This window comes from Neovison vison, chromosome 1, assembly GCF_020171115.1.
Source record: "Neovison vison isolate M4711 chromosome 1, ASM_NN_V1, whole genome shotgun sequence".
Taxonomy (NCBI): Eukaryota; Metazoa; Chordata; class Mammalia; order Carnivora; family Mustelidae; genus Neogale; species Neogale vison.
Window position 1 is genome coordinate 125,891,169 of NC_058091.1, and position 72,089 is coordinate 125,963,257.

Below are 72,089 nucleotides of genomic sequence, written 5' to 3' on the forward strand. Positions count from 1 at the left end.
TGGCACCTATAAGGAAAATAACCTAATGTTTTCTAAACTATAAGTACTTGAGGATTATAGATGTTTTAGTATTTTATATGGGATGTTACATATTAGAATTTTTATTTCAGAAATTTTAGCAAGCTATTAAATTAAGAATGGATGAACAGCCAGGTTATTTATTTTAAAAACTTGGAAATATGATTTCAGAGTCATTTGTTATGTTAACTCATAGAGAATCATAACAGTGTTACCAGGGGAAAGGAGAGGGCACAGGTCCTGTTTGTTTACTTATGTATAATGGCTGAATTTTGGAAATTACAAACCTGTAAGCTTGAACTCAATCCCCAGCAGAGTTCTAGAACAGATCATTAAATTAATATTTGCCAATGGAGATCACCCATGGAAAAAGCAGACCCCGTCATTTCTTTTTGTGTTGGGGTTTCACTGAAGAATTTAAACAGATGGGGACAAAGAGTGAGCACTTCACATCAGAATTCCCACAAAACATCACATTCTCTTTTGATAACTGTCAAAACCTAACCTGAATGAGGAAGATAGATGATTCCAAAATTGTTAAATATTTTTGCCCAAGTAATATTGGTAATGGCTCTTATCAACTGGAAGAGATTGCCTATCCTCTACCTAGGGGCCTGTTGCATTTGAGAAGCAGCACTCATTTCTTCATTCTGTTGCATGTGGATATCTGATTGTCATCACACCATGTGTTAAAATGATTTTCCTAATACTATTTGTTTTCCCATTACATTGTCTTGACACTCTTGTTGAAGGTCATTTGACCATATATAGAAAGGTTTACTAATGGGTTCTCTTAAGCTATACCATTGGTCTATATGTCTGTCTTCATACCATTACCACACTGCTTTGATTATTGTGGCTTTGTAATATGTATTGAAATCAATAAGTATGATGTCTCCAACTTTGTTCTTTTTCAATATTAAATTTGGCTTTTTGGGGTCGCTTGAGCTTCCATATAAATTTTAGGATTTTTTTTCTATTTCTGCAAAAAAACCCATTGGGATTTTATAGCAATTGCATTGAATCTGTAGATTGCTTTTATTTAAAGGACATTTTAACAATTTAAGTCTTAAGTCTAATATCAACATATTAAGTTTTCCAGTCCATGAACACAGGATGTCTTTTCATTTATTTTGCTCTTCTCTAATTTATTTTGGTGATGGTTGCAACTTTCAGTGTACCAATCTTTAATTTCTAATGTTAAACTTATTAAGTATTTTATTTTTTGATTTTATTATAAGTGGGAATGTTTTCTTGATTTCCTTTCCAGAATGTTTGTTGTTAATGTATAGAAATTTAACTGATTTTTAATATAGTTATTTTGAACAGGGAAATTTAAAAATCATTAACTAGTGAAAGGGAGATTACCTGCTAAGATTTAGAGAGAACCCTAAAGGATCTGTAAATAGTAGATATAAGTAATGCCACCATCTATAAGGCTGAGTCACAGTGCCCAAGGAAGGAATAAACTTAGCTGATACTCCCCCTTCTCCAACAAAGGCACAGATTCAGATGTCATTGAGAAGGTAGGACACAGTCTCATAGATAACAGAGAAATTCACTGACAAATTTCAGATGGGGGAGAAGACATACAAAGTGATACCAGGAAAACACTATGGAGGATGTGCATCTCTCCATCTTCTGCACAACACTGGCAGCTGAGTTGTGAGGGCAAGATCAAATACCACAACCAAGAAGAGAAACCCCTTTCTCCTGCAGTGTCTTCAGCTAACCAAGCAAGGCATTGTGCCAGGAGAAAATCTATAAAGACTGCTCCAGTATTGCAAGGCAGGCAAGGAATATATTTATATTTGAGGGGGGCACAGTGATATCTGACACAGGAAGTATTAGAAGGCTACTTTCATCAGACTTCATAGACTTTTACAAGGATTTTTGTTTACTAAGAGCAAGATAGGGAGCCTTTAGAGAGTTTTGAGCAGAAAACTGACATGGTCTTATTTATGCTTTTAGTATGGTGATTCTGTTCTGCTAGATTGAAAATGAACTGAAGGAAGGCAAATTGGAAGCACATTAGGTAACTATTGTAATAATGTTGTGATAAAAATTTAGCATGTTGTTTAAACATTTATGTCATGAAGTTATTCATATTGGAGCTATTATGAAATCTTGGCTAATTCTATCTATCACTGTTAATCCTAGGTCTAAATAAGGAATTAAAAGTATTTTTTTAAAGAACATTTTTAAAAAATCAACCACCATGAAATACATGCTAATTTTTCTATTAGGTGATTATAAGTATATTTTAATATAAATTCAAACTGAACCAAATGAGAGGGTTGGAAGATGGCAGTGGAGTAGGAGGACAATAGGTTTGCCTCATCCCATGGATACAACTAGATAACCATCAAATGATCTTAAATACCCACAAATTGACCAAAAGATTGGCAGAACAAACTCCACAATGAAAGGTAGAAAAGCGGCCACATTAAAGAGAAGGTGGGAGATGCAGTTAGGTAGAGAAATGGATCATGGCTTCTGAAGTGGGGAAGAAGCTGCAGTCACAAAGAAGGGCACCCTGCAAGAACCAGGACAACATCAACACTCACTGCCTAGTTTGCTTACACTGAACTGCACCAACCCCATCCATGCTTTAATGGAACTCTCCTTTCCAGTATTGCTTGCCTCAGTTGCAGCCTGGCAGACCTCTTCCCCTGGAAGATAAGCCCAATCCCCTACTCAACTGCGTCTCCCAATTTGGGAGTTTGGAGAGCCTCAGTTCTGGTGGTGATGGCAACAGGTCTCATTTTACAAGAAAATCAGAGCACACCTAGTCAAAATTCTCCATATTCAGGCCAAGGCCAAAATACTGCCCACAACAGGCACGGAGAGCCTCTTCAGACAAGTGGACTGAAGAAGAATCCACAACAAAACAACAGAGCACATTCATCAACATTGGAGAAACTCCAAGAAGTGCTAGGCCCTTGAGAACAGAGGACATTACACAGCAGGGCACCATAGGACCTCTTCTTAAGGCCATTACCCTTAAGAACAAGAGACATAGCAGACTTTCCTAACACAGAGGCACAGAGACTTAGACAAAATGAGAAGACAGAGAAGATATCCCAAATGAAGAGCAAGAAAAGGCCATGGCCAGAGATCTAAGGAAAACAGATATAAGCAACATGTCTGATAGAGTATTTAAAGCAATAGTCATAGGGACGCCCATGTGGCTTGGTCATTTAAGTGTCTGACTCTTGGTTTTTGGCTCAGGTCATGATCTCAGGATCATGAGATTGAGCCCTCCATTGGGCTTCATGCTCAGCAGGGAGTCTGCTTGAGATTCTTTCCTTCTGCTGCTCCCACCACTTGTGCTCTTTCTCTAAAATAAATAAATAAATAAATAATTTTTTTTTTAAATAAAGCAGTGATCATAAGGATACTCTCTGGACATGAGAAAAGAGTAGAAGACTTGAATGAGGCCCTTAACACAGAGTTAAGGAATAACATGACAGAGATAAAGGGCTCAATAAACAAAATGTGAAACACACTTGATAGAATGAACAGCAGGCTGGAAGAAGCAGAGGAATGAATTAATGACTGAGAAGACAGAGTAATTGAAAGTAATCAAGCTGAACAGAAGAGAGAAAAAAATTATGAAAATAGCCTTAAGGAACTCAGTGACTCCATCAAATGAGTAACAATCGCATTATAGGAGTCCCAGAAGAAGAAGAGAAAATGGGGCAGAAAAGTTATTTGAAGAAATCATAGCTGAAAACTTCCCTAGTCTGAGGAAGAAAATAGACATCCAGATCCAGGAGGCACACAGAACTACTATCAAAATCAACAAAAGAAGGCCAACACCAAGACATATTGTAATTAAGTTGGCAAAATATAGTTATAAAGAAAAAATTTTAAAGCAGCAAAACAAAAGAAGACAGTGACATACAAGAGAAAAATCCATAAGGCTAGCAAGGGATTTTTCAGCAGAAACTTTCCTTGCCATAGAGTGGCATGATATATTCAACAGCTGAATGGGAAAAATCTGCAGTCAACAATACTCTAACCAGCAAGGTTATCATTCAGAATACAAGAAGAGATAAAGAGTTTCCCAGACAAACAGACCCTGCAATTGCACTCCTGGCTATTTACCCCAAAGATACAGATGTCGTGAAAAGAAGGGCCATCTGTACCCCAATGTTTATAGCAGCAATGGCCACAGTCGCCAAACTGTGGAAAGAACCAAGCTGCCCTTCAACGGACGAATGGATAAGGAAGATGTGGTCCATATACACTATGGAGTATTATGCCTCCATCAGAAAGGACGAATACCCAACTTTTGTAGCAACATGGATGGGACTGGAAGAGATTATGCTGAGTGAAATAAGTCAAGCAGAGAGAGTCAATTACCATATGGTTTCAACTTATTTGTGGAGGATAACAAATAGCATGGAGGACAAGGGGAGTTAGAGAGGAGAAGGGATTTGAGGTAAATTGGAAGGGGAGGTGAACCATGAAAGACTATGGACTCTGAAAAACAATCTGAGGGTTCTGAAGGAGCGGGGGGGTGGGAGGTTGGGGGAACCAGGTGGCGGGTATTGGAGAGGGCACGGATTGCATGGAGCACTGGGTGTGGTGCAAAAACAATGAATACTGTTATGCTGAAAATAAATTTAAATTTTTTAAAAATCAATCAAGGAACTCACAAAACAAAAGGATTAACATATGACACCATATACCTAAAACATGGGGGAGGAAAGGAGTAAAGAAAGACTTAAACTTAAGCAACCATCAACTTAATATAAACTGCTATATGTACAGGATGTTATATACAGACCCAATAGTAACCACAAACCAAAAACCACTAATAAATATGCAAAGAATAAAGAGAAAGAAATCCATATATATCACTAAACAACACCAGAAAACCATAAAAGAAAGAAAAGAAAGGATCAGAGGAAGTCTTCAGAAACAACCACAAAACAAATAATAAAACGACAATCAATGCATATCTACCAATAATCATTTTGAATGTAAATGAACTAAACACACCAATCAAAAAACATAGGGTGACAGAAAGGATTAAAAAAAAAAAAAGGCCCAATCAAAAACTATGTACAAAAGATATATTTTAGACCTAAAGACTCCAGCAGATTGAAAGTGAGGGAATGTAGAAACATCCATCATGCAAATGGATGTCAAATGAAAGCCAAAGTAGTAATACCTATATTGGGCAAAATAGATTTTAAAACATAGACTATGAAAAGCGACACAGAAGGACACTATATGATAAAAAAGAGGACAATTCAGCTAGAAAATATAACAACAATAAATATTTATGCACCCAACATAAAAGAAACCAAATATATAAAACAATTTATAACAAACATAAAGGAACTAATCAATAATAGTACAATGATAGTAGGGGACTTTAACACCCCATTTATATCAATGAACAGATCATCTAACAGAAAATCAACAGGGAAACAATGACTTTGAAGGACACACTGAACTAGATGGATTTAGCTGATATATTTAGAACATTCTAAAACATGGAACATGGAACATGGAACATTCTCCAGTAGATCACATATTAGGCCACAAAAGAAGCCTCAACAAATTCAAAAAGATCAAAACTATACCATGCATCTTTTCTGACCACAATGCTATGAAATTAGAAGTCAACCACAAGGAAAAATCTGGAAAGACCACAAATACATGGAGGTTAAATAACATGTTACCAAACAGTGAACAGTCAACCAGGAAGTCAAAGAGGAAACAAACAAACAAACAAACAAACAAAAATACATGGAAACAAATGAAAATGAAAACACAATGGCCCAAAACTTTTGGGATGAAGCAAAAGCAGTTCTAAGAAAGAAGCTTATAGCAATACAGGTCTACCTCAAGAAGCAAGAAAAATATCAAATAAACAACCTAACCTTACATTGAAGGGAGCTAGAAAAAGAACACTGAATGAAACCTAAAACCAGCAGAATGAAGGAAATAATAAAGATTAAAGCAGAAATAAATGATGAAGAAAGTAGAAGAATAGAACAGATCAGTGAAACCAGGAGCTGGTTTCAAATAAATTCAAAAATTACTACAATTGATAAATCTTTAGCCAGACTTATCAAGGAAAAAAAAGAGGGATTACTCAAAAAATAAAATCACCAATGAGAGAGGGGAAAATAACAACAGAGACACAAACAATTATAGGGGAATATTATGTAAACAATATGCTAACAAATTGGACAACAAAGAAGAAATGGATAAATTCCTAGAAACATATAGACTACCAAAACTGAAACAAGAAGAAATGGAAAATTTGAACAGATAATAACCAGCAAAGAAATTGAATCAATAATAAAAAAAACTTCCAACAAACAAAAGTCCAGGAACAGATGGCCAGTTCTACCAAACATTTAAAGAAGACTTAAAATCTATTCTTCTCTAATTCTTCAAAAAACAGAAGGGGAAAGAGAACTTCCAAATTCATTCTATGAGGCCAGCACTACCCTGACACCAAAACTGAATAGACACCACAGGAAAAGAGAACAGGCCAATAGTCCTGATGAACATATATGCAAACACCCTCAACAAAATACTAGTCAACCAAATCCAACAATACATTAAACAAATTATTCACTATGATCAGTGGGGTTTATTCCTGGGTTGCAAGGGTGGTTCAACATTGGCAAATCAATCAACACAATATATCACATCAATAAGAGAAAGGATAAAAATCATATGATCATTTCAATAGATGCAAAAAAATCATTTGACAAAGAATGACATCCATTCATGATAAAAACCCTTAACAAGGTAGGTTTAGGGGGAATAATACCTCAACATAATAAAGGCCATTTATGAAATACCCACAGCTAACATCCTCAAGGGGGAAAAACTGAGAGCTTTTCCCCTAAGATCAGGAAAAAGGAAGTATGTCTACTCTCACCACATCTATTCAACATGGTAATGGAAGTCCTACTGGTAGCAATCAGCAACAAAAAGAAATAAACGGCTTCCAAATCAGTAAGGAAGAAGTAACACTCACTATTTGCTGATGACACGATACTATATACAGAAGTGGATAATGAACGACTCCACCGAAAAACTTCTGGAACTGACAAATGAATTCCATAAAGTTGCAGGATACAAAAAGCAATATACAGAAATTGTTGCATTTTTGTACACCAATAATGAAACCGCAGAAAGAGAAATTAAGAAAACAATCCCATTTACAATTGTACCTGATATAAGAGACATAGGAATAAACCTAACAAAAGAGGCAAAAGACCTGTACTCTGAAAACTATAAAACACTGATGAAAGAAATTGAAGATGACACAAAGAGATAGGATATTCCATGCTCATGGGTTGGAAGAAAAATATTGATAAATATTTTCAAAGTTATCTCACATTTAATGCAATTACTATCAAAATACCAATAGAATTTGTTAGAGAATTAGAACAAACAACCCTAAAATGTGTATGGAACCACAAAAGATCCAGAATAGCCAAGGCAATTGTGACATAGAGAAGCAAAGCTAGAGCCATCATAATTCCAGACCTCAGGTTATATTAGAAAGTTGTAGTAATCAAAATGTATGGTACTGGCACAAAAATAGATAAGTCAATGGAACAGAACAGAAAGCCCAGAACTAATCCCACAACTACATGGTCAATTAATCTTCAACAAACCAAAAAAGAATATTCAATGCGAAAAACACAATCTCTTCAACAAATGGTGTTGGGAAAACTGGACAGCAACATGCAAAAGAAAGAAGCTGGAACACTTCACTATACCACACACAAAAATAAATTCAAAATGGATTAAAGACCTAAAGGTGAGACAAGAAACTATAAAAATTCTAGAAAAGAGCACAGGCAGTAACTTCTTTTAAATTGGCTATAGCAACTTCTTTCTAAATACGTCTCCTGAAGCAAGGAAAACAGGAACAAAAATAAACTACTCGAACTTCATCAAAATAATAAGTTTTTGCACAGCAAAAGAAACAGTCAACAAAAACTAAAAGGCAACATACGGAATGGGAGAGATATTTGCCAGTCACATATTCATTAAAGGATTAGTATCCAAAACATATAAAGAAAATAATCCAGTTAAAAGATGGACAGAAGACATGAATAGACATTTCTCCACAGAAAGCATACAGACCAGTAACAGACACATTAAAAGATGTTCATTATGACTTACCATCAGGGAAATGCAAATCAAAACTACAATGAGATATCACCTCACACCTGTCAGAATGTCTAAAATCAACAACCTATGAAACAACAGGTATTAGCAAGGATGTGGAGGAAAGGGAACCCCATGCACTGTTGGTGGGAATGCAAACTGGTGTAGCCACTCTGGGAAAACAGTATGGAGGTTACCACAAAGTCAAAAGCAGAACTACTCTATGATCTAGCAATTGTACTACTGGATATTTACCCACAAAATACAAAAACATGAATCTAAAAGTATACATGCACCCCTACATTTATAGCAATGTTATTTACAATAGCAAAATAATGGAAGCAGCCCAAATGTTTGTCAATTAATGAATGGATGAAGAAGATGTGTATACATATATGTGTGTACATATGCATATATATATACACACACAGTGAATTATACAGTCATAAAAAGAATGAAATCTTGCCATTTGCAATAACATGGATGAAGCTAGAGCACAAGTCAGTCAGAAAAAGACAAATAGCACATGTTTTCACTCATATGTGGAATTAAGGAAACAAGAGGAACCAACAAAGAGGAAAAAGAGAGAGAGAGAGAAATCAAGAAAAAGACTCAACTATCGAGAACAAACTGATGATTACCAGAAGGGAGGCAGGTGGGGGGATGGGTGAAATAGACTATGGGATTGAGAAGGGCACTTGTGATGAGTACTGGATGATGTATGGAATTGTTGAATCCCTATATTGTACACTTAAAACTAATATAACAGTGTATGTTAACTAACTGAAATTAAAACTAAAACTTAAAAAACATATTTGCTAAAATTTAAAAAATGGAACCAAACGAAACATTTACCCAGAGTTTTGATTTTTTTAAATAAGTGACTCTTTAATGTAATCATTTTGATTAATAACAAATTCACATAGTTTTCAAAATCAAAGAAATGAAAATATTTAGCAACAAAAGAAAATTAAATAAGTGGATGACATCAAACCAAAAATCTTCTGCACAAAATGAAAAGGCAACCTATGGAGTAGAAGAAAATATTTGCAAACCACATACCTGAAAAGGGGTTAATATCCAAAAAATATAAGGAACTCATGTAACTGAAAAGCAGTAAAACAAGAAATTCAATTAAAAACTGGGCAAAGGCAGTCTCTTCATAAATGGTGCTGGGAAAACTGGACAGCTATATGTAGAAGAATGAAACTCGATCATTCTCTTACACTGTACACAAAGATAAACTCAAAATGGATAAAAGACCTCAACGTGAGACAGGAATCCATCAGAATCCTAGAGGAGAACATAGGCAGTAATCTCTTCGATATCAGTCACAGCAACTTCTTTCAAGATATGTCTCCAAAGGCAAAGGAAACTAAAGCGAAAATAAACTTTTGGGACTTCATCAAAATCAAAAGCTTCTGCACAGCAAAGGAAACAGTCAACAAAACAAAGAGACAACCCACGGAATGGGAGAAGATATTTGCAAAGGACAGTACAGACAAAAGGTTGATATCCAGGATCCATAATGAACTCCTCAAACTCAACACACATGAAACAGGCAAACATATCAAAAAACGGCAGTAGATATGAACAGACACTTCTCCAATGAAGACATACAAATGGCTATCAGACACATGAAAAAATGTTCATCATCATTAACCCTCAGGGAGATTCAAATTAAAACCACATTGAGATATCACCTTACACCAGTTAGAATGGCCAAAATTAATGAAACAGGAAACAACATGTGTTGGAGAGGATGTGGAGAGAGGGGAACCCTCTTCCACTGTTGGTGGGAATGCAAGTTGGTGCAGCCTCTTTGGAGAACAGTGTGGAGATTCCTCAGGAAATTAAAAATAGAACTTCCCTATGACCCTGCCATTGCACTCCTGGGTATTTACCCCAAAGATACAGATGTTGTGAAAGAAGGGCCATCTGTACCCCAATGTTTATAGCAGCAATGGCCACGGTTGCCAAACTATGGAAAGAACCAAGATGCCCTTCAACGGACGAATGGATAAGGAAGATGTGGTCCATATACACTATGGAGTATTATGCCCCCATCAGAAAGGACGAATACCCAACTTTTGTAGCAACATGGACGGGACTGGAAGAGATTATGCTGAGTGAAATAAGTCAAGCAGAGAGAGTCAATTATCATATGGTTTCACTTATTTGTGGAGCATAACAAATATCATGGAGGATAAGGGCAAATATCATGGAGGATAAGGGGTGTTAGAGAGGAGAAGGGAGTTGAGGTAAATTGGAAGGGGAGGTGAATCATGAGAGACTATGGACTCTGAAAAACAATCTGAGGGGTTTGAAGTGGCGGGGGGGTGGGAGGTTGAGGTACCAGGTGGTGGATATTATAGAGGGCACAGATTGCATGGAGCACTGGGTGTGGTGAAAAAATAATGAATACTGTTTTTCTGAAAATAGATAAATTGAAAAAATTTAAAAAAAAAACTGGGCAAAGGGCCTGTATAGACATTTTTTCCAAAGATGATATTCTAATGACCAACTGCTACATGGAAAAGTGTTCAACAACACTAATCATCAGGGAAATATAATTCAAAGACACAAAGAAATAACATCTCACCCCGTTAGAATAGGTATGCTCCAAAAGACAAGGGATAACAAATGCTGGCAAGGATGTGGAGAAAAGGGAACACTGTGCACTGTTGGTGGGAATGTAAATTGGTATAGTCACTGTGGAAAACAGTATGGGGGTTCCTCAAAAAATTGAAAACATAAATTTCATATGATCTGACAGTCTCATTCTGGGCATATATCTGAAGGAAATGAAATCACCATCTTGAAGAGATACCTGTGTGCACATGCTCATTGCAGCATTATTTATAATAGTCACAGATTGGAAACAACCCAAGTGTTCACTGATGAATGAATGGTAAGAAGTAGTAAAAAAAATGTAAAAAATGTGGTAAGAAATGCACACACACACACACACACACACACACAAACACACACGGTATATTATTCAGCCATAAAAAAAAGAAATCCTGTCATTTGTGACCATATGTATAAACCTTGAGGGCATTATGTATTATTCCCAGAGAAAAGCAAATACTATATGATCTCAAACATAAGTGGAATCTAAACAAAACAAAACAAAACAAAAAACCAAATGCTTAGAAACCAAAAACAGATTGGTGGCTGCCAGAGATGGGGTGTGATGTGGTGTGGAAGAACGGGTGAGAGAGCTCAAAGGGTACAAAATTCCAGCTGTAAGGTGAGTAAGTTCTGGGGATGTAATGTACAGCATAGTGCCTATAATGAACAATACTGTGTTGTATACTTGAATGTTGCCAAGAGTAGATTTTAAAAGTTCTCACCACATACACAACAAAAAATTGTAACTGTGGGAGGGGATGGATATGATAAGTAACCTTATTGTGGTAATCATTTTACAATATATACATATTTCAACGTATATCTTAGACTTACACAATGTTATATGTCAAATTATATCTTGATAAAGATGGAAGAAAATAAATGAAAAGATATATAGTAAAACGTATTCCTCCTGATTTTTTGCTACCCATCCCATTCCCATAAAGCTTTTGTTTCTTGTGCATCTTTCCAGAGTATTTTTTTTTAAGATTTTATTTATTTATTTGACAGAGAGAAATCACAAGTAGATGGAGAGGCAGGCAGAGAGAGAGAGGGAAGCAGGCTGCCCGCTGAGCAGAGAGTCCAATGAGGGACTCGATCCCAGGACCCTGAGATCACGACCTGAGCTGAAGGCAGCGGCTTAACCCACTGAGCCACCCAGGCGCCCCCCAGAGTATTTTTTTTAAGATTTTATTTATGTATTTATTTGTCAGAGAGAGAGAGAGAGAGAGCACACAAGCAGGCAGGGTGGCAGGCAGAGGTGGAGAGAAAAACAGGCTCCCTGCCAAGCAAGGAGCCCGATGAGGGACTCGATTCCAAGACACTGGGATCATGGCCTGAGCTGAAGGCAGTGGCCTAAACGACTGAGCCACCCAGGCATCCCCAGAGTTTTTAATTATAAATATTAACAAACACAAATATATATTCTTCTTTCTCCTTCTATTCCTACAGAAAAAGAACACAATATACATTCAGCTTTTTCACCTGTTCTTTCTTTGTTTGTTTTTTAAATTAACTTATAATGTATTATTTGTTTCAGGGTACAGGTGTGATTCATCAGTCTTATACAATTCGCAGAGGTCATCATATCATATACCCTCCCCAATGTCCATCACCCAGCCACCCCATCCTTCCCACTCTTCTCCCTTCCAGTAACCCTCGGTTTGTTTCCTGGGATTAAGAGTCTCTTATGATTTGTCTCCCTCTCCAGTTTTGTCTTGTTTTATATTTCCCTCCCTTCTCCTATGATCCTCTCTCTTGTTTCTCAAATTCCACAGATCAGTGAGATCATATGATAACTGTCTTCCTCTGATTGATTTATTTCAGTTAGCATAATGCCCTCTAGTTCCATCCATGTTGTTTCAAATTACAAGATTTCTTTTTTTGATGGCTGCATAATATAATATTCCATTGTATATATGTACACCACATCTTCTTATCCATTCATCTGTTGATGGACATCTAGGCTCTTTCCACAGTTTGGCTATTGTGGACATTGCTGCTATTAACATCGGCGTGCACATGCCCTTTCGGATCACTACATTTTTATCTTTAGGGTAAATATGTAGTAGTGCGATGCTGGGTTCACCTGTTCTTTCAAGAAATTATTTATCTGGAGATTTTTCCATATGAGTATATAGAAAACCTCCTCATTTTCTCCCCAAATAACTGCATTTTTCATATTTTATTTAAATATTCTCATTAGTAAATAGTCCCATTAGTAAATGGATATTTGGGGTGTTTCCAATTTTTTATTATTATAAACAATGCTGCAATGGAAAATCTTGTAAATATGTCATTTTGCATATATGCAAGTATATCTGTAGGATAAAATTAGAGGAAATTAATGAGTTAAAAGGTAATATGAATTTATAATTTTGATAGTTACTGCCAAATAGCTGATCATTGAGTTTGTAGCAATTTACACTCCCATCAGCAATGTATGGGAAGGCCTGTTTCCCTGCAGCTTCACCAATGGGAAGTATTAACAATTTTTGGATTTTTGCCAGTGTGATTGATTAAAATGTGACATCTCAATAGATTTTAATTTTAATTTGCATTTCTTTTAGACCTAGTACAGTGAACATCTTTTCATATTTATAAGAGACAATTATTTTTTCTTTTCTGTGGATTATCTATTCCTATCCTTTGCCCATTTTTCTACTAGATTTGTTGGTCTTGGCTCTGTGTTTTTAACCCAACTGAGAAATGTTAAGCACTATAATTTATTTTGGGTCTAAAAATACCATTGCATTTTTAATGTTGTAAAACTTACAATAAGCCTTCCATTTAAATACTAGTAAATATGTCTTATTATACTACAAAATAGTTTCTTTGTTCAGAGGCTGAAATTAGAATTTCAAACATAGCTCATATGTATGTGTGTGTGCGTATAATGATGTCCTTCTTATATAGTCACATGAGGCCATAAAACCTTACTCCAAAAAGGGAAACCAAACTCAAATTGCAATGAGGTCTCTGGAATACAGCTATTCTGAGGCTTAAAAATAAGGTCTCAGATTAGTCTAAGCATTGCTCACACTGAAGGGGATAACATTTCTAATTATTTTAAGCCCATATGTTGAACAGTTTCCAGTCTAAATCATTAATATCAAACCAGATTCCTGCATCAGTTATTTGGATGGTGCACAGTGCATTATATCTATATTAAATTCCATTTTATTAATAATTTTTAAAAACATAATAGGCATCATGAAATAAAATGTGAGAGCTGTCATCTTGTCAAATCCCCTCATTTTACATGGGCCATTAAAAGGGGTCTTAACTTTTATCCCTCCCTCTGTTTTTCTTCACTTTTTAAGTGCTTTCAGTGCTTATCTTCATATCTGGTTACAAGATAAGTCCACCCAATTTTGTGTTGCATGTTGCTATACAGATTTAAGTATACACACTCTTTCTTGCCTAGTTCTTGGCTACTCCAAATTTTAATCATCATCAGAAAAAATTCTCCAAGACTTAAAAGTTCTATTTTTTTAAGTTGATAGGATTCAGTTTTCCCATGGGTCAATTAAGGATTTTTGATTAGAAGTCCTTTACAGTTCCCAAAGACCCAACCATCTGTGATTCTGTGAGAGAATAGGAAGGTGGGATGATGGTTTCCTCCATTTTCCCCAAGGAAAGGGCTGCCCTGCTTTGGGGCAAAGGTAATATTTCTGCATAGCTTTGTTATGTTCTATTTCCTGAAGTCATAACAGTCTGGGTTCCAATTACATTCCTAGAATAATGAGCCTATTACAGTAAATGAACATTTTCAAGTGCAAATGAATAACAATCTATTGAATGTGCCGGCACCTAATAATTTTCCCGTTGGCAGAAGGAAAGAAGGAGGTGATTGGGTGACAGGAAGTAGTCTGTGAAACATGATAGAAAAAGGGGGATGAGAGTTTAAGACGACTCTAACATCCCTCATGGCCTCTATTTAATCAAGGCTGCCAGGAGATAAAGATTATGGGTCCTTTTGGCAAATGTAGAGGCTCAAACTGCCTCAGGGTTGGCTCTAACCTGACGCCAGAAGTCAGCTGATCTAAATTTGTGTCTTTTCTCCTTTTTTAAAGTTATAATTGGTATCAAATGACAACTCAGTATCCTGAATTTATTGGATTAGAGCTATCAGAAAGAATGGGGTTGGCTCAAGTAGCCCATGTTGAGAGAGTAAGTTCTAGGAATAGCTATTTTTTAAAAGATTAAAAGTGTTCTATGTAAACATATTATTTTTTGACTTCATGATATTTTCATGCAATTTTTATCATGGCAACTTTGTGACCAGAAGTGTACATGGCAGGTGTTCCCATTAAAAAGGCAAGGAGAAAACTCCAGAAAGCAGTCTGGTAGGAAGTCCCAATGAAGAAATCCTTTCAGTAAGATATAAAAGAATGCCCCAAACCAAGGATGAAAAAGAGGAATAGTGTTAAGACATTATTATCTATAAGTATGCCTTTTTTAATCAAATAACTGCTAGCTATATTTTCACATATTGGAAAGAACAATGTCTCAAAGTGGGATTTGGTGTCCATTTCTGACCCTGCAATTTTCCATATGAATTTGTACTAATTTCCTATCTTTTCTGCATCTGGGTAGAGTACCAAGTTCAAGGAAATAATTATTCCATTTGCAAATACCATGTTGGAGGCTAGATGTGCTACTGTTGCTAGAGCAGATTCTACTATCTTGTGGATGTTCTCCTTTCTGTTTCTATCAGAAACAAGTTTCAGAAGAGTTTTTATTAATGTGAAATGACAATACCATTCTTTATAATTTTTTCCTAGGATGATCCCAGCTTTCCTGCCCTCTATGTGAGTCATTCAGCCCTCTACGTTTGGATCACTGGACATCTTATAAGATGTTACATTAATTCATTAAATTGATGACATCAAACTGATTGAACAGGACAAGCAAACAGTGACTAGTATTTTGGAGGTGTTGATAAGATATGTGTACTTCCAAAAGTGGGGAAAAAAATCACACCAAAACGTTTTTATGGGTCCAGTGGCAAGATGGTGTTTAGATGTCCCCTCCAAAGTAGCAGATAAAGTGTTATATCTTGCATCTATATCACAAGTAAGGAAGCACCTTGCCTAGTCAGCCTCTTAGGGTTCTGCTGGCCACATTACACACCTAGGATATGCTCTTGCCCATGTATCAGCTAACATGGAAGGCTGTCAACTTTAAGTGAAGCCTGGAGCAGGAAAGGACTCTTCAGTGGGTCATGCTGCAATCAGTTTTGCCATTGGGACCATGCAATATGGTAACCCTATGATGTCAGTGGTGCCTGTAGGATTGAATGCTGTGTGAATTTGTGTGAAATCCCAGTGGGGGAGCCAGAATGTCAGCTCTGGAATCCTGAAATAGCAGAGAGTTGCACACTTTTTGAGAAAAAAGTTTCCTCAAGTATCATGAGGCTCTGTAAGAGATGGAACTCTTGACCATGGGACAAATTCCCATTATTAGCTTGGCTTATCAGACCCACCAAATCATAATATTGGGTGTACCTAATGCCTTTTAGTGGTTACCAGGATTTAGATGTAATTCCCCCAAAAGGCAGAACAGTGATGCTTCTCTATTACATGTGAAACATGGGCAGGAAACATTTTTTGAGAAATCTAGTTCTAAAGTAAGACCTATCATTGGATGGAGATGGTACATCTAGGTTGGAGCCCAAGCTGGGACCAGAGGGCGTAGCTCATGAGCAAGTAGCTCAGACCTACATGTCATCAACTATAGTTGTCTACATCCTCCCCTCAGCTCCTACATATGGCTGATGGGGATCCTATATGACCAGCAGAAGAAAGAGGAAAAAGTCTGAACTCTTTTATAGATGTTCAACTTGGTATGTGGCAGTGAGCTGGAAATGGATAATGGCTGCATTGCAATCACATCAGTTGTGGCCCTGAAGATAGTAGAGAGGAAATCTTTTTAGTGGGCAGAGGTGTAAGTGGTGTACCTGGTCATCCACTTTATGTGAAAGGAGAAGCAGCCTGAAGTGGGAATATGTAGTATTCTGGGAAGTGACAAATGGCTTCATGACTGGTAAGGCGTATGGAAGGAGAAGAAAGGTAAGATCAAAGACAAGCAGGTCTGCAGTAGAGACATGTGGCTGGGAAGTAGACACAAAGAATTAAGATTTTGTATCACACATTGATGACCATCATAAATCAGACCCTCAGAAGTAGACAAATGGGGGCGCCTGGTTGTCTGTAATTAAGCATCTGTATTTGGCTCAGGTCGTGATGCCAGGGTTCTGGGATCGGGCCTCACATCGGGATCCCTGCCCAGAGGGAAGCCCGCTTCTCCCTCTTCCACTCTCCCTGCTTGTGTTCCTTCTCTCACAGTCTCTCTCTCTCTGTCAGATAAATAAATAAAATCTTCAAAAAAAAATAAAATAAAAAAGAAGTAGACAAATGAATCATTCAATGCAGATCAACCAGCCTTTATTATTGGCTTCTTTAAAATTGGTACAATGAGAGGGAGGAGTCAAGATGGCGGAGAAGTAGCAGGCTGAGGCTACATCAGGTAGCAGGGGATCAGCTAGATAGCTTATCTAAACATTGCAAACACCTATAAATCCAATGCGAGATCGAAGAGAAGAAGAACAGCAATTATAGAAACAGAAAATCAACCACTTTCTGAAAAGTAGGACTGGCAGAGAAGTGAATCCAAAGCGACGGGAAGATAGACCGTGGGGGGGGGCGGCTTCCAGCAAGCGACAGAGCAACCTAGCACAAAATCGGAACTTTTAAAAGTCTGTTCCACTGAGGGACATCACTCCAGAGGCTAAACCGGTAGGGTCCAGGTTACCAGGGTAAGTCCAGGTAGGGTCAGTGTGGCCCCAGGTCCAAAGAAGGATTGGGGGTGTCTGAGGGTTATAGAGCTTGCAGGTATTAGAATGGGGAAGCCGGCTACAGAGACAGAGCTGAGGAGTGAGCTCTCAGCTCGGGGTTACCTTGTACCGGTCACCACCTGGGTGAGCTCGAAGCACGACCAGAGGCCAGGGAGATGGGAGTTATGAGGGCGCACTGAGGAGTGGGGCACCAAGCTCTCGGCTCCTCTGGGCCAGAGACTGGGAGGCCGCCATTTTCATTCCCATCCTCCGGAACTCTACGGAAAGCATTCAGGGAACAAAAGCTCCTGAAAGCAAACCCAAGTGGATTACTCAGCCCAGCCCCTGGTAACGGTGGTGCAATTCCGCCTGGGGCAAAGACACTTGAGAAGCCCTACAGCAAGCCCCTCCCCCAGAAGATTAACAAGAAATCCAGCCAGGACCAAGTTCACCTACCAAAGAGTGCACATTCAATACCAAAGAGAGCAGCGGAATTCCAGAGAAGGAGAAAGCAAAGCACTAAATTCATGGCTTTCTCCCCATGATTCATTAGTCTTGCAGTTAATTTAATTTGGTTTTTTTTTTCAATTTATTTTTCTTCTTCTGCTAATTTTTAAAATTTTTACCCTTTTCTTTTTTAACGTTTTTTAACTAGTTTATCTAATATATATATTTTTCTTTTTTATATTTTTTATTTATTCATTTTCTTTTTTTAATTTTTCTTTTTTTTCTGAACCTCTTTTTATGCCCTTTCTCTGCCCCCCATTATTTGGGGTCTCTTCTGATTTGGTTAAAGCATATTTTCCTGGGGTTGTTGCCACCCTTTTAGTATATTACTTGCTCCTTCGTATACTCTTATCTGGACAAAATGACAAGATGGAAAAATTCAGCACAAAAAAAGGAACAAGAGGCAGTACCAAAGGCTAGGGACCTAATCAATACAGACATTGGTAATATGTCAGATATAGAGTTCAGAATTGCGATTCTCAAGTTTCTAGCTGGGCTCAAAAAAGGTATAGAAGATATTAGAGAAACCCTCTCGGGAGATATAAAAGTCCTTTCTAGAGAAATAAAAGAACTAAAATCTAACCAAGTTGAAATCAAAAAAGCTACTAATGAGGTGCAATAAAAAATGGAGGCTCTCGCTGCTAGGATAAATGAGGCAGAAGAAAGAATTAGTGATATAGAAGACCAAATGACAGAGAATAAAGAAGTTGAGCAAAAGAGGGACAACAGCTACTAGACCACAAGGGGAGAATTTGAGAGATAACTGACACCATAAGACGAAACAACATTAGAATAATTGGGATTCCAGAAGACGAAGAGAGAGAGAGAGAGGAAAAGAAGGTATATTGGAGAGAATTATTGGAGAGAATTTCCCTAATGGCAAAGGGAAAAAGCATCAAAATCCAGGAGGTGCAGAGAACCCCCCTCAAAATCAACAAGAATAGATCCACACCCCGTCACCTAATAGTAAAGACTTACAAGTCTTAGTGACAAAGAGAAAATCTTGAAAGCAGCCCGGGAAAAGAAGTCTGTAACATACAATGGTAAAAATATTAGATTGGCAGCAGACTTATCCACAGAGACCTGGCAGGCCAGAAAGAACTGGCATGATATATTCAGAGAACTAAACGAGAAAAACATGCAGCCAAGAATACTATGTCCAGCTAAGCTATCATTGAAAATAGAGGGAGAGATAAAAAGCTTCCAGGACAAACAAAAACTGAAAGAATTTGCAAACACCAAACCAGCTCTACAGGAAATATTGAAAGGGGTCCTCTAAGCAAAGAGAGAGCCTAAAAGTAGTAGATCAGAAAGGAACAGAGACAAAGGAATATTTAAAAAGAAAGCCAAAGTTGGTGACATCACAATTCAGGACTTCAAGCTCTATTACAAAGCTGTCATAATCAAGGCAGCATGCTACTGGAACAAAAACAAACAAATAGATCAATGGAACAGAATAGAGAGCCCAGAAATAGACCCTCAACTCTATGGTCAACTAATCTTTGACAAAGCAGAAAAGAATGTCCAATGTTAAAAAGAGAGCCTCTTCAATAAATGGTGTTGGGATAATTAGACAGCCACATGCAGAAAAATGAAATTGAACCATTTCCTTACACCACACATGAAAATAGACTCAAAATGGATAAAGGACCTCAATGTGAGAAAGGAATCCATCAAAATCCTTGAGGAGAACACAGGCAGCAACCTCTTTGACCTCAGCCGCAGCAACATCTTCCTAGGAACATGGCCAAAGGCAAGGGAAGCAAGGATAAATATGAACTATTGGGATTTCATCAAGATCAAAACCTTTTGCCCAGCAAAGGAAACAGTTAACAAAACCAAAAGACAACTGACAGAATGGGAGAAGATATTTGCAAACGACATATCAGATAAAGGACTAGTGTCCAAAATCTATAAAGAACTTAGCAAACTTAACACCCAAAGAACAAATAATCCAATCAAGAAATGGGCAGAAGACATGAACAAACATTTCTGCAAAGAAGACATCTGGATGGTCAACAGACACATGAAAAAGTGCTCCACATCACTTGGCATCAGGGAAATACAAATCAAAACCACAATGAGTATCACCTCACACCAGTCAGAATGGCTAAAATTAACAAGTCAGGAAATGACAGACTCTGGAGAGGATGTGGAGAAAGGGGAACCCTCCTACACTATTGGTGGGAATGCAAGCTGGTGAAACCACTCTGGAAAACAGCATGGAGGTTCCACAATATATTGAAAATAGAACTGCCCTATGACCCAGCAATTGCACTACTGGGTATTTACCCTAAAGATACAAACGTAGTGATCCAAAGGGGCACGTGCACCCGAATGTTTATAGCAGCAATGTCTACAACAGCCAAACTATGGAAAGAACCTAGATGTCCATCCACAGATGAATGAATAAAGAAGATGTGGTATATATGCACAATGGAATACTATGCAGCCATCAAAAGAAATGAAATCTTGCCATTTGCAATGACGTGGATGGAACTAGAGGGTATCATGCTTAGCGAAATAAGTCAATCAGAGAATGACAACTATCATATGATCTCCCTGATAGTGAGGAAGTAGAGATGCAACATAGGGGTTTAAGGGGGTACAAGAATGAATGAAACAAGATGGGATTGGGAGGGAGACAAACCATAAGTGACTCTTAATCTCACAAAACAAACTGAAGGTTGCTGGGGGGAGGGGGTTTGGGAGGGGGGGGGTTATGGACATTGGGGAGGGTATGTGCTATGGTGAGTGCTGTGAAGTGTGTAAACCTGGTGATTCACAGACCTGCACCCCTGGGGATAAAAATACATTATATGTTTATACAAAATAAAAAATTAAAAAATTAAATTTTTTAAAAACCAAAAAAAAAAAAAAAAGTTGGTACAATGGCCACATGGGGCTTAAGGGCTTAAATTTTCACCTAACAAAGCCATTTAGTGAAAGAGCTTCTAAAACCATACTAACCCAGCTTTGCTACTCAGTGGCTCTTTGCCTTTAGGTGTGTTGTTTAACCCCCTATGCTTAGTTCCTTTTTATGAAAACTAGGTATACCAGCCAAGTTACAGTCAGGCGGTAGATAGTATATAATGTATTTGAACCTTGGAATTTAAAATAAAGAATCTTTCGTTTGGTATAAAGTATATAACTCTCAAGATAAAAAGAGAACAATAAGATATTGTGGAGAGGGTAAATTCAAGAAGCATCTACCACCCCCAGAATTAGGGTAATAAGAGGCAAAGTTTGGAATAGTTAACTTTAGAAGTTGGGAGGAAAGGTCTTGTGTTAGTCTGCAAGGACCACCATAATACAGCACCACAGACTGGGTGACTTGAACAACAGAAATTTACTTTGTCTCAGTTCTGGAGTCTGGAAGTCCAAGATCAATATGTTAGTAGGGTTTGTTCCTTCTGAAGGCTACAAGGGAAACTCTGTTACAGAACTTTCCCCTAGCTTCTGGTGATTTGCTGACAATCTTTGATATTCTTTGGCTTGTAGAATCATCACCCCAATATATGACTTCATCTTCACATGGTGCCCTGTCTGTGTACATGTTTGTGTTCAAATTTCTTCTTTTTATAAGGACATGAGTCATATTGGATTAGGACCCATCTTAATGATCCTATCTTAACTAATTACCTCCACAATGACCCTATTTCTAAATTAAGTCACATTCTGAAGTACTGGGAGGAGGTCAGACTTCAACATATGGATTTTTCAAGGGAGAAACAATTTAGCCCATAACATGTCCTGCAGAGTCAAAACAGACCTCTGAGAGGGGTGTGCTTTTGGTAGTGCTAGTATCTTTGAGTTCAGAGGAGGTATCCTTTGGCTTGGACACAGACCTCTGAGGAGGGGACACTATCGGGCTGGTGCCAGTGGCTCAGAGGAGATGCTATGATGCCGATCTAAGTGTAAGAAAAACTTCAAATTTGATTCATCCACTGATTCAAGAAGAAACAATAGCTCCTGGATTGAAGAAATGTTATTGGAGTTACCCCCAAAGGAATTGTAAGCAGACAGGAAACCACCAGGAAGGAGCAATTTATACTTCCTGTTCTATCTTTCCTGTCTCTTGCTCCAGTGGGCAGAGCCAAACATGGAGTTGGAAAAGCAGACATCTGGTTTGGAGCCCCTGCCCCAGCATCACGGTGCAGAGGATAGGCGGAGAGCTTGGTGGTGAGATCCAATAATATAACCTACCCCATAGTTCACTTACCATCCAGACCTACCCTGCTGCAATTTGAAATTCCACACTACATCAAAACACCTCTAAATGTTTCCACCTAAGATCAACTATCTTTGGAACAAAGATGTACTTACCCTTTCCCCAAAATGAAGAAAAGCAACAATCATTGCACCTATCTTTGGGAGGTAGTCATGTTGTCTGTCTCTAGGCTATGCTAACTATTCCTCAAATTCAGCAACAATCTCATGTAAGTGTTCTGTCACTTAAAGACTAGGCTAAACTTCCCTCACATCAAAAGGTGTATAAAAAATAAGTGGCAGCAGAGTCAAGAAGAATAAAAAATTAGTATATATGCATACATTTTGCATAAATATACAAAAAATATGTATAGGTGTTACTATCCATGTTGTTGTACCTAATCATGAAACCATACTTGATATATTTCTAAGCACCTACATTGATACATAACTCACATATGATAAAATTTATCCATTTAAAGTGTACAATTCAATGGCTTTTTATTCAGAGTTGTGTATATTCACAGAATTGTGTAACCATCACGGCAAATATTTTAATCACTCTCTCCAAAAAACCCTGTACCCACAAGCAGTCACTCCCCATTCTCCCTTCTCCTAGTCTTTGGCAACCATGAGTCTACTTTCTGGCTATTTTGAAAGTTTATATGTCATATTAATGATATGATACAATATGTGGTCTTTTATGTCTAGCTTTTTTCACCTAGCATAATGTTTTAAGGCTCTTGATTTTTTTCAATAGTTGATATTTATAATAGGTTAATAACTGGCACAGTGGGTAATAGTAATACTTATTCTGTAGAGTTGTTACAAGAATTACACATAAAATTCTTAAGATAATTCTTGACAGAGGTAGCACTTAATAAATGAAACACATTGTTGATTGTTTTATCTGATGCAGAAATATTTATGGAGATGAACAACATTATATGCTGGTCTTACTGAAAAAATCATCAAAAAATTTTTGAAATGTGAGCATTTTCAGAAGAGAAAGTAGTGATTACCAATATACTTGGGGTGAATTGAGATTTTTCTTTTGTTTCTTCTGGATAGGTCCCAAGTTTCATTATGTACTGTCTAGTTCAGCCACAGCATAAGGTCAACAGGCAGATTTTATACTCACAACGCTCTTCTGAAATGTAGGAAAACACTTTGAGTTATTGTATTCTTATATTTCACATCAAAACTTGGGTCCCTCAAATGTGTTCTATATATTGGAACTAAAATGTGTATTATATGTATGTTTTGTGGGTTTTTCTCTCCAAATAAACTTACTTGGCTATCCAAGTCTTTGTAATACCAATATTAGAGAGTTGAAGGTGGTGTTCAAAGTACTTTCATGGAGAAGAAACTTAGGCTAGAATTCATCTAAATATCCCTACTTTTCATACTCCAGATGCTCTACTGCCAACTTGGGGACATGTAGGAGGATTCCTCATTTCCCATACAAGAATTCCCAGCCCTTAATAGGGGCTCCCCAAAGACTCAGTCAGCTAGAACACTTAAGGCAAGGATACTAGCTGTGGGATCTTGGGGATAAAAACTAACCTTCCTCAAGTGAGACTAAGATGAGCTCAGGCCTGAGGCAAAGCCAGGACCATTCTGAAGCCAGCATCCTTGTTAAGTTCTTGATGGATGAGCTGTGGCCAGAGAGGTGAGACTGACCTCCCATGCCCCACACTGTGGTAATGGTTATGTGTGGACCAGGCACAGCATGACTTTCACCTGGCCCACAAATGCAGATGGCTGTCTGGACTCCTGAGTCTTGCTTTTTGGAAAGCCAGGGCACCCAGGAAGAAATGTGGTACCCTCAGATGTGTGGTACCCTCATTTCCTTTATTGTAGCTCAGCAGTGAAGACTTAAGGACAGTTCCCTTTGTGTATAGTTTATCATTAAAATTCTTTTAATAAATACTTTAATTTAACAATATTGTCTGTAATACCTCTCTTTAATGTAATAACTATTTAAATTTAGTATAGGGAGTTTATTTCATTTTTATAAAAACACTATTTCTGGGTATTTAAAAGAATTACATTGGGGAATTATTGTTTAATGAGTACAGAGTTCCAGTTTGGGAAGATAAAGTTCTGGAGATGAATGATGGTGATTGTTGAACAATAATGTGAATGTACTCAGTGCTGTTGGATTGTACACTTAAAATGGATAAAAGAGTGAATTTTTATGTTATATATAAAATATATGTTATATATTTTATGTTATGTTATATATATGTTTTTTAAAAAGAATTAAATAAGGGCATTGAGCCAGACTTGGGCACAAATGATTGCTCCATTTGCTAAATTACTTACACTTTTAATAGACACATAGATCAATAGAACAGAACAGAAAATCCAGAAATGAACCCACAACTCTATGGTCAATTAATCTTTAACAAAGCAGAAAAGAATATCCAATGAGAAAAACTCTCTTCAACAAATGATGTTGGGAAACCTGGACAGTAACATTCAAATGAATGAAACTGGACCACTTTCTTACACTGGACACAAAAATAAATTCAAAATGGATGAAAGACTTAATGTGAGACAGGAAACCATCAAAATCCTAGAGAAGAACACAGGCAATAACCTCTTTGATGTCAGCTGTAACAACTTCTTACTAGACATGTCTCCAGAGGCAAGGGAAACAAAAGCAAAATGAACTATTGGGAACTCATCAAAATGAAAGTTTTCTGCACAGCAAAAAAAAAAAAACTATCAAAATTAAAATTCAACCTACAGAATGAGAAAAAATATTTGCAATTACATATCTAATAAAGAGTTAGTGTCCAAAATCTATAAAGAACTTATAAAACTCAACACCCCCAAAACAAATAATCCAATTAAAAATGGGCAGAAGGCATGAACAGACATTTCTTCAAAGAAGATATCCAGCTGGCCAACAGATATATGAAAAGATGCTCAACATCACTGATTATCAGGGAAATACAAATTAATATCACAATGAGATAACATCTCACACCTGTCAGAATGGCTAAAATCAACAACACAAGAAACAACAGGGAATATGGAGAAAGGAGAACTCTTTTGCACTGTTGGTGGGAATGCAAACTGGTGCAGCCACTGTGGAAAACAGTATGGAAGTTCCTCAAAAAGTTACAAATAGAACTACCTTATGATCCAGCAACTGCACTATGAGGTATTTACCCAACTAATAACAAAAATACTAATTCAAAGGAACATTTGTACCCCAATGTTCATACCAGTGATTTTTACAATAGGCAAATTATGGAAACAGCCCAAGTGTCCAACAATTGATGAATGAATAAAGAAGATGTATATATATACTGAAATATTACTCAGCAATCAAAAAGAATGAGCTCTTGTCATTTGCAATGATGTGGATGGAGCTAGAGAGCATTATGCTAAGTGAAATAAGTCAGAAAAAGACAAATACCCTATGGTTTCATTCATATGTGTAATTTAAGAAACAAAACAAATGAGCAAAGGGGAAAAAAAAAGGAGAGAGGGAAACACATCAAAAGACTCTTAACTACAGAGAACAAACCGATGGTTACCATAGGGGAGGGGAGTATGGGGGATGGTGAAATAGTTGATGGGGATGAAGGAGGGCACTTGTTATATTGAGAAACAGGTGTTGTATGAAAGTGTTGAATCCCAATATTGTGCAGCTGAAACTAATATTACCCTGTATGTTAAGTAAAATAAATAAACAGATAGACCAACAAATAAGTCAATAATTAAGTAAGGACATTGAGTCAGACCTGGGCAAAAATGATTGCTCCTTTTACTAAATTACTTACTCTTTCAAAGACCATTTCCACATTTGTAAAATGAAATAATCGTTCTTCCCTCATCAGATTGTTGCCAGGCTTAAGTGAGAAATGCACAGCAATAAACACAGTCTCTGGCGCACAGGTAAACTCAGTGTTGCTCTAGAGGAGCAGCCGCCCAGCCATGCTTCTAGCTAATGTGTCTCTCCCTCTGGGCACTGGTTTTCATCTCCTCTTGCTTACTCAAGTGAATCACTCCAACACCAAGCCTCTCTTTCTGGAATCATCATATTTTTCTGCTTTACTGGATCATTCACATCAGTGTACAAACATGCCTTTATCTCTCCTAACAACAGCAATGACAAAAACGTTCTCTGGACTCCATTTCTTCTACCAGACACTGTTCTATTTTTCTGCTCCATTTTGCAAGAAAACCTCTCAGAAATGTTGCCTACAAATGCTGTTTCTACTTCTCCCCTCATTGCCTCTTAAGCCTCTCTGATTGGGCTTTTTGTTGCCATGGAACATGCTCCTGTAATGTTCACCAATTATATCCATGTTGTTAACTCCAACATGAGAATTCCTGGTCCTATTAACTAATCCTTCCCGTGACCCAAAAGATGACTTCCTCCTCTTTGATATACTTTCTGCCTTAGACCACCAAGATTCTCCAGGATTTCTCCTCCATTAGCTAGCCACTAATTCTCGTCTCCTTTGCAGGTTCTCCTTTCCTTTGGGACTCTCAATGCTGGCATAGCATTCTGAGGCTTCTCTGTGGTCCTCTTCTACATTTACATTCACCCTGGGTGATCTAATGACTGAGATTCTGTCTGTATGCAGGTGATTCCCAAGTGTCTAACTCCAACCCAGCTCTCTCCTCTAATGCGAGACTCCTATATCTAGCACCTCCCTCTGAATTTCTGGTTGATAGAGCACATTTAGTATATCAGAAACTGAACTCCACAGTGAGTCTTCCCCATCTTCCTAAATGGCAACCCTGACCTTTCAGACGCTAGTGCCAAAAAACTGAGGTGCTTCTCTTGCCTCTCCTGATAGACATACTCTTGGAAGAAGTCATTATGGTTCTGTCTCCCTTTCAAGATATAACCGGGATCTGGCCACTCCTCACTATTTTGAGCCACCAATTGCTTTCTTTCCTAGACCCTACAATTGGCCTCCTGCCAGGTGTCCCTGAAGTCACAACTGCCTCCATAGTCTATGACCATTACAGTGGCCACAGCCATCTTTTCAGGATGCAACTCATATCAGACCACCTCTCTGCTTAAATCTTGTTCCCAGTCCTTGCAAATGTCTTCAAGGCCCAGATATGATCTGCCCCCACCCAAGTATCTCTCCCACCTACCTCCTTTTCCACCTATCTTACCAGGACCAGCGTGTTGGCTTTTTTGCCTCTCCTCAACTTCCCAGACATACTCTATCCTCAGGGCCTCTGCCTGGAGTGCTCTTCCACCCACAATCCATGTCACTAAAGCTTCTACCTTCTTCCAAGTTTTGATCCAATGTCACCTCAAGATGTGTTTCACCTACTCTACACACAATCTTTAGATAACATTGGCTTACCTTCAGTAAGGTAACTTACAAGTTACTATTCTCAGTCTGCCTTCCTCCCATTAGAGTGTAAGCTCCTTCGTTGTAGGGATTCTCCTCAATTTTTTTATGATATTTTTTATATGCAGGAATAGGGTCTGGCCCATAGTGAGTGCTCCAAAAATACATGACAGTGAATGAGTGAATAAAAACAGAGCTATCGTAATAGTTTTTGGTCTCTGGTAATTTTATGTATCTCCTCATTTTGTGGTATTTCATATAATTTATATATATGTGTGTGTTTATATTGCTATAACAAAATCTTTATTAATTTAATGTGCACATAATATTTTATATCAATAGTGAACCAGCTTTTTCTGTGAAGGGTCAGATAGCAAATATTTTAGGCTTTGGAGGTCACATTTGTCTCATAGCTTGTGAGCTATTTAAAAACATATATAGATTCATATGTTATGGTTGACATATAATGATTACTCCATCATTGGATATACAAACTATTTGCTGTTTTTCACTATTACATATTTATGGTTTACACTTATTTAACTTTTGTCTATATTTTGTCTCAGAAAAGATTTACTTCACATTTTTTCCTATTTCATTGTTTTCCTTTTTTTCTCCTTTTCTTTATTATTTCTTCACATTTTTTCCTATTTCATTGTTTTCCTTTTTTCTCCTTTTCTTTATTATTTCTTCAACTGATTAAGAAGTGAAAGAATGATTTTTATAACATTATAGCATAAGTTATTTGACCTTTTAAAAATTCTTTTGTTAATTTTTTACAATATAAAAATCAAGTATACTCATTATACAGAAAAATTCAAAGAAAAAGTACAAATCACAAGAAGAAGTAGAACTCAAGAGTAACCATTAGTAATGTTTTATGGACTTTTTCCAATCATTTTTTCTCGATGTGTATGTGTATGTATAATTTTTTTAAAGATTTTGTTTATTTATTTGACAGACAGAGATTGCAAGTAGGCAAAGAGGCAGGCAGAGAGAGAGGAGGAAGCAGGATCCCTGCAGAGCAGAGAGCCCGATGCGGGACTCGATCCCAGGACCCTGAGATCATGACCTGAGCCGAAGGCAGAGGCTTTAACCCACTGAGCCACCCAGGTGCCCTGTGTATGTATAATTTTAAGAAATCCACAAAATCTGCATAATGTTATATATATATATATATATATATATATATATATATATATAATTTTTAGTCCTGAATTTCCCCCTTCATAGGAGCCTTTTCTAATAGCACTAATGTTTTCCCATAATACTATTTAGATGGATGCAAGATATAACATTCTATAATAATTTATTACTGTTAACACGTATTGAAGCTGCTTTTGTGTTTTCAGCAATCTTTTTCTGAATTTCCAACTACTTTTTATGATCAAATCCTGGAAGGGGAATTGTGTTTTGGGGGTCTCTTTTTGACAAATACTTTTGCAGTGAGATTAAACTAACACACGGTTCTCTGAAACAGTGCCAGGCAGGGTATACTTCGCTACATACCCAGCAACCTTAAGTAGGAGGAAGAATTGATCCTGTGCAGGTAGTGACACACAAGTTTGTTTTAAAAGTGCTAAGCTTGCTAGATAAGTCCTGTATCTTCTCTTGTCTTTTATCTGCATCATAGTGTTTCAAAGCACATCGTTTGAGTCAAACAAACATTGGTTTAAATCTTGGTTCAGACACTTAATACTATGACCATAGCCAAGTTATTGATTCAGTTTCCTTGCTTGCTAAACAGAGATAATGACCCACTTCAGGGGCTGCTGCTAGAATCAAAGGATGTAATGTAGGTACAGTGCACAGTAGTGTTCTTAGAGATTTTTTAAAGAGTGTTAGCTAATCTTAATTTAATTCATTTTCTGCTTTGTTTAAGACATGTACACATACTCCTTTTTAATTTTTTAAATTTCAGACTTGTTTGGTGACTTTTCTGAGATCCTGAAAATTTCTTCTTGAAAAAGCTTTATTTGCTTTCAGGTAATTTTTCCCTTTTGGCATTATTCTTGGAAATTACCTCATTGAACCTTAATAATCAGGGATTTATTTAAGATCATTTTACTCATATTTTCTGACTGATAATGGAGAAGATGTCAGAGTTCCTGTTCATGGAGCCTCTGCCCAGAGGTCTGTGAACTGGGCAGTATCAGCTACCACCATGGGAGAGACAGAGTGAATGAACAGGCAGTTTTAACTGGGCAGGTAGAGGGTGTCGTGGGGTTACTTAGGGGCACTAAGCCCTCCTGCAAAGCTCCAGTGCCTCTCAGGGGAGTTGATGTCTAAGCTGAGAGGTAACCAGCAAGTTGGAGAATACTGCAGAGACCGTTCCGAGAGAGAGAAAGAACAAACCTGAGGGACACAGGAGAAGGTTGGGGGCCAAGACCCTCTGGGTCTCAAACCAAAAATACTTCCCACTCAGGAGCCATAGCAACTAGGAGGATCACTAAAACACATGTCCCTCTGGTAGAGCATTCACTTCTGTTGATCTTCCTTTCTCTTCACTAAACTTCTCTTAAATATATCGTGGCCTGAGAGCCTGGATGGTAGAGACTTTTTTTTTTTTTTCTATCCTATGTGTTTCTCCAACTGGCTATCTTTTGTGTTTCTGGGTGGGAAGGGGTTTGGACCAAGGACATATGATGAACTCTCTTGACCTTCATGCTAAAGGCAACTGTAACACGAGCTGAAAGGTTAAACTTCCAGCCATAGGCTGAGCAGTTTCCCTCAAATTCACATGTTGATGCCCTAACCCCCCATACCTCAAAACGTGACTGCATTTGGACATAGAGTCTCTAAGGAGGTAATTAAGTAAAAGGAGGTCTTATGGGTGGGCTCTAATCCAATCTGACTGGTGTCCTTATAAGAGAGGAAGTTAAACCACAGGCAGGTACACAGGGAGAACACAGCCATCCACACACCAGGGAGAGAGGTCTGAAGAGATCCCACCCTCATAGCCCTCAGAAGTAACCAACACTTCAACATCTTGGTCTTGGAATTCTAGTCTCCAGAACTGTGAGACAATAAATTTCTGTTATTTAAACCCCGGTCTGTAGTCTTTGTTTAGCAGCCCTAGCAAACTAATACTTGTACCTGGCTACCATATTCTGTCTTCCTGGGATTACTGCAATAGCATATTCCTCATTTCTCAGCTGTTATTTTGCTGCCCAGAAGCCAGAGTAATGGTTTTAAGTGTGAATCTCAGCATACCACTCTTTAGCTTTTGTTCCTTTAGTGGTTTTTCAGATGAAGACCCAAACCCTCATGGTCTTCCAGGTTTCTGCCTACTTCTACAGGTTCTTCTTATGCCTCTCTCCTCTTTCTCCTTTGTTCCCTCTGTTACTCTTTAAATGCCACTTGTTCCTTTCCCCTGAGGACCTTTGCTTATGCTGGTCTCTTTGCCCCTTAGCTAACTGTGTTTTGGTTTCTACCCATCCTTCCCATTCTACCTCAAAACTTCCTTTCCTCAGAGAAGCTTTCCCCTGTTTTATGATCATATAACTCCTTGAGCAGCAATTTCATATCATATAACATAATTGTAATTACTATAAATAATAGATTGTGGAATTAATCATCCCATATCTGTTTTCCTCACAGAACCAGTACTGTTTAGAACTTTCAGCACTTTTGAAGTTTCTATCATCTGTATTAACACCGTCATGACTAGCCACATGGCTATTGAGTAATTGAAATGTGGCTAGTCCATATGTGATTTTCATTAATTTAAAATTTAAAATCAAATAGCCATACGCCTGGCCACCACTATGTTGGAAGCACAGCTATGGGCTGCCAACTCCACAATGGTGAATGGCAATCTTTCTCTCACTGTCATGTCTGGGATTATACCTTCCCATTCAATTACCTGTGAATAAGTGAATTTAACCTAGTTTTGACCAAAGAGTTTACATATTTCAAACTAAATGTCCTGCATAAAAAATATTGCTCTGACTTGCTTCACATACTCAGCAGGACAAACTACTCTCATTCTTCCCATCACCCTTTCCCTGTCTAGAAGGGAAATTTGGGTCAATGGTGAGCAACTTTCCAAGGTGTACTATGGGGCGGGGGGTGGGAGGTTGGGGGAACCAGGTGGTGGGTATTAGAGAGGGCATGGATTGCATGGAGCACTGGGTGTTGTGCAAAAACAATGAATACTGTTATGCTGAAAAGAAATAAAAATTTTTTTAAAAATCACCTATTTAAAAAAAAATTCACTAATTTCCCATGTAGCACTTTGGTATGGATCACATGTACAGGTGGTTTTTAGAAAATAAGAACAAGAATGGAGTTATTAATCTGATAGAGGCCAAATGAAAATTTAAAAAGCAAGCTAGCTAGGTGAAAACTCAACAGAGCTAATAAAATTCTTCAAAGAAAAGGCAAAGATTTGGGGTTTAAATGAAAGGCAAAAACAAAACAAAACAAAACCCCACCAAAAAACGAGTCTGAAATAGCAGGACTAAGTTAATTCAGGTACCCAGAGACAACCTCAAGCAGACAAATTGCTCAGGCTTAAAAATAGGTATTTCAACAGAACTGGGTACATAATCTCTATAAAGAAAGAGCTAACTTCTAATTAGTTTACCGGACAAAATTCAGGACACTCAGTTAAATTTGAATTTCAGATAAAGAATTAATAGCTTATCTGAAATTCAACCTTATCGGAGAATCAACTTCATTTGTTATATTTTCATTTATTAAGGCTTACAGCCCTGTTTCAAATACTTGAGAATAAAACAGCCATAGAAGAGGAAATTGTTCCAAATCAGAGTATATATGTCATACATATATGTATGTATGAGTATATATGTCATACATATATATGTATACAAATATATGTCATACCTTACAGTTCGATAGTCAGAAATGATGGAGAGTCTTTCCTCTTCCTTGACTCCCCTTTTCCTTTGCTAGAAACCCCATCTTCTTCTCTTGATTACTTTTGCAAATAGCTAGACCCAGTCTTAGCATTTTTTAGAATTTTATTTCTGTACTAAATTATGATTCTTTTGATCTGAGTGTTTCTGTTCTTTGAAAAGCAGCAGGAAAAAAAGGTGATAGCCATAGACCCTAAGAGCTCTTAAGGATAAAAAGTTCGTTTGAATAAGCTTTATAGCCTCAGAGTCTAGCACAGTGTCTGGCCCAGAGCTTTAAGCAATTGATGTTTTCTTTTACTTTATATATGTTACAATTTCATTTACACTGGATGTAGAGAGGGACTGAATTGTCACCAACATGACCATATGTGATTCATCTTTTTATTCCATTGTTTTTCACAGTGCCTCAAACATAAGAGGATCTCAGTAAGTGAACACTGAACTAAACTCAACTATTTAAGGCTATGCGATTCCTTCCTACTAGGGTAAGTGTTTCTTGAGAACCATTTTTTTATTATTTAGCATATCATGGAAATTTGGCTTTGTTAAACACCTCATAACCACAATTATTATTTTATTACTTTTTTATTCCTTTGGGTTTCTTATTCACGGTACACAGTGCTCTCTAGTGTGACAGATCTTGGCATTAGTAATTCCAAACCTCAGCTCTCTCTCATCATCTAGCCCAGTGTAATGACAAGAGTACTTGAGATTCTGGCTGAGTAAAGAAAGTGGATGTAAGTGAAGCAGACAAGGTAGAAATGAACGGAGTGACATCTGGAGAGGAGCATAGCCAGGACTCAAATCTAGCCTGTGTCCAGCTGACCTCCCCTCTCATTGATTACCACTCTCCTCCAGATGACCCAGATGATGGACCATGGGACTCTTCACCCAGGCTGGTTAGAGTCTGTCCCCAATCAACCTCCAGCCCCTCCAGGTAGGCAACACCAAGGCATACTCATCAACAATTTTCCCTAGCACTGTGGCTAAGTTTGGGTCTGATTTCGCATCCCCCAAATTATGCAATGTGTGAATTCTCAAATAACCTTTTAAAATCTTTAATTTCTTTGGATTTTCTGCACAAAATTCACATATAAGAATTCTAGTTTGGCCACAACCTTTTTAATTAAATTAAATATAGAAGGCAAATGAGACTACTAGTCATCCAGGTGGTAAAATGTTTGGATTTAATTTATGCATACTTTTTCCTGGATCTCTAAGATAGATTTTATGGTTTTAATCAAAAGTATAAGCTTTCAGAGTAATGCTAAGAGATGGTCCATTGAACTGTATTCTTAGAATATGAAAGACATCCAATCATTCTACAATCTCTACATTATAAACTTTTATGTCTCAACTATAGTTAATTTTCCATCACCCAAACTCTTGGCTGGACTTTCACATTTTCTCAATAATGACTTCTCTTACTTGGCTTGTCATGTTAAATTTAGCAGAAACTGGGATGCTAATCACCTCTGCCCTAGTTCCTCCTCTATTAGGTCATTTCTGATGCTATCTTGGACTTCTTTTATCATGTTGTGGGTCTCCCCATCACTGTGTTCCATGTTCATAAGAAAATGTTTTTTGGCTATCCACTTAGGCAGGCCTATCAGACCTTTTAGGTAAACTCACCTACATCTGGAATCTAAACCGTTGGCTGCAGGAGATAAGCCTTAGTGCTCCTGCATTAACAATGGAGAGAGGAGTGTGGTATTTATTAAAATGCTTGTTGAGATGCCTCACACATGAATGTTTTTTAAGTGGGAGGTAGAAATGTTCCTTGTGTATAAAGAGCTATAGCTTCAGTGAAAGGTAGAAAGAGAGAAGCTTTCCCCCTTCTCTCCTACACCCACCACAATTAGGTCTTTTGGGGCTTAGCAAAATAATTGCATGGAGCAGGAAGAAATAAGGTGGAGACAAAGTACAAGGACAGACCACATAAAAATATTCCAGAGATTATTATTCCAGTAGACAGTAAGTGGTGAAAATGTGGTGTGAAGCTGCTATCTCATACTCAAGACATAGCTTCATCTGCTCTTTGCTTACCTCCCCTACCTTGTCTCTTACAGACCCCCACACTAAAAGCTACATTCATACCAAAATAATCTCACCCTAAGCCTTTGACTACCTCTCCTCTATCTCAAACACCATCACTTCTTCTACACATTGCCTGGCTATTCCTATTCACCCTTCAGGTCTCAGCTTAGGTGTCACTCCAGCGGAAAGCCTTCCTTTAACCTCCATGGGTAAGGAGAACCTCCTGTGTGTCCCGTCAGTGCTCTGTACTTACTTCTACTTTTGTCTGACATATTATTTTGAAGAAGTCAGTTTATCTGTCCACTTTGGGACTACCCTCACTGTCTTCTCTCTCTCTCTCTCTCTCTCTCACACACACACACACACTTATATGATTACACCCAGACACACATATGCACCAGGACAAGCATGCCTATTAGATACACACATGTGAACATACAGGTATACCCAGCTTCAGGTCCAATACTGTGTCTAGTTCTCTGCTGTAACCAAGCTCCTCACTCAGAGTAGGTGGTCAACAAACAGCTGTGAATAAAGGTTAAGTGAGTAATTAGATACTTAGAAATATGCTCCTCTTATGGTCAACAGTTACTCAACATTTGATCCATCTATTTTGAATCCAGTTAAGTCCACTGATCACTAATCAGACTTTGAAGCCCAGTGACTTCTCCCCAATAGAGATCAAGGTGGAATGTCTATGACCAGGTCACTCTCAAGAGCAAGGTAATTCCATTCTCTGTGTGGTTCCCATCAGATACTCAAATAAACACATAAAAAACAAATAATTTTCACTCTTGAGCAAACACTGTATGTATTGATAGTGGTCTGCAAGAGCATGGATTGGTCAGCACACACCAACCAATAAAGTGCCATGTTACTGCCAACTGTCCAACATCAATCCACAATACAGATAAAGAAAATACATACATACATATACACACACACACACACACACACACACACACACGAGTGTGTGTGTGTGTGTGTGTGTACAAACATCCTAAATCACATATAGCAATAAGGACTGAGAAATGTCAACATTATGAAAGATATAAATGAAAGATAAAAAGTATATACACACACACACGTGTATGTAGATGGATGGATGGATAGAAAATGTAAAACATGTGGAGGGAAGACAGCCTGTTTTATTTTTTGAAGCTGATGATGAGATGAGAAAATTTGCTCTATATTTGTGCTTCATCTACCTTCAATGTCATCCAGTGCTTTCAAGAACAGAAATTGTGTTTCTTTTATTTTTCATACTCTCTAAGACTGTGCCTCAGCACCCAGATCATTGTCCAAAATAATGATGGTGATATCACCCAACATTCATACTGTACTTTGCAATGGTTTTCCATACTTTATACATCACTTGGCCTATGCATTTGAAGACAAGCTGCTTCCATGCCCCATCTGAAAGGGGTAGATAGCCAAGCCCTCCTTTCTTCCCGCAATTCCCACCTTTGTGGTCTCTGGCCATTGCAGTGACTCTACCTTGTTTGCCCTTCCAAAGATTTTGTCCCAAAGATCCACACCTCAAAGAATTTCCTGAGATGTATTATGTTACTCTAAAAGATCTCTTTATTTATGTTAGGTAAGGCTTTTCCTTCATGCTTCTATCTGTTTCTATAAGACAAACCTAAAGGTCTTTTCTATTCAAAGTGTGAGCCATGGACCAGCAACATCAGGGTCTTGATAAAATGCAGACTCTCAGGCACCATGCTAGAACTACAGATGGAGGATCTGCATTTTAACAAGGTCCCACCATATTTGCATGCTCATTAAAGCTTGAGAATCTCTGTTACAATGGTTCTACATACATGAAAAATGTTTAGTATACACAGAAATTATTTTTTGTATTTTGTTGGTAAATGCAGTATTCGTCATAAGTATTTGTCTCACAGATTTTGTCCGTTAGCTTTGCTAGTTTACTGAATACTAACTTGTTCTAGATGCTTCTAGACTTGTAAGTAAGTTGGGAGGAGTTTCTCATGGACTGTCACCCACCTCTAATATTATAAAGGACATTGATTCTGAAAGTCAAAATCAGTGACTGGACCTCAGGGAATGTCAAGAAATGAGTATTAAGGAAAACTGTAGACTATTTTTGTATATTGTTTGGACAAATGTTTTACTTCCTGAGTGATCTTGATTGATCTAGTGTTAATAAATTCAGAATAATAATATGTACTAGATCAATTTATTCACAACTGCTGGAAGACTAGACTGTGATGGTCTGCTGTCCTCATAGGTGTCATAGCACTTATGAAAAAAAGAGGGGGAAAGCTATTTTTAGCTGTCAGTGTGCATTTAAGTTTACCAAAAGAATTAGGAAGGGGGAAGTTCTTAAAGATCAAGTGTAACTGATAGAAAATTCAAGATGATAAAGTTTTAAGCATGTAATGAAAGAACCAAATAATATTGCCTCAGTCCATTTACAAAATGAACAGTAGTGATTTATGGTAGTCACCTGGGCAGTCCAAGCAGCAGGGAACATCACTGCCTTGCTCAAAGGTGGAGGTCAGTTAGTACACTTCCTGTTCATATCCAAGATTCTTAGCATGGTATTTGACACAGAGAACATGCTCATTAGATTATTTTTTATTTCTTAAAATTTTCTAATTTAAAAAACAAACCTATTAAGTTTGATAACTCAAAGTCATCTTTCAGAGAGATTTGTTAATCTGTCCAGAAAAGAATTGACACATTTGAAAAATGTTTAATTGGACACACCTTTCAAAAGGAAAGGAGCCTCAAACTGTAACCATAGATCTATCTCTCCAGGCCAATCACACCAACTTCCTGAACATAAATTGCCTAAAAATGTTCCTGGCAGGCAGCAGATCAACCAGCAAACAAGTGAATTTGTCTTTATAAATCCCTTTGCTATTCCCCTGTGTTGAGTCCTGCTGATGTGGCACGATGTCACCCTGTTGGGGTGGTCTGGCATGGCCGCCATGATACAAGGCATGGTCTGGTAGAAGTTACAACCAGGGACTGGATCATTTTCTTAAAACAAAGGATATAAAGGTAACCAGAAGTTGAAAAAAAAATAAGTTCTTATTCTACACAGATTTATTGCTGAGTCACATCCTTGAGAAAGACTTTCTTGATAAAAATAAACTTTCAGATGATAATATGTGATTATTGTAGAAAATGGATAAAAAAAGATGAATACCCGCTTTGTTCCTTTCTCTCTCCCGTCCGTTTTGGTGGCTGCTCTTGGTTGGGGCCATCCCGCACCTAAGGCAGGAAGATGGGGGCCTCAAAGAAGACGAAAAAGTCACTGGAGTTGATCAACTCCAGGCCCCAGCTCATTTTGAAAAGTGGAAAATACATGCTGGGGTACAAGCAGACTCTGAAAATGATCAGACTCTGAAAATGGCCTTGAAAAAACCTAAAAAAGAATACTATGCCATGTTGGCCAAAACTGGTGTCCATCACTACAGTGGCAATAATATTGAATTGGGCACAGCATGTGGGAAATACTACAGAGTATGCACGCTGGCTATCATTGATCCAGGTGATTCTGGTATCATTCATGCCAGGACAGACTGGTGAAAGTAAATCATGCTGAATTTTTCTTTAATAAAACTGGCCACAGCTTGTTTTTAAAAAAAAAAAAAAAGATGGATACCCAACTTTTGTATCAACATGAGTGGGACTGGAGGAGATTATGCTGAGTGAAATAAGTCAAGCAGAGAGGGTCAATTATCCAATGGCTTCACTTACTTGTGGAGCATAAGGAATAACATGGAGGACATTAGGGGAAGGAAAGGAAAAGTGAATTGGGGGAAATTGGAGGAGGAGGTGAACCATGAGAGACTGTGGACTCTGAGAAACAAACTGAGGGTTTTGGAGGGGAAGGGGTGTGGGGGGTTAGGTGAGCCTGGTGATGAGTATTAAGGAGGGCATGTTTTGCATGGAGCACTGGGTGTGGTGCATAAACAATGAATCTTGGAACACTGAAAAAATAAAATAAATTAAAATTTAAAAATACAATAAAGTATTAGAGGAGATTGAATTTTCTGAGATGCATTGTCATGGTTAGGATTTGGATATGTGTTCTTTTACTCTTCTTTCTCTATGCATATATATGTTTATAAAATAGGGATCATTGCATTTCTGACTTTATATTTTACCTTTTCCATCTAACATCGTAGCATGAAATATTTTCCTGTATTAGTAAACATTCTTTGAAAGTGCCAAATGACAACTGTACATACACAGACACAAAATATATTTAGTCATTCTTCTAGTATTTCTATCTAAACAACACTCAGATGACACTCCTTTTCTTTAAATCTTGTCCGCAGTACTGATCATCTTCTTGGGGTAGTTTTGTAGAAAATAGAAAGGCTTCTGGGAGGCCGGTAGTATGCTCTTCACTTCAGGTAGAGCTAGAAAAGAGTGGTGTCTGACCGGTTAAGCCTGTGCCTGAAGGACACGTCCTGTACTGCATTGGTTCCAAATGGCTTGGCTTGGGCCCATCAAATCCTTGAGCTTCTTTGTAAGAGTTTCTTAAATTTCCTGGCTTCTAAAGAAGAGAGGACCTCTCCAATATTAATTCCATAAGCTAAGGAGAAAAGGAAAAGAAAGTCTATTATTCCTTGAAAGAGATGGTAATATATTTTCCAGCAATGTCATCTCATCTCACACATCTTTGAGGGACTAGGTGTTAATCTGAAGGCTATTCAAGTTCATAAAATGTGCTTTTTCCTTACAATGACCTTTTGTTGGAGGTACTCGAGGTTTGTTTTTAGAAACCATTCTTACTTAACTGAGAACGTCGTTTTAAAATTATTTTTAAAATCAGTTATATTGTGTCAAGGGGGTCTAGAGCAAAGGCTTGCTTTTCCTAAACTTAGAAAATGTGTCTGTGCTTTCCAAAATGAAATTACTTCAGTCCTGATTTTAATAATACACTGCTATACATGTATGTATATGATGTAATACATAGACAAAGGAACATATATAATAATGTATAATTATACACACAAGTATATAGCAATTTGTAGTTTAGAAAACATTTCCAACTACAATCTCTTCTTTAATTTATTTATTTATTATATATTTCAGAGAGAGAGATAGCACTTGAGAGAGAGCATGAGGGGTCAGGAGCAGAGGGAGAGGGAGAAGCAGACTCTCCACTGAGCAGGGATCCTGACATGGGACTTGATCCCAAGACCTGGGATCCATGACCTGAGTCAAAGGTAGGCACTTAACCAACTGAGTCACCTGGGCATCCCTATGATCTCTTCAGATAGTCATAACAGAACCTTAGGTGTGGTATATATTATTTCAATTTTACTGGTGAAAATAAGGAAGTTTAAGGTTAAGTAAGTTGTCCAAGGTCACCTGCCTGGTTCACGGGTTATTAGATGATCCTCCTACCCCTGACGCCTTCCCAAACCTCTCCACTACTACACAGCTTCACTAAAATCATCCATGAAGTTGGTGACTGGTTATCCAATCTTGGTTTCAGTTTCATCCTGCAGAACACACAGATGTCTCCACACCTCACAGAGATATGACAAAGACAACTAAATTAGTCTGAAAACTGAATACACACACACACACACACACACACACACACCCCTCCTATTTACAAAAAGAGTTTAGAATGGGTGACCCCACATTAGGGACAATAATAGTTTCACTGAAAAACTCAGGAGCAAAAGAAGATATTAATATTATGGAATCTTTAGCATCTCTTTATTATATACTGCATGTTCAAACTCTGGGATGATATCAAAATGAGAATTTTCCTTATCAATACCATGTGAAGATCAAAGTAGCATCAGAAAACACAAAGGTGCTATGTATTGATAAAAATCTGACCTAATGAGATTCAAAAGAAAAAAGACACTGGCTTGCCAATCATGGGCAGATGAAGAGAATGGCTCTGCCGGTAAAAATATGAAATAGAAGGTACAAACTCGGGAAGCAACATGTCTACAGTCCACTGCAGAAAACAATAAGTGCAGATACCCCTGAAACAGCTTTCACTTTCCTGGACTTCAAGTTCATTATCTGCAACAAAGCAGCATACCTATTTTGTGGATAGTTGTTCCGCCAGTGGATAGTTTATATGAGACTACTTGGTTAAATGAAGTTTGTAACTGTACCCAGCAAAATTCTTTAAATAGTAAACTGTCGGGGAAATTAATACAATGTGAAATACACTGCAAATATAAAATGCAATGGAAATGCTTCATGGCGGGGTGATGAAAGCACAGATCGCCAGTCCTACCTGGGACTCCACCACCACAGAGTATGGCAAGTGTAATTCTGCCTTTGCAGATCTTTTTTAGAAAGTGAACATAGAACCCTTTCTGACAGATGTTACCTCTCCAAGCAACGCTTGATCCCTAAGTTTCCAATAATGTCAAGACAAATTTAGCTTCTTAGCCATCAGGTCAGGTCAGACCCTCCGATCGCTTGTAGCCCCAAGGGGCAGACATGGACCTGCTTCTTTGCTTGCTCCCAGCCATCCCAAATCCTGCTGGGCTGAAGGCAGGACTCCAAGCAGGTTCTTAACACCTTTCTAGACAGTGGTGTCTTCGCATTTGCTTCAGGGAGGAAGGCATGCCACCAACAAAACCTGCAGTTTTCCAGATATGTCTTGTTTAAATTTCTAGAAGAGGATTCTTTCTCCCTCCATCCCACCTTTCTTCCTTTTCTTTTCTTTTCTTATTTTTTCTTGAAATGGCATTTCTTTTTTTTTTTAATTTTATTTTTTCAGTGTTCCAAGATTCATTGTTTATGCACCACACCCAGTGCTCCATGCAATATGAACCCTCCTTAATACCCACCACAAGGATCACCCAAGCCATCACCCCACTCTCCTCCAAAACCCTCAGTTTTTTTCTCAGCATCCAAAAGTAAAAAATAACAGATTTCCTGAGACTTTTGTGCTGGCCATTTGCTATAGGCTCACTAGGGCCCTCTATAGCTCAAGTTGGGTGACTACCCAAGTCTGCTCCTGTGTTCCACCTACAGACAGGGAAATTTCTTTTCATTTTAGTCAACAAAGAGAACTAAATATCCTTCAAACAAAACTATATACCATAGTGTGTATCTACACAACAAAAATACTATATATTATATACTACATGCTATATACTATAATGTATATATACACACCCAATAAAAAGTACCAAATATCTCCATCAAAATAAACATGCATACATATATATGTATATATGTATATAAGTATTGTTTGGGGAATAGTTACACACACACACACACATACTCAGTAGGTCTGTCCTGGTTTCTCAGAATTTCTGAGTAAGTTTTGACATATGCCTCCTCAGCAACCTAAATGCTCAGATTTGAAGGGCTCCTTCTGCCTGCAGCACAGTTCATCAGGACCACCCCTGATTCCCATGATGTCCCTGGGTCTCCACGGTGGTGGCATGGTGAGGTCATTGTGAGGTAAGTCTTTAACAACTCCTGATGCCTGGGCTGCAGGGTGACAGATCCTGATTTGTGTGACCTGGGCCTGGGCCTTAGCATTCTTTCACGTATTCCCCAACTGCTCAAAGGAGCAGCCAGGGGCCAGAACCACTGGCTCTGTCTTACCTTCGACTCCTCAACTTGCCTTATATTTTAGTTCTTTGCATGCCTCGAGACTTAAGAAGACAAGTTAAACAGAGCTTTTTTGGCACCTACTCCAGGGGAGGGGTTCCGTCCTTTGAGCTGGGATCCTTTTGGGTTTGAGCTTACCTCACACTGTGACCAGCTGTCTCAGGAAAAGACCCAAGGGCTTTCCAGGACAAGGGCTTCCAGTGCTGCAACCAGGTCCTCGTGACTCCTGTGCATCGTTGGGCCCGGTATGGTCAGACTTACTCACCTTACACCCCTTTCCTCCTGGCAAACACGCAGCGGCCGAGGGACACTCACAGGACTGCGAAGCCGAGTTTGAGAGCCGCTGGAAACTGCAGATATAACATATGCTCCTTCCTGGACCACATACCCAACTTTAGCCTTGACTTTAAATCCAACGGCACATCCGGGTCCTTGCTTCACCTTCAACATCATCCACACCTTCTCCTCCCCACAATCACTAGTTCAAGGTGTGATGTAGACAAGAAGGGAGTCAATAGTGAAAAGAACATTGTTTCTGCAGACATTCTCTCTCCTTCACTACCAATCCCCCCCAGGCTGTTAAAGTGGGGTGTGTGTGTGTGTTTGCACATCTGCTTCCTGGCATTCATGCTCTCAGTTCTGGGAGTCTGCTGTCTTCGATATGAATCATACTTCGATTTCTCCCGAATAAGCATCTTGGGTCCTCCTCACCTCCCCCAAGTCACCCCAACAGGATCATCAACCCTTTGGAAACAAGGAAAATAGGGTGGCAAATGTGTTCACAAATGGCATTTTGGCCACTACACATGACCACTTGTGATGTGGCTGTAGAGAAGGACTAGTGCTCTCGGGGCAACACCATCCTCCACACACCTCAACTCCCCCAGTGGAGTCAACTCACTTTCCTTAAGCTTTTATTATTCCTGTGTGAGTGGGTAGAATGAAAGTTGCTGTGAAAATTGAGTAAAATAATGTGAGAATAAAATGCCTAGCATGCAGTAAGCACTAACGAAATGTGTGAGCCAGAGACACCCATATATTTTTTTTAAAGATTTTATTTATTTGACAGAGAGAAATCACAAGTAGGCAGAGAGGCAGGCAGAGAGAGAGAGGGGAGAAAGCAGGCTCCCTGCTGAGCAGAGAGCCCGACTCGGGGCTCAATCCCAGAACCCTGGGATCATGACCCGAGCCGAAGGCAGAGGCTTTAACCCACTGAGCCACCCAGGCGCCCCAATTCTTTAATAAGAATTATCACCTGCTCACCAGACCTAAGACACCTATGTGTGTCCTTTTGCCCTTTTCACCTGCTTCCTGCTCCCATTGGTCATTCTGTACGGAATGGGGTTGCTCTGCCCCTAGTTCCTGGAATGACTTTAAATGATCTTTGCAATGGAAAGAATCAGCAAGATTCTGGGGGAAAATGACCCTAGTTTATTCCAACCTCCATGCTATGAAGCCCCTAGCACTGGGCACCCCCACCTGAAACCTTGCCTGGGGGAGGGTCATCAAGTGCAAGCTTCCCCCTTCATGTTCTGGTTGCACTGGCCCCTCAGCACCTGTGTACTCTGCTTCTTTCCCTTACTCGTGTCTCACAATGTGGTGAATGGGACAAAGAGAACATACAGTCCCACTCCAACCTGTGTCTTCCCTCCTGCAGAGAGGGGACAGCAGATTGCTGGGCCCATGGCAGGATGTTTGGGCTACAAGGGGATCAGCACCTGCCCCCACACAGAGCATACAGGCCCCTTCTTGCTGTGCGAGTCTGCAGGAATTTCGTGATGACTTCCAGAGGTGGGACTAAGGTCAGAGCTTGGGCAATACAATGGGACTCGATGTAAATCAGTTAGGGGGATTTTATTCCCTAATCTGAATGGGTGTCTTGTGTCTGAGGAGAGAAGTGGAAACCAAGCCCAGCATACTGCTGTGGGCCTCCTCAGGCTTGGCTTTCATGGCCATGGACATGACAGCTTGACAACTTCCGTGGCCGGGTTGGGGGATCGCCTGGCCTCCGGGAGGCTGCATGGGCTAACTTAATGATAGAGTATGGAGGGGAAAAAGCCCATTTTGGTGATGCCCATATGCTCAGAGTCCCTAGACAAACCCAGTCTCTGAAAAATAACCCATTGATCCCGCTTGTCTTTTCAAAGGCAATTTAGAAGAGACTTCTAGACATCTAAGGCATCATTTGTTTACAAGGCTCTACTTCAATTATCAGTTGGAAGCTAATGTTTCACAGACCACATGTTTAAATGCTCACCTCTCCCATTGTTTATGAAAAAGCAGAGCCCAGGATTTCCAAGCGTGGCTTGGCTCTTCCAGAGGGCCCGGCCGTAGGGGGCTGGAGAGCAGAGGAGGTCAGTGCTCCCGCCTTCAGGAATCTCTGAGCTCGCCGGAACCTTCCAGTGTGTGGGTGGTAGATGTATCAGCTGACAGGGGGAAGTGAGAGCGTGAAGGCGGCCACCCAAGACTTCAGGTCACCGCTGACACTCCTGACGGAGCTCAGATCTCAGCGCTGGGAGGGCACCTGCTCGCCTTGCCAAAACAAACCAGCCCCTGCTAGGGGCACGTTGCAAAGGAAGGGGGAGCCTGAGGGGCAGGGAGCTCTGGGTTTCACTTAAACCGGCTCAAATAACCAGTTTACAATGATGTGATGTTCTTGGGCATTGGGGGTAGAAAAAAGGCCGAGGCTCTGCTCCAGATCTGGGGAGCATTAATATGCATCAGGGCAGAGTTCTCAAAACGAGCTCTTGCTCTGGTGGTCCTCTGCCGACAGGATTTCGAACCGCTATTTGTTGTCTTTAGGCCGGAGGAACCATCTGGTTTTGATTCAGGTGGCCTCAGGCTTGCCTCAGAGGTGAAAAGGGTGTGCACTCAAATTGAATTTCTCACAGATTTCAAACCAGAAGAATCCCAGCTTTCTCACACAAAGCCCACTCTGCTTGGGCAGCCCCTGGTCCTTGAAGCCTGGCATAAATCAGTTTCACCTGTTTGGCTAAATGGGCACATGCTAACCTAATGAAAGTGACTCGTGCAATCAGATAGTTTCTGTGTGTGTTCTAGTGCAAGGGGGGAGTGAACTCTCAGTGACCTCCTGTCACTTCCCTTCGTGGTGGGGACAATGGTTCTGGGTCCTAGAAGGGCAGCGACAGGACTTGGACCATCACGGGATTGGGTAGTTCTGAAAATGTGCCAGAGTCCTCTATACCTACTGATTAATATTAAGGGAAAAGGAGGTTTTCTTTCTACTGTGAGCTGTTAAAATTAAAATTTCCATGGAGGCCGCTGGATCAGGTGTGAGTCTTCTGATGAAAAATATTTGGACTTTCGTCCCTTGTTTCAGAGGTCAGGTCTGGAAAATGGAGCTCACATTATAAAGCCAAGTGAAGAAACAGTGAGTTGGAGTCTCTTGGCGGGATATCTGGTTAAGTTGGTACACCTGCTAGGAATATTCCTCTAAGTATGGATATCCCTATATCTAGGTGCTACATGGGTACCTCTTGGACCCGCGACTTGTCACCATTACTCTTCTACGTTAAAAACCACAGATCAAATAAACAAACAGAAATTGAATCTTCTAAAACAGGGAGCAGCAAATCATGGCTGGTGGGCCAAATTCAGGCCGCAGCTGTTTTGATCTATAAAGTTTTATTGGAACACACACACACACACACACACACACTCACCCTTTGTTTAGGTACTGTCTGCAGCTGCTTTCTCAAGGGCAGAGTGGAGTAATTATGACAGAGACTGCAAAGTTGATAATATAGGCCACCTGGTGCTTCACAGAGATGGTGAGCCAATCCCGTTCCGAAATGTTGTGCTTCTGTTTTCCCTCAGCTGAAGTTTTCCTTTACTTAGATGGTGACGTTCTCCAAACTGACACAGGGAATGGAGAGACCCCATGACAGAAGAACCTAAGAAAGTGCTTTCCCAAAACAGACGTGAATATACTCCCTGAAGAGTCTGGGAATATACTTATGTTTCTATTTGTTTCCTCTTAGTAAAAACATGTCCTTCTTTGAAATCTCCGAGACTCCTGTATATGTGAGGATGGCGAAAATACAAGAGCCCTAGTATCATGGAAAGTCTTATTGCCAACTTCTTGGACATTCTTGGGCTCAATTTTCTGCCTCTTATTGTAAGTCTCCTTCCACAGATTCTGGGAGGCTCTGAGAACAATTCTGTCTCCCTTCATGTTAGAACATGACTGATCCTACACGGTACATGGTACACAGTAGCTACATTGTGCGGACCAGCCACAGAATGAAACCGCAGACTTAGGTTCTTTCTTCATGTGGTTTGCTGTGATGGCCATACATGGAAAGGTAAATGTCAACATTTCTAAAATTCTGACCCCATCTCTTCCCTCATCCATTGTTCCCTCCTTCAGAATGAAGGTTTAGGTTGCGGCCACAAAGTCTAAAGTAATCTAAGACAGAAAGCAAAGCTCTAATGTAGTTGGAATGTAAGGGAAGGAGTTGGGACTTAACACCGAGTTCCCCTCCATTTCACCGATGCTCTCAGGACACAGTGTTACAGGCAACAAGTTTGCTCTACAGAACATTTCAGGCAATGAGCTTGCTCTAACAGAACATTTTAAAATAAAGTCATACCGCTACACAGTACTTTCCCCTTCTTGCTGGAGTCCTATTGTATGGTCTTCAGATGGAAAAAATGATAAATATACATACAATACACATGCATATATGTGCATGTTATATATACTTATGGTTTTATATATGTATATATAGAGAGAGATTCAAAATTGTAAAACTGTATGAGTCATTTTTTCTTCATCTATTAGTCTGTTTAACCCCAGCTTAAGGAGAGAGCCCACTCCTTTTGTGTACTCACACAGACTGCTTAGGACAAGGGAGCCTGGAGCTCTGATTCTGAGAATTGATGTCTGCTTTCCAGTTTGGCTAAGTTAGTCCCTGTAAAGCAAGAGGAAGATACATTTTCTGACATTGACCCAACCTGTCTACTCTTCTTATTTTCCTTTATTCATTACCAGGGATTTTATTTGATGGGTGAGAGGAATCAACATTCCTCTCAACATACACATAATCAGCTCCCCATATGCATTTGATAAATGGGTCAGCCGGTACACAGCACACCAGACGTTGAAGTCAACGGTCTTTGTTCTGGGCCTGTCTCCCATCGCAGAGGGTGCCCTCCCCCAGCTCTGAAGGGAGTGGCTCTTCCTGTCCACACAGAGACAAAGGCGCAGCAGCTTCCTCTGGGCCCTCCCTGGTTTTTTTAGTTGTCATCATGTTATAATCATCTTGGGCAGTAAAGTTGTTAGCCTTCTTTTGTAAGGAATAACCAGAATCCATGGCTCAATCCCGGAGGGCCAAAAGCAGACAGTACCACAGAGAGGGAAGGGGTGGAGAGGCCAAAGGGAAAAGCGGTCGGTGACAAGGGAGTTAAAAAGTCCCAGCAGAGATTTCATGAATTATTCGTGCACTTAAGTGAAAAGGAAGCCTGATTTCCTATTTGGAAAAATAGCAATCCATCCCTAAAGTCAACCACACTGGATAACATCTGGAAAGTGCTCAAAACTAGGTAAAAATCTTGGAACTTCTTCGTTTTCAAACACACACTGGATTGTTTTTTCCAGCTTCATCTGTCAGCATCTTTGTGTGTGTGTGTGTTGGGGGGGGGTGTCATCAAGGGCCTTGAAGGATTTTCATGTGAAAAAGCAGCTTGAAATGATACTATCTCGGCAGGAAAAACAGATCTGTGTAAGGGTCAGCCATTTGAAGTTCTGATTTCAAGAGGAAAGTAGAAGGAAGTGTGGAAAATGAAGAAGGCATCTGACTCTGGATGAATGTGAAATTCTTATGTGACTTGGCTCACATTTTCCTTTTGCAGACAGAATACAGCATGATTCTGGGTTCACTCTGTGACAAACAGACCACACAAAACAAAGAAGGGGCAGTGCTGTGAACTAAGACTGTTGCTCTTGATAAGCTCTCTGGGGTACGATTTCAAGGAGTAAGTTAATGGCCTCACTACAAAAGAGTCCCAGGGGTCCCTGAAGCTTGACCCCAAAGCTTGAACTCTACCTGAACTGATTTTTTTCTTTCTTTTTTTTTTTCTTTTTTGAGCTTTGAAAACATTTAATCAACTCTCCTCCCAGGACATTTGATTTCTGTGCACTCCTGCACTTGTGGGCCCCATCTGGGGGAAGAAGTGCCAAAACCACCATTGGAAAGGCTGCCCCGGAGGTATTTTCAGTCCGACTGGAAGCAGCAGGTAACGGAAATCTTATGAGACAGCTTGTTCTCAGGAGGTTTTCTTGTCCAGTTTTGCTGACCAAAGCATTCCCTTGGTTTGGATAAACCTTGAATTAGCAGCTGCACTTTGAAACACTGGTTCTCGGTTCTAATTGCAGTTAAAATGCTTGGAAGCCCACCCCTTCCTCTTGCATTTTGAAGCCCTGGTTCCGTCCCATGACACTAAGTGTTTCCTGGACTCCCGAAAGCATTTAGCTTCCCTTCCAGAAACGCCGTATTATAGTTGGATAAATCATCTAAATGCTTTCAATTCAAGCCAGTGAGCATCTATTTAGCATCAACAAAATTCCCATCGTAGGACTGGATCTAGGGATGAAGCCGATATCCATGAATTCAAGGGACTCGGCCACACAAATATAGGCAGACACACTTTCCAGGATGGCGTAAGTAACAGTGACAGCTCAAATCAGGCACAGTGGAAACACACAGACCCAGCGGAGATGCAGCAGCCCTTAATCACTGTTTACCTTTTACATAATAATAGATCACACAAAGTTCTTTCCCCAAATGCCAGTTTTTTTTAGGGGAGTAGCTTGTTTTGTTTAAACACTCAAAGCCTATAAACCAGAGATTGGCAAGTAGTTTTTAATGCTGAGCTCATTTAATGGACTGGGGCTTGCTCTCTGGAGCACTGTTTCGAGAAAGATTCTTGAGGTTGTATTTGGTCTCAACAGAAAATGGTGTCGACTGATTGGTTGACGCTGATGCCTTGTGTGGAGGAAGAAACAGCCTGTGTTCCACAGGCACACCAGTCCTGAAGTAGACGAAACCCACGTATGGATCAATGCAGAGTTACAACAGCTCAACACATACACTTCCTCAGACCTGACTGCCAATTGCTGTGGAATTCCTTTGTGAAAAGGATCCTTCTCACACCCAGCTGCATGCACTGTGAGTCAAATGCTAGTTACTGTGCAAATACATATGTATAGAACGAAATTAGAGACAGCATCACATCAGAACATAGGTTTCTCTGCTCTCCGAAAAGTTGCTTGATGCCGCTCAGCTTTTAGGAAAGACCTACATTAGTTCCTGTTTGCACTAATGGAAAGAAACCTAAAGAGGACTTTCACTTCTATGAAATGACAGTTGCTTCTTCATGCCATTTTGTCTTATGGGAGTTTTTGTAAGAATGCTCTTCTTTCTGATGGCGTAGGAGAAACTGGTGTCGATGTCCATCTGGACCCCCCACCTTGTGATTTTACAAAGGGTCTCTGCTGTGTTTAGATACTCTATCCCAAAGAACAATAAAAATAAAACTTTTCCACAACATTGCTATTTGACTTTGAAAATGAGCTGTGGCCTGTCAGTATGTATAGACAGGGGATTATTCATGAACTTGAGATTTACCAAACAAGAAGTGAGGGTTTCTGAGTAGAAACCGTAGTATCCGCCCAGAGATGTGGCATATGTGAGGCTTGTTGAGAAATGGAATTCCCAACTAATTCTGGAAGATCGAAGGCCCAGACGGGGCCATCCTGACAGCTGGTTACCAGGCAGCTTCTGGTGGTGATGGACAAGAGCGTATTTATCATCCCGAGGGCTCCAAAGAGAAAGTCGGATACCATGACTAGAGTGCTATAAAACTGTCTGGGTATTTTGGGTATTATTCTTATTAAATTAAAGTTCTATTAAAGTGAAACATGTTACTATTTAGATTTCTGTCTGCTTGGCGGCGTTTATTTCATAAATCTTGCAGGAGAAAATTGGCCCATGGAATTGGATGTTGGATATAGCATTTCTTCAACATCGAGAAAATGGCCACACATTTTTTTAATTGTTTCCCTTGCAAATAATTTTTAAACAGCCTTACAAAAATGTTTTCCTTACTTCACTCCCCAGTGAGTTAAAAATGCACACCCGTGGTTGCCAATTGGCGTAGTCTCCTATGATTCCAGCAGACAGCAACGGGAATGTATGAGGTGATTTTTTGGGGGGTCTGGGGGATGGCTTTTCCTTGCAGTATGCAAAATGATTCTTTTTATTTTTAACTAATTCCTTAAAGCAAACACACTTCCCACCCACAAGTGCTGCCTAATTGGGGGACACGGAAAGTGAATGAAGAAACAAGCCTCAAACAAAGAGTGTTTGCTGCTCCCATTTTAACACTAATTAATTATTGTTGTCAGTAAACTGAAAGTGTACATGGATTACATTTTCCAGAGTCTTTGCCTGGGCCTACAGGGGTGTGGGGCATGTTGCTCCAGGCTTCAAATGGTGGTGGGAGCGCAGTTACAACCAGCGGGAACTCTTGCTCACACACTCCTTCTGTATAAAGGATGATGTGTTTCAGTATTGGCTTGTGGTTCTAAAATGAGATGCTTTTCTATTTCAATTATATTGCGGTAGATCAAACATTACAAAATAAGCCTCAAATGGGAGTGTAGCCTTACCAAAAATGAAAGCATATGTTTGAGTGTCCAAATACAATGGTCATATGTTGACACCTTGAAATACTCAGGCTGTCCCTGCCATATTTGAGGCTTGCTATAGGCTCAAACTAGAAAGAAGGCAGAAATTTGGTTTTGACACATTCCCAGGTCTCTTTCATTCCTTTAAAAAAGATTTTTAGTCATTCATCTGTTGATGGACATCTAGGCTTTTTCCATAGTTTGGCTATTGTGGACATTGCTGCTATAAACATTTGGGTGTACATGCTTCTTCAGATCACTACATTTGTACCTTTAGGGTAAATACCCAGTAGTGCGATTGCTGGGTCATAGGGTAGCTCTATTTTCAACTTTTTGAGGAACCTCCGTAGTGTTTCCCAGAGTGGCTGCACCAGCTTGCATTATCACCAATAGTGTAGGAGGGTTCCCCTTTCTCCACATCCTCGCCAGCATCTGTCATTTCCTGACCTGTTAATTTTAGCCATTCTGTCTGGTGGGAGTTGGTATCTCACTGTGATTTTTGATTTGTATTTCCCTGATGCTGAATGATGTTGAGCACATTTTCATGTGTCTGTCGGCCATTGGATGTCTTCTTTGCAGAAATATCCGTTCATGTGATATATATATCACATGAATGATGAATTTTATATATATTGATATAATATTATAATAATATAAATTAAAATATAAATATAATTATAATTATATTATTATAATATTATATATTATATTGATATATTATATATAATATTATATCTATGTAATATGTATGTGTATAAAATGGAATACTATGTATTATGTATAAAATGTAATACTATGGAATACTATGCAGACATCAATCAAAAAACTGAAATCTTGTCATTTGCAATGACGTGGATGGAACTAGAGGGTATTATATTAAATGAAATAAGTCAGTCAGAGAAAGACAATTATCATATGATCTCACTGATATGAGAACTTTGAGAAACAAGACAGAGGATCATAGGGGAAGGGAAAGAAAAATGAAACAAGATGAAACCAGACAGGGAGACAAACCATAAGAGACTTTTAATCTCAGGAAACAAACTGAGGGTTGCTGGAGGGGAGGAGGGTGAGAGGGATGGGGTGGCTGGGTGATGGACTTTGGGTAGGGTATGTGCTATGGAGAGGGCTATGAATTGTGTAAGACTGATGAACCACAGACCTATACTCCTGAAACAAATAACACATTATATGTTAATTTAAAAATATAATAAAATAGAAGACAGACCAAAAAAAAGATTTTTAAAGCTCTGGTTGTCTGCCTTTCCATCTAATGAATGCCATCTTTTCCATTCTCCTCACCCCTACCTTTAAGCTGTTCTGTCTTCCGATCCACAGGGATGTAATCATGCCATGGAAAGATCATTGGGGATGGGGGCTCCTTTATTTGTTGATTTATTCAACAAATATTTGAGTATCTATGAGATGCTGAGCTCTGGGATAGGCACAAGGAATGCTATGCTAAGCAAGCCAGACATGATCCCTGTTCCCATGCTGGGTAGTAGAAGAGACAAACATTAATCAAATAATCACAAGAATGAGTTTCTGACAAAAATCACAGTATCATGATATGAAGTAAAGGTGTTGGAAATGGGTAAAGGCAAGGATGTCAGGAAAAATTTCTCTGCTTTGATGATAGTTGGGCGGAGGTCAGACAAAGAGTAACACAGTGAATCGAGGAAGACTGTTTCCACATAAGCAGGGTTTGCCTGGGTCTTAGGGAGTTCTCAGGATGCAGTATTTTCAGTGCTAAAACTGGGACAGTCCCTGGAAACCTACCATAAGGGTATAGAATGTGTAAAGACCCCATGCAGATGGAAGCATGGGGCACTGAAGGACTGGAAAGAAGTTGGAAACTTTTTTTACTGGAAAAAGGTTGGCTGTATCCTACTCCAGATGAAATCCAATGAGAGAGACAGAGAGAGAGCCCAAACATGTAGGGCCTTAGAGGTCATGTTAAGGTCTCTATTCTAAGAGCAATGGAAAGTGTTTTAAGCAAGTAAATGACAGGGTCAGATGTACCTTTCAAAAAGTTCACTCCAGCTAGAATATGGGGATCATTATCATGCAAAGTTCAGAAATCTTTTCCTCAATTAAAGCTAGCTGATGTTCTTTGCAGTGGTGTGCTGGTAAATGTTTAACAACAGGTTTTTGGTGGTGGAGGGTTGGATTTGGAGCGGGGGATGATGGAAAACCCCTCATTGAGAGCATTTGCTAATTTCCATGGTGTTTTCACCATAGTCAGTTTCAAGCTATCAACATGATGTCCTGAATGTCGAGTTGGGAAAAGATGCCATGATGGATCCCAAGAGCTGTGCTAGTTTCTTCCTTCCTGTTCAAACAGAATTCTCCTCAAATGACCAATAAGTGTAAGCCTTTCTCTGATCCTTGAGGAGTTCTGACAGACACAGAAGGGGGTTTTAAAACCCTTCTACTACATGATGTAAAGATTTGATAGGCATGGCCAGTCTTGCTACGCTGAATCTAGAGGGTTTCAAAGACATGGAAAAAACAGAACACTGATAGAAATGTAAAAATCATATTAGGTTAATAAAAGACTCTTTAGAAACCATGGAAATGTTTCTGCAGCCTTCTGTGATACAGAATGGCCATCAGAAAACTGAACACCAAGCTCACTATGCCCTGGCATTACTAAGGTTTCTGCCAGCTCTTCTTAGATGTTGAAAAGTTCTGAAATTCCAATCAATATATTAAAACCAAAGCGAGGCAAAAGAAACCAAAGCCCCACAACACTCCAGTCTCAGAATGATGCATGCTTATGGACTTGCAGAGAAAGGGGGCATGGATCATTTTAACCCTGAAAACTCAGAGCTGTAGAAACTTTGGCACAAGGTCAAGGAAATCTGTGTTTCTTGAGGGCAAAGATCGTTTTTTAAAATTCTTTTTTTTAAAAAAGATTTTATTTATTTATTTGAGAGAGAGAGAATGAGAAAGAAAAGGAGAACATGAGAAGGGGGAGGGTCAGAGGGAGAAGCAGACACCCCGTTGAGGAGGGAGCCTGATGAGGGACTCAGTCCCAGAACTTCAGGATCATGACCTGAGCTGAAGGCAGTCGCTTAACCAGCTGAGCCACCCAGGTGCCCCAGCAAGGATCATTTCTTATTCACCTTTGTATCCATAGTGAGTGCCTAAGCTCAGAATCAGGTTCAAAGTAGAAGTTAAAGAATGATAGATGGAGGGATGATAGATGATAAATAGATAAATAGATAATTTAACTTATGTAAAAAGATATGCCTTTATGATTAACTTTGTAATCATCTGACCACTACAAACTAACATATTGATTGAACTTTAATGTAATCAAAAAAGGGTTATTAATTTTTAATTTTTAAATATTTTTTTAAAATTCTAGAATAGATGTAGATATACAGGGAACTTCTACAGAGAGTTCCCAGATAAGCCACAACCAGCCTACATTAATATAGTGCATTAGTCACGATTAATGAATCCACATCAAATTATTATTCACCAAAGTCTATAGTTTACTTGGATTTCCTTAGTTTTTACTTAATGTCCCTTTTCTGCTCCAGGATCCCAACCAGATACCACATTGCATTGGGTCATAATGTCTCCTAAGGTTCCTCTTGGTGGTAACATGTTTCAATTTTCCTTGTTTTGAATGATCTTTGACGGCTTTGAGGAGTACTGGTTGGGTGTTTTATTTATTTTCAAGACCGTCTTTCCAATTGGGATATGTCTGCTCTTTTTCTCCTGATTCGACTGGGTAGCTCCCAGTCGTGTGGGGGAAAGACTACAGAAGTAAAGTGCCATCCTCATCATATCACATCTAGGGCATATACTATCAACATGACTTATCACTGTATTGTTGATCTTGATTGCTTAGAAAATGTAGTTTGTCAGGTTTCTCTACTATAACGTTGCTCTATTTTCTCTCCTTCCATTCCGTACTATTTGGAAGGAAGTCACTACATACACCCTATGATTAAGGTGTGAGGAGTTATGCTCCCCGTCCTTGAAAGCAAAATATCTACATAAATTATTTGGAATTCCTCTGAATGAAAGATTGTCTCTTAATTATTTATTCGGTCATATATCTGTATTAGCATGGCTTCAAGGATATTTATTTTATACTCTCAGTTATAATCCAGTATTAGTCCATTTATTTTCTTCAAATTGTTCTAGATTTGGCCATGGGGAGTCCTTTCAGGTGCCTCCTGTGGCCCTTTGACATATTCCTATCCCTAAGGGTTTTAATTTTTAGCACTTTATGTCTTTCTGGCACTACAAGATGTTCCAGGATCATCTTGTGTATTTCCCACCTCAGTCCTAGAATCACCCATTTCTCCAAGGAAAAAATGGTTCATTTTATTAGAGAATTAGAAACCAAGATCTTGATGCTAGAATGGTTCGTTTTTTTTCTGGGATTGTTTCTAGGACTTCTCAGCTAAAAGAGCAAGGAAAATATGTGACCATGTCTATATTAAGCACAACGTGGGTTCCTACCAATGTCTCCAACTCTATTACCACATAGGTCATTCTAATGTCCTATGTCTGTAACTTCCCACTTCAATAGTAAGACACTTGGCTCTGACCATCTGTCATCCATGTTCTTAATTGTTCGATTCTAGAATACACGTATGGTGGCTTCAGAATGGTCGACTCATACTTTCATTGGAAACAACTTCATCAACTAAAATATAGTACTAAGTGCGTTCCTTTTCCCTTTAGACTTACATAATCCATTCATTTGCAAATTTACTTAGATCAGAATCTTTCCCCTACCCCTCCATGAAGTTGCTTAATACCTGTGTAATGTAATTAGATTCTTTCATTAAAATGTGCCTTTCAAGGGATTTCAAAAAATTCCTTCAGGAATTAATTTTAGAGTCCTGACTTCCTTTTCTTATGTTGTTGTTGAACTTAATGAGTGCTCTTCCTAAAAATTTATACATGCACGGGAAAAACCCTGAAGAAATCACAAGTTCCCTGAATGGATGCAATTTCACTGTTCAGAAAAATAACTATAACATCCCTCTGCATATCTTTTCATTTCTACCATATGCTATATATTTCAAGTAGTTGAGATGTTATTGCACATACTATTTCATACCTGCTGTTTTAGAAATTTAACAATGAATCATAAGCATATTCCATTTCATTGAGTATTCCTACAACATGCGTTTAAATGACTGCATATAGCTCTTTTTGTATGAATGCAATATAATTTATTTAGCCATTCCTGTATTTGTAGATATTTTATTGTTATAAACAGATATTTTACTATTATAAATAAAGCCATGAAAGTGACATGCAAAAAAAAAAATGTGCCTTTCATCCTAGTCCCCAACCTATTAAGTGGTTTTGTTTTGTTTTGTTTTGTTTTTAGAGAAAGCAAGAGAGCACTAACAGGGAGGGAAGGGGCAGAGGGAGAGGGAGAGAGAGATTCTTAAGCAGGCTCTACATCCAGGATTTCATGACCCTGAGGTCATGACCTTAGCTGAAATCAAGAGTAAGATGCTTAACTTGACTGAGCCACCCAGGCATGCCCTATTAAGTGATTTTTTAAAAAATTATACACATTAAGCTTCACTCTTTCTGTGGTAAATTTCTTTAACTTTTGATAAATGCATAGTAGGTCTAGCAGAATAGTTCTGCACCCTAAGAAATTCTGTTTCACCTCTTCAACTCTCTCCCTACCTCCAACCACTAATCTGTTTATCATCTCTATAGTTTTGTCTTTTCTGGAAGGTTACATACATGGAATCATACAGCATATAGCCTTTCGAGACTGGCTAGAAATGTGCATTTAGTATTCTTCTGTGTCTTTTCTTGGCTTCATTGTTCATTCTTTCTTATCACTAAATAGTATTCCCCTGTATAGATGCACCACAATTTGTTTATCCTTTCACCTACTGAAGGATATCTTGGTTCTTTCCAGTTTGAAGCAATTGTGAATAAAGCTCCTATAACCATTCATGTAAAGGTCCTATTATAGGCGTACATTCTCAAATCAATTGGGCAAATACTTAAGAGTTCAACTACTGGATCACATGGTAAGATTATATTTAACTTTGTAAGAAACTGTCTTCCACACTCTCTCCCAAAGTAGCTATACCATTCTTAACAGTGGGAAAGATAGTTTCTTTTGCCCTGCATCCTCACCAGCAATTACTATGTTCAGTTTTTGGATTTAGCCATTCTAATAGGTGCAAAGTGGTATCTTGTTGTTTTAATGTGCAATTTACTACTGACAAATGATGTCGAGCATATTTTGTATGCTTATTTGCCACTTATGTGTTATCTTTGGTAAAATATCTGTTAAGACCTTTTGCTAATTTTTAAATTTACTTCCTTGTTTTGTATTGTTGAGTTTTAACAGTACTTTATATACTTTGGATACAAGTCCTTTATCAGATATATGTTTTGCATAAATTTTCTCCCAAGCAGTGGTTTGTCTTTTCATTCCCTTATGAGTGTCTTTTGAGGAGAAAAAGTTTAAAGTTTAATAAAAACCAGTTTATGAATTTTTTTCTTCTTTCATGGATCACACTGTGGTGTTGTATCTGAAAATTCACCAATTCAAAGTCACGTAGGTTTTCCTGTCACTTTTTTTCTGGAAGTTACTACATAATTTTACAATTTTGCATTTTACATTTGGGGTCTCTGTGTGTGTGCATATGGACATCCAACAGTTCCAGAATCATTTGTTGAAGAGAGTATCTTTCCCCACTGAATTGAATTTGCTTTTTTATTTAAAAAAATCAGTTGACGGGACGCCTGGGTGGCTCAGTTGGTTGGACGACTGCCTTCGGCTCAGGGCGTGATCCTGGAGTCCCGGGATCGAGTCCCACATCGGGCTCCCAGCTCCATGGGAAGTCTGCTTCGCTCTCTGACCTTCTCCTCGCTCATGCTCTCTCTCACTGTCTCTCTCTCTCAAATAAATAAATAAAAAATCTTTAAAAAAAAAAAAATCAGTTGACTATATCTGTGAAGGTTTGTTTCTGGGTTCTCTACTCTGTCCCATTGATATAGATGTCTATTCTTCGGCCAATGCCATGAAGTCTTAATTAATGTAGCTTTATATTAAGTCTTGATATTGGGTAGTTGAGTTTTCCAACTTTGCTCTTCTTTGTATCACACTGGCTGTTGTAGGTTTTTTGCCTTTCCATATAAATTCTAGAAGCAGTCTGCCAATATCTTCAAAATAACTTGCCGAGATTTTTTTTTTCACTTTCCAAAGAGAATATTTTAATTACACTACATGTCTTCACATTTATAAACTTTTTTTTCCAATTTATTTATTTTCAGAAAAACAGTATTCATTATTTTTTCACCACACCCAGTGCTCCATGCAAGCCGTGCCCTCTATAATACCCACCACCTGGTACCCCAACCTCCCACCCCCCCGCCACTTCAAACCCCTCAGAAGTCTGAAAAACTTGCCGAGATTTTAATTGGGATTGCATTAAATCTGTAGGTCATGTTTCAAAAAATTGATGTCTGAACAGTATATAGGTTTCTATTCCATGAATATGGAAAATCTCTCCATTTTTTAGAGTTTATGATTTCTTTCATTAGTGTTTTATAGTTTTCTGTGTATGCTGTACATATATTGTTAGACTTACCCCATTATTTTATTTTTTGCTACTATTATAAATTGTATTGTTTTCTTAATTTCAATTTCTAATTGCATTATGCAGAGAAGCAATTGACTTGTGTGTGTTGACTTTTTATTCAATACCTGTTTACTAGTTTTAGGAGAATTTTTGTAGATCTTTTTGGTTTTTCTATATAGGAATTAAGAGATGTGAATAAAAACAATTTTATTTTGTTTCCTATAGATTTCATTTCTTTTTCTTGTCTATTGCACCCATTAGGATTTCCAATATCATGTTAAAGAGTGGTGGTGAGGGAGGGTATTTTTGCCCTGGTACTGATCTTAGGGGAAGAGTGTCTAGTATCTCATGATTAAGTATGACATCCACTCTAGGATTTAATTAAATGTTCTTTGTCAAGTTGAATAAGTTTCCCTTTATTCTTAGCTTGCTGGAAGTTTAAATCATGAGTGGATGCTGCTTTTTGTCAAATGCTTTTCTATGTTAATTGATATCATCATACAATTTACCATGTTGATGTGGTGGGTTACATTAATTACATTTTGAATATTGAATGAGCCTCGTATACCTGGAATAAATACCACTTGGTCCTGGTGAATAATTATCCTTATACTTTGTTAGGTTTGAATTGCTAATATTTTGTTGGAAATTTTTGTGGCTATGTTCATGAAATACTCGTTTGTAGTTTTATTTTCTTTACCTTCTTTTGGAGTAAGAGATAATTGGTTGGAGTGATTTAAGATTTTCTTTCACTGCTTATGATTGACTTTACTCTTCCTTCTCTGGTTACCACGGGTGGAAGCTCAAGTTATTGATTTTAGCACTTTCTTCTTTTCTAATATATGCTTTTGATGCTATAAATCTTTCTATAAGCATAGCTTTCATGGCACCTACAAAACTTAATGAGTTGTATATTCTTATTCATTTTCATTTAACTCAAAATATTTAAAAATTTCTCTTGAGATTTCTTTAATCCATGGGTTATTTTTTGTAAGTGTGTTACTTGATTTCCAAGTATCTGAGGATTTTTCCAGGTCTAGTTTTGTTATTGTCTTCTAGTTTATTTCCACTGTGGTTTTGTTAAAGTGGATCCCATAGATTATAATGTGGTCTATCTTGGTGAATGTTCCATATGAGCTTAAGAAGAATGTGTATTCTGCTATTACTAATTTGATTGATAGTTCTGTTTGGGTCATCTATATTCTTACTGATTTTCTGCCCACTTGATTCATCAATTACTGACAGAAGATCATTACATCTTCAACTTTAATAAATCTTTTTCTATTATTCCTTTAAGTTCTATCCCTTTGTCTCATGTATTTTGATGTACTTTTTGTTAGGTTCATGACCTTTTAAAATTGTTATGTCTCCTTGGGAAACTGACCTTTAATTACTATACAATATTCCTTTTTGGCCTTGATAGTCTTCCTTATTCTGAAGTCTGCTTTGTATGAAATTAACATACCTATTTGAGTTTTCTTTTGATTAAAGATTATCAAGGTATATGTTTCCCCATCCCTGTACTTTTAACCTACTTGAGTCTTAATATTTAAAGGGGTTTCTTCTATACAATATCTCTTTAGACCATTCACATTTAAAGTGATTATTGATTAGCAGGATCAATATCTATCATTCTTCTGTTTTTAACTCTACTCATTACATTTATACTTGGTACCTCTGTTGTCTATGTTTTCCCCCCATTAGATGAGAGAAAAGCTGGGAGAGTTTTGTTGGAGAAAAAATCATTTCCTCTACCTGGGATAAGTCTCTGGCAAATTTCCTCTATAGATTAAGCCTTTGTTATGGAGAAGACTCTAGGTGTATTTCAGTGTGATTGCTATTCCTCTCCTCAGGCCTGGGCCATGAGGGGATCTTTCTTGGAGCTTCACTTTGAAAAACTGGTGGGATTCATGGAAATAAAGCCATGAAAGCATGGTGGCCAACCTAAGATTGTGACTCCTAGGAGGTTCTTGCTCTTATTCTAGTTAACACTTCACTTCATCTGTATCTTTGGGGTAAATACCCAGTAGTGCAATTGCAGGGTCATAGGGAAGCTCTATTTTTAACTTCTTGAGGAATCTCCACACTGTTCTCCAAAGTGGCTGCATCAACTTGCATTCCCACCAACAGTGTAAGAGGGTTCCCCTTTCTCCACATCCCCTCCAACACATGTTGTTTCCTGCCTTGTTAATTTTGGCCATTCTAACTGGTGTAAGGTGGTATCTCAATGTGGTTTTAATTTGAATCTCCCTGATGGCTAGTGATAATGAACATTTTTTCATGTGTCTGATAGCCATTTGTAGGTCTTGGAGACACCTCTTGGAGAGGTGTCTGTTCATATCTTCTGCACATTTTTTGATATGATTATCTGTTTTTTGTGTGTTGAGTTTGAGGAGTTCTTTGTAGATCCTGGATAACGTGGCAGGATACAAAATCAATGTACAGAAATCAGTGGCTTTCTTATACACTAACATCGAAAATACAGAAAGGGAAATTAGAGAATTGATTCCATTTACTATAGCACCAAGAACCATAAGATACCTGGGAATAAACCTAACCAAAGAGGTAAAGAATCTGTACTCGAGGAACTACAGAACACTTATGAAAGAAATTGAAGAAAACACAAAAAGATGGAAGACCATTCCATGCTCTTGGATCAGAAGAATAAACATTGTTAAGATGTCTATACTGCCTAGAGCAATCTATACTTTTAATGTCATTCCGATCAAAATTCCATGGTATTTTTCAAAGAGCTGGAGCAAATAATCCAGAAATTTGTATGGAACCAGAAGGGACCCCGAATCACTAAGGAAATGTTGAAAAACAAAAATAAATCTGGGGGCATCACGTGACCTGATTTCAAGCTTTACTACAAAGCTGTGATCACCAAGACAGCATGGTACTGGCATAAAAACACACACATAGACCAGTGGAACAGAATAGAGAGCCCAGATATGGACCCTCAACTCTATGGTCAAATAATCTTCAACAAAACAGGAAAAAATATACAGTGGAAAAAAGACAGTCTCTTCAATAAATGGTGCTGGGAAAACTGGACAGCTATATGTAGAAGAATGAAACTCGACCATTCTCTTCCACTGTACACAAAGATAAACTCAAAATGGATAAAAGACCTCAATGTGAGACAGGAGTCCATCAGAATCCTAGAGGAGAACATAGGCAGTAACCTCTTCGATATCAGCCACAGCAACTTCTTTCAAGATATGTCTCTAAAGGCAAAGGAAACAAAAGCGAAAATAAACTTTTGGGACTTCATCAATATCAAATGCTTCTGCACAGCAAAGGAAAGAGTCAAGAAAACAAAGAGGCAACCCATGGAATGGGAGAAGATATTTTTCAATTGTTTTTAATTTCTGAGTAATAGTTCATGGTATGGGTACATAACAATTTATCTAACCATTCACCCATGTGAGGACATATGGGTTATTTCCAGTTTGGAGTTATTCTAGATAAAGCTGTATGAAGATTTTATGTACAGGTTTTTGTGTGAACAAGTTTTTATTTCTCTGGGATAAATACCCAAGCGTGCAATTGCTCAGTTGTATGGTAATTGCATGTTTAGCTTTTTTAAGAAATTGCCAAACAGTTTTTTAGAGTGTCTGTAACATTTTATATTTATATTTTATATTACCTCCAGCAATGTAAGAGGAATTTTTTTAAATTTTAGCTTTTCTGATATGTGATGATGTCTTGTGGTTTTAATTTGCATTTCTCTAGTATCTAATAATGTTGAATATCTTTTTATGAACTTATTTGCCATTTATATTCTCTTCAGTGAAATGCCTTCTCATGAGTTTTGTCCGGTTTCTAATTGGATTGTTTATTTTTGCTCCTGTTGAGTTTTGAGTGTTTTTTATAGATACTTGTCCTTTGCCAGATATTTGATTTTCAAATATTATCTCCTGGGCTGTAGTTTGTTTTTCCATTCTTTCACATAGTAAAAGTTTTTAGTTTTGATGAAGTCCAATTAGTCACTTTTTGCTTTTATGGGTCATGCTTTTGGTTTTAAGTCTAGGAACACTTTGGCCCTAGTTCCTCAAGATTTTCTCCTATATTTTTTTCTAAAAATTTTATAATTTTGCATTTAACTCCATGACCTATTTTAAGTAATTTTTGTATAGGATGTGAGTGTTATGTGGAGGTTTATTATTATTATGTTGTTGTTGTTGTTGTTGTCTATGGATGTCCACTTGCTTCAGCCCTATTTGTTGAAAAAGCTAACTTTCTTCTTCCATTAAACTGCTTTTGCACATTTGTCAAAAATCAGTTAGGCATATATGTGTTCATCAATTCCTTTGTTCTCTATTCTGTTTCATTGATTTATGGGTTTATGCCTCCCCTCATACCACATAGTCTTGATTCATCTACCAATTCATCTATCAATTCATGATTGGGTAGATTCATTTCTTATACCTTATTTTTCTTCTTAAAACTGTTCTTAGTTATTCTAGTTTCTTTGCATTTTCACATAAATTCAGAATAAGCTTATTTATATCTAAAAAGAATCTTGCTGGAATTTTGGTAGGAATTTCATTAAGCCTATGTGTTAGTTTTCTTTTTTTATTTTTCCAATTTATTTATTTTCAGAAAAACAGTATTCATTATTTTTTCACCACACCCAGTGCTCCATGCAAGCTGTGCCCACTATAATACCCATCACCTGGTACCCCAACCTCCCACCCCCCCGCCACTTCAAACCCCTCAGATTGTTTTTCAGAGTCCATAGTCTCTCATGGTTCATCTCCCCTTCCAATTTACCCAAAAGCACATACCCTCCCCAATGTCCATAACCCTACCCCCCTTCTCCCAACCCCCCTCCCCCCAGCAACCCACAGTTTGTTTCGTGAGATTAAGAGTCACTTATGGTTTGTCTCCCTCCCTATCCCATCTTGTTTCATGGATTCTTCTCCTACCCACTTAAGCCCCCATGTTGCATCACCACTTCCTCATATCAGGGAGATCATATGATAGTTGTCTTTCTCCGCTTGACTTATTTCGCTAAGCATGATACACTCTAGTTCCACCCATGTTGTCGCAAATGGCAAGATTTCGTTTCTTTTTATGGCTGCATAGTATTCCATTGTGTATATATACCACATCTTCTTGATCCATTCATCTGTTGATGGACATCTAGGTTATGTGTTAGTTTTCTATTGCTCTTATACCACATTCCCACCAACTTAGTAGCTTAAAACAAAATGAATTTACTATCTTACAGTTCTAGTGGACCATCTAAAATTAGTGTCACTAGGCTGAAGTCAAAGTATTGATAAGGTTAGTTTCTTTAGGAGGCTTTGCGGGGAGAATCTGTTTCCTTCCTTATTTCAATTTCTAGTGGCTGTCTGTATTCCTTGGCTTACAACAACTTCCTCCATCTTCAAAGAACATTAATCCAACTTCTTGCTTCCATTATTATATGTGTCCTTCCTCTCCTTATATGTCAAATACTCCTCTGGTTTCCTCTCAAAACGACACCTGTGATTATGTTTATGGCCCACAGAATAATTCAAAATAATCTTTTAATTTCAATATCCTTAGCTTAATTACATATACAAAATTCATTTTTTTATAGAAGATAACAGTCACAGGTCCAGTAATTAAAACTGGCTATCTTTGAAGACTTTGTTCAGTCTAGTACAACTTGCATATCACTTTGAGAAGGATTGATGTCTTTATTTTGTTGCATCTTCTAATCCATGAACATGGTATATCTCCCTTTATTTAGATCTTTTTCGATTTCTTTGGTTATTATTTTGCAGTTTTCAGCATACTCATCCTGTGTTTTTTTATTATATTTACTCTGAAGTACTTCTTATTTTTAACAATTATGAAAAGAATTGTATCTTTAATTTCAGTGTCCATGGGTTCCTTGCTAGATATAGAAATACAGTTCCTTTTTCTATGTTGGTCATATATACTCTGACTTGGCAGAGATTTCTTTTTAGGTTGTTAGCTTAATAGTATTACTAGTTTGGGAAGTTTTGTAAGTTGCTTAGGATTTTCTACATAGAACATCATATCATCTACAAATATAAACATTTTTCCTCCTCTGTTCTGTTTACCTTTTATTTCATCTCTTTGCCTCAGTGCACTAGCTAGAACTTCCAGTACTGTGCTGGCTGAGAGTTGAAAGAGAAAAAATTCTTTTGTCTTTTGATCTTAGGAGGAAAACATTTAGTCTTTCATCATTAAGTATAATGTTAACTGTAGGATTTTTGTACATGTTCTTTATCAAGTTGAAGTCCTCTTCTATTTTTTACTTTCCTGAGAGTTTAGAATTTTGTTAAATGCTTTTTCTTCACTGATTTACTTAAGTATGTAACTTTTTTAGCATGTTAGCATAGAGGATTACATTGATTTTTTAAACTTTTAACCATGTTTCTATCACTAGAATAAAACCTACTGGATTAAGATAAAAAATTCTTTTTATATATTGATAAATCCTATTTCCTAATATTTTGTTAAATATTTTTGCATGTACATTTGTGAAAGATATTGATCAGTATTTTTAATTTATGTATTGTCTTTTTCCAATTTGGCATCAAAATAATACTAACTTCATAAAATGAGTTGGGAAGTATATCTTCCTCTTCTATTTTCTGGAAGAATTTACACAGAGTTCATGTTAATTCTTTAGATACTTGGTAGGATTGTCCATGAAACCATCTGGCCTAACAATTTCATTTTGAAGAATTTTTAAATTATGAATTCAATTTTTTATAGTTACGGGGCTATTCAAATTATCTATTTTATTTTGGATGTATTGTAGTAGCTTGTGCTTTTTTAGCAATTGGGCCATTTCATCTAAATTGTCAAATTTGTGTATTTTAGTGTCACCTCATTATTCTTTTGGTATCTTTAGAACCTCTCTTGATAATCCATGTCATTTCTGATACTGGTAATTTGTGTCTTCTCTATTTTTTCTTTGTTTGTCTTTATAGAGGTTATCAGTTTGATTGATCTTTTCAAAGAAACAGCTTTTTGTTGCATTAAGTTTCTCTCTCTCTCTCTTTTTTATTTAACTGATTGGTGGTCTTACCTTTATTATTTCTTCCACTTGCTTATTTTGTGTTTATTTTGTTCTTTTATTTCTAGAATCTTGAGGTGGAACCTTAGAATAGTGATTTGAGATTTTCCGTTTTTAAAAAAATAATTACAATTACAAATATAATTACAATATGTCTTGGTGTTGGCCTGCTTTTGTTTATTTTGATGGGAGTTTTCTTTGCCTCCTGGATCAGGATGTCTTCTTCCTTCCCTAGATTAAGGAAGTTTTCAGCCATTATTTATTAAAATATATTTTCTGCTCCCTCTTCTCTCTCTTCTTTTGGGACTCCTATATTATGAATGTTATTATTCTTAAGAGGCCACTAAGTTCCATAAGTCTATTCTTTCTTTGTATAATTCTGCTTTCTCTCTTTTGTTCAGCTGTATTATCTTCCATTACTCTGTCCTCTATGTCATTAATTTGTTCCTCAGCTTCTTCCAGCCTGCTATTCATTGCATCAAGCCTATTTCCAATCTTGTTTATTGTATTCTTCATCTCTGACCTTTTTTTTTTTTTTAATTCTTATCTTTCTGGTAAGGGTTCTCTGATGTCTTCTAGTCTTTTCTAGCTGAGTGAGTATCATTATGATTGTTGCTTTAAATTCTCCATTAGGCATGTTACTTATATCTCTTTTGCTTAGATCTCTGGCTGTGGCCTTATCATGTTCTTTCATTTGGGATAAATTCCTCTGTATTTGTATTTTGTCTTAGTCTTTGCCTGTTTCTCTGTGTCAGAAAAACCAGTGATATGTCCTGCTCCTGAAAGTAATGGATGTATGGAGAAGAGGTCATGTAGTGTCCAGGGCCTGATCCTTTGGGAAATGTTTCTGGCATGTGCAGCATTCACTATACTATTGTGTTGTGGGTGCTCTATCCTTCAGACCAATCATCTGTAGAGGCTCTCCTTGCCTGTTGTGTGCAGTGCTTGGTCCCTGGCCTGAGTGTGGCTAGTTTTAATTAGGTGTGCTCTGATCTGTTTGTGAAATGAGACTTGTTTCTACCTCCACTGGAATTGAGATCCTATAGAACCCTCTGGTTAGGATGTCTTGTGGGCAAGGGTTTGTGCTGATGTTCAGGGGACAGGGCCTACCATGCTAGGACTGAGGCAAGTGTGACTGAGAAGAGGTGTTTCACCTGAGTGTGACAGCCTGGGTCTTGGTGTGATCAAGTTAGGCAGTCAGTGTTGGCACTGGTCTCATCCCATAGATGGCTCTGTGTTTATGCTGAGGGGGAGGGGAGGGAAAAGGTGTTGGTGAGCAACTTTGTTCCTGGAGAAGCATATCCATAAATGCTGCCTCTCAGGGATATGCTCTGAGAAAAGCAAATAATCTCCCCACTGTGTGCCTCAGACATTCTTTAGATCATTGCTTCCATACTGTCTGCCTTCAGATTATTTGTGTACCTTCAATCTAGGAGCAGTAAAGTGCCTCCCAGGTTCTATCCCAGCCAAGCCTGCTGATGCTTAAAACTCCAGGCTTTAAGCCCTTCTGATTGCAAGAACTTTTTAAATTATCCTAGAGACTTCTTCTTTTGAGTATGGATTATTTAGAAGCACCATACCTAGTTTCCAAGTACTTAGAGATTTCTATTTATCTGTCTGTTATTAATGTTTAATTTAATTTCATTGTGATTAGTAATATATTGTGAATGATTTAAATTATTTAAAAAAATTTAAAAATTCCTTCTTGTTAAAGTATAATTAACATGCAATGTTATATTAGTTTCAGGTGTAAAATATAATGATTCAGCAGTTCTATACATTACTCAGGGCTCATCAAGGTAAGTGCACTCTTGATTCCCTTTATCTGTTTTACCCCTGCCCCACCCACCTCCTCTAGAAGCCACCAGTTTGTTCTCTGTACTTAAAATTTTGAGTTTTGCTTTATGGCCCAGGATATCTTGATATATTTCTGTGGATGCTTGAGAAGAATGGGTATTTTGTTATTATTGGGGAGAGTGTTGTATAAACATCAATCAGATCTTATTTCATGGTGTAATTGAGATTTTTGTGTTCTTGATGATTTTTTTGTCTAGTTGTAGTATCAATGGTAGAAACAAGCATTGTTGAAGTGTCTAACTGTAGCTGTGGATTTTTCTATCTACACTTCCCATTCTATTAGTAACAACCCCCTCTCCCCAGCCTGCACATATTTAACAGCTTTGTTGCTTGGTGCATATATTAGAATTTCTGTGTCTTCGTGGAGGATTGACCCTGTTATCATTTTGTAATGTACCTCTCAGTCTCTAGTAATTTTCTTTTCTTAGGAATCTTATTTATCTGGTATTAGCATAACCACTCCTGATTTCCTTTAATTAATGTTTGCAGGATCTATTTTCCCATCCTTTTACTTTCAATCTGCCTCTTAGATATATTTGAAGTGAGTTACTTTTAGGCAACATATATAATAATTTTAAAAATTCAATCTGTCAATCTTTATCTTTTAATTGGTATGTTTAGACCATTTACATTTAGTGTAATTGGTGATATGTTAGGGCTTAAGTCTATTGTTTTATTTTTTTTTTCTGTTTATTACCTCTGTTTTATAATTCTACTCTTTTTCTTGCTTTCCTATGAAGTTACATAAACATTTTTAGATTTCCATTTTGATTTACCTATGGTGTTTCTGTAATGTTTATCTATACAGCTTTTTTTGGTGGTTGACATCACAATGTAAGACATCAACATTTTGTCAGTTTAAGCAAAGTTCACAGACCCTCCTCTTATGTCCCCTTACATTCCCCCATTTATAATGTAATTGTCTTAAAGGATTCATCTAAGTACATTTAGAATCACATCAATCACCAATCATAATTAACAAAACCCAAGAGGAGAATATATTGTATTTATTCATATTTTATCCCTTCTGCATTTCTTTCTTTGTCCCTGATGTTTCAATATTCCTTTGCTATTCCTTCTTTTATTTTTAAATTTTTATTTATTTTTTTAACTTCTTTTCAGTGTTCAGAATTCATTTCCTATTCCTTCTTTTCCTTTTTCTTTTTTAAAAGAGAACTTTCTATAGTCATTATTTTAGAATAGGTCTGAAAGTAGCAAATTATTTTTATTTCCCTTCATCTGAGAATATCTTAGTTTTCCCTTCTTTTTTATTTATTTATTTTTTAATTTTTTCAATTTATTTACTTTCAGAAAAACAGTATTGATTATTTTTTCACCACACCCAGTGTTCCATGCAATCTGTGCCCTCTATAATACCCACCACCTGGTACCCCAACCTCCCACACCCCCGCCACTTCAAACCCCTCAGATTGTTTTTCAGAGTCCATAGTCTCTTATGATTCACCTCCCCTTAGTTTTCCCTTCTTACCTGAAGGATATTTTCACTTGATATATGATTCTGAGCTGATTTTTTTTTTTAATTTCACCACAAAAAATGTGTTACTTCCTTCTGGACTCTATGGTTTCTAACAAAAAATATGCTGACATTTTAATTCCCCCCTATAGATAAGGTATCATTTCTCTTTTTCTGCTTTCAGGATTTCTTTCCTTTTTCTTAATTTTCAGAAGTGTGACTTGTGTATTGGTGTGGATTTCTTTGGGCCTTCCTAGTTAAGGGTTTTCTCAGAATCTTTAATGTGTAGGCTTATATCTTTTCCAAATTTAGGGGGGAATTTTTAGCCATTTATTTCTTCAAGTACTTTTTTAAAAGTCCTTGTTGTCTTTGTTTTATCTTTCTGGGACTCCAATGACATGAATATTAAATCTTTTATTATAGCTCCACAAGTCTGTAAGGCTCTGTTAATTTTTTTTTTTCAGTCTATTTTTTTTCTGTTGCTCAGTTCAGGAAATTTCTATCTTAAACTCCACTGATTTTTTTTTTCTTTTGTCCTCTCCACTCTGTTGTTGAGACCATTCATTCAGTTTAATTTTTATTTATTATATATTTCAGTTCTAAATTTTCCATTTTGTTCTTCTTTAGTTTGGGGATTCGTGTGTGTCCGTGTGTGTGTTTGTGTTTGTGTGTGTCTGTGTATGCTTAAACTTTTTATCTATTTTCTGAAGCTGGATTTTTTTCACTACTTTCAAGAGTGTTTTTAATTGTTGCTATAGTATTTTTTTTAATCATGGCCACTTTAAAATTTTTGTCATATTACTCTAACATTTCTATCTTCTTGGTAAATGCATCTATTGATTTTTTTTATTCAAGTTATGATTTTCTTGGTTCTTGGTATGGTAAGTGATTTTTGACTGAAGCCTGGACATTTTGGGTATTATGAAATTCTGATACTTACTTAAACCCTCTATTTTATCTGGCTTTCTGTGACACTTCTCTGACAGGGAACAAATTACTACATTATTACTGATTGGTGGAAGTAAAAGTCTGGTTTCTCTACGTGATGCCCACAGACATTGTGAGGTCAGGGGGAGGGAAGAGGAAACTCATTACTCTGCAGCATTGATGAAAGTCCTATCTCTACATCTGGTCTTCCCTAATATTACCCTCATGGGAAATTTTGGCAAGGGTGACAGACTGGGCTCTCAATGTGGCCTTTGCTAATGTAGGTAGGATTAAAGTTTTGTTGTTGTTTTTTGTTTTGTTTTGTTTTTGTTTTTGTTTTTGTTTTTTTCATGTGGTGTTTGGCTGGAGTAGAGTGGTTATTGTCAAAAAGGTTTCCATCTTGGTAAGCTCCCTTGTCCTGGTCCTTTGGCTAGAGAAAGTGTGCTTTTATTGGGGATATTTTCTTTCTTTGTCTGTTGATCCTTCTGGGTTTTGCCTTTTTCAGCTTCAGATTTGGTATATATGAGGCAAAAATAAAACCCAAGGAGCTCACTACTATGTTATTCCTTGTGTCTTAATGTCCCCAACTGGCCTGAATTCTCTCCATCTCTCAGAATCTTCTTATATATACTATCCAGGGTTTTTAGTTGTACTTAGAATGCAGAACAGGGGAAAAATGTTACTCCATCTTTCCAGAAGCAAAAGTTTTTCTGAGTCATTTTTGTCTTAAATATTTTCGAAGTACAAAAGATATGCAAGTTCATTAGAGAAAATTCAGAAATTGTGGAGAATTTTAAAAATCACTTGTGATTCCTGATATGTCTAACATTAGTATTTTCTTTTAATTCCAGTTTTTTTAAGTTTACATATAAATTATAGATTCTCTTTCTAAAATTAAATTCTACTATAAATTCATTTTTATATATTTAATATACAACATGAGTATTTTTCTTATGAATATCCTCTGAAAACATTATTTTTAATATCTGCATAGTATTTCAATATGCCCAATTTAACCACTACACTATTTAGACATTTAATTCTGTTTCTATAGATATTATAATAATAACAAATATTAATAAATGTTTATTAATGTTTATAACTAAATAATGTTAAATATACCTCTTGTTCACACTTTAGAATTATTTCCCTTTTATATTTATATCTTGTTTTCACTTTAGATAATTTCCCTGGATTCTTAGACAGTAACAAGATACGTGCCATTTAAAATTTTTTTACACACAACCAAGTTGATTTCTAGAAAGGTCAAATGCCTGTACAATTCACCAGAGCATGGAAAACCTCTGTCACCATTGCCAGCTTTGAGTGTGTCACATGTAAAACCTGTCATGAATAATGACTTCCCAAGGAGACTGGAACCCACACTGCTTTTATGGCATAAGGCAGTGTGAGAGTTGTAGAGATCAGTAGAGGTCATCCAGATTTACAGAGGAGAAGAAAATAGAGGTGCGTGTGAAGGAAGCATTTCTTCCAGCCTGGAGCCACAGCTACCGCCTCTAACAGAGGCGGAAGCCAGCAAACCTTGGAGCACTGCCTGAAATCTTGCTTCACACTAGTTTAGAAACCTGGTATCTGTCTTGTGTTTGTAAATAATCTGGCAAGGAGGAGTCACATTCTCCCTGAGAAGGGGAATGTGAATTGTCTCTGAGCACCAAGAAATCTGAAGTTCTGTTTTCATAAACCAACCATAACATCTATCAAATTATCAACCTCACTTCCTGATTCATTTGAAAGGAGTTTAAAATAGTGTTTGAGGATAGTGAAGGGATTCCAAAGACTTGGGTCAAAGTTCACACTTCTACTCTTGCTTGGACAAGCTACAAAACCTTTCTATGCTTCGGAGTTCTGTCTTTAAAATGTGAAGACTGGGGGCACCTGGGTGGCCCAGTGGGTTAAAACCTCTGCCTTCGGCTCAGGTCATGATCTCAGGGTCCTGGGATCAAGCCTCACATCGGGCTCTCTGCTCAGCGGGGAGTCTGCTTCCTCCTCTCTCTCTGCCTGCCTCTCTGCCTACTTGTGATCTCTGTCTGTAGAATAAATAAATAAAATCTTTAAAAAAAAAATAAAATAAAATGTGAAGACTGGGTAAGACACCTCAGGGGCCACTTCCAGTTTCAATGTTTGCTTGTTCCATTGTGGTAAGAAGAACCCGGCAAACAGGGTTCTCTGAGCTGCCACACCCTGCCCTGGTCTTTGGAGTGTCATCGACATAGTCCACACCTACCCTCACCTCCAATTT

General features: G+C 38.0%; 1 pseudogene; it reads left to right on the forward strand.

Moving 5' to 3' along the window:
• Positions 1-37,843: 37,843 nt before the first annotated feature.
• Positions 37,844-38,202, forward strand: LOC122907237 (annotated as a pseudogene).
• The last annotated feature ends 33,887 nt before the right edge of the window (positions 38,203-72,089 follow it).